The 72,089-nt window shown below is 47.3% G+C and overlaps 1 protein-coding gene across 2 annotated transcripts; it reads left to right on the top strand.

Annotated features, from left to right (window-relative positions):
• Positions 1 to 5,569: 5,569 nt before the first annotated feature.
• LOC103646271 (mitochondrial proton/calcium exchanger protein) lies at positions 5,570 to 36,065 on the top strand. Of its 2 annotated transcripts, XM_008670999.4 has the most exons (16): positions 5,626 to 5,953; positions 6,942 to 7,034; positions 12,720 to 13,370; positions 13,480 to 13,792; positions 13,880 to 14,026; positions 14,148 to 14,236; positions 14,300 to 14,392; positions 14,911 to 15,037; positions 30,951 to 31,015; positions 31,090 to 31,261; positions 33,596 to 33,793; positions 33,893 to 33,940; positions 34,020 to 34,166; positions 34,811 to 34,893; positions 35,306 to 35,421; positions 35,520 to 36,065. In XM_008670999.4, the coding sequence occupies exons 3-16, from the start codon at positions 12,781 to 12,783 to the stop codon at positions 35,600 to 35,602; spliced, it is 2,271 nt and encodes a 756-aa protein (XP_008669221.2). In that variant the 5' UTR covers positions 5,626 to 5,953; positions 6,942 to 7,034; positions 12,720 to 12,780; the 3' UTR covers positions 35,603 to 36,065. The 2 variants fall into 2 exon arrangements, with proteins under 2 accessions (XP_008669220.2, XP_008669221.2); XM_008670998.2 differs by lacking the exon at positions 6,942 to 7,034 and having other exon boundaries at positions 5,570 to 5,953.
• Positions 36,066 to 72,089: the final 36,024 nt, after the last annotated feature.

Here is a 72,089-nt window from a genome sequence, read left to right on the forward strand (position 1 = left end):
GAGCCGAGGGACTCCTACGCCTCCGGGATACGGATACCTCACTCATCACCTTCTGCGATAAGTAACTCGCGTTCGGATAAGTGATTCCGCGGACCGAGCAAGTCTTCACGCTCGAAAGCTCTTCTGTCGAAGCGATTCTTCGGGCCTTCTCGACTGCGTCGGTGACAGAACCCCATGGACGGGCAAGAGCGCGCGTAAGTGGCAAGGCCGACCGAGCCGAGGGATTCCTACGCCTCCGGGATACGGATACCTCACTCATCACCTTCCATGAAAAGCAACTCTCGCTCGCACAGACAATTCTGTTACCGACAAAAAAGTCCAGATACTCGAAACAAGAGGAAAAGAAGCGCAGCTTTACAACACGGCGAGGGTGTGTTTGGGCCTTGGCGACCGCAGAAAACACACGCTACAAGATAATCCGATCCTGCGGGCTCGGACCTTGACGACTGAAGGGAGCAGCAGCACCCTCGGCGTCGACTACACCTTCGGCGAGGTCCGACCTAGCCTCGGACGGCGACGCGGTCCGAGGATCTCCACTCTGAAGGACGACTTCATCATCACGCCCGGGCCATCGCCGCCAGGGTCTCCTCCAAGAATCCGGCTCGAGCAGGTGGCTCGGCTGATCACCCTGAGGCCTCGGCCAGCTGTCCCCCAAAGACATTAGCCCGGCCCGAGGCCTCGGCAGATCAACTCCGGCGTCGGTCCCGCTAACGGACGACCCGGCCAGGCTCCGGCCGACCAAGTCTTCTTTTTGAGCCAACTCTGCCTCTGTCCATGCTGACACCGCTACCCCTGGCTTTGGCTCATCGAAGAGCGGCCGAGGGGTTCCTTTAACTAAGCAAGAGAAGCCTCGGACAGCAAGGCCGACCGAGCCGAGGGACTCCTACGCCTCCGGGATACGGATACCTCACTCGTCACCTTTGTATGGGGCGACTCACGCTTGGTGAAGCGGTTCAGACAACCAACAGGCGAGTCTTAGTGCTCGAAAATGAGGAAAAAACACGGCTCCGTGCCAAAAATACATACATGTTCAGGCCTCGACAACCACAATGAACAAAAACACCGGCATCCAAGGTGCCGTTACAAACGGAACTCCGGTTCCGTCCCCGCGGGTATGAACGACCTCCACACCGGGGAGCCTTCGGGGCGACGAGTTCCGGGCGGCTTGCCGGCGACCTCTGCAGCAGCAGCCATGGTCCCAGGACGGACGCGGCCACCGGAAGGCTCTCGTTCGCGTCCCCGCTCAAGGGATGCGAACCAGCCATCAAAGCCAAAGAGCGGGCCGCTCCGAAGCGCACCGGCAGGTCCTCGCTCCCGCCCTCGCCACGAAAGCGAGGAAGAGGGCGGAATGTTGCATCCTAGCTGGGTAGCAACAGTTCGCCTTCCCCGGCATGGCTGGAGGACGTCTCCTCCGCAGAGCTGGAGGATGGTTTCCACCACCAGAAGCTGGAAGAAGAGGTGGCCAGTCGACCCGCGCGGGAGGTAGAGCCCCGGCTCGCCTCGCTCTCCGCCCCAGCAAGGATGATGAACATCCTTGAAGCTGAGGGCGGGACCAAGATCGCAGCCCGGCTTGCTTCTCCCCATCCAGGGGCTGGTGGTCACCATCTCGGGTGACCACCGGCGAGGGGATGCAGCCGGGCCGCGTGATGAAAATCCTTGAAGCCGAACGATGGCTGAAAGGTACCAACTCCCACGGAGTTGCGTTCCCCCAACGACAAGGCGGAAGGACTGCGGGTGTCCGCCATCCGGGGGCTCGGAAGGTGGAAAGACACGATGCATAAGGGAGCGCGAAGACATGGTCGCCCTTCAAGGGGGTCACCCTCCTTTTAAAGGCGACTCTCCCTGCCTGCGTCCCCAGCCATTGTGGGCTGAGTCTTCCCCAACACGCTCCAAGGTCCTCCCCCTACGGCGCGGGGGCTGGGTCCCACACGTCATGCAAACTAGCCCAGAGCAGAAGAAGCCAAACCGCCACGCGCGGTGCATGCAACCGTCCAGCGGTTACAAGCGCCCCACCACTTTCGCCCAGACCAGCGGATGAAAGGGCGGGCAGCCATGCAGGCGGCATGCAACCGCGCCAAGTGGGCGCACCTCTCCGACTTCCAACGCACCCATCATGGGGGCCCACGCCCACGCGTCATGCAACTGGTGCACCGGTCGCTACGTGCAAGCAACTGCACCGCCACTCGCACCACTGCCACGCCTCCTCGACTGCGAAACCAGTACCGCGACTCGAGGCAACCCTGCGTACGACCCAGCAGGGCCAGCCAGGCGCGACGCTCAATGCGGCCAAAAATGGGCCGACAGTAATGGCGGTGGCAGGCGGGAGCAGCGGTCACGTCGTCAGCCAAGCTTACATCCCATCCTGGGGCAGTGAGAGAGCCCTCTCTCACGGCGTGAAGATGGCGCGCTCGTGTTCCGTTCCTCGAACGGCTCGCGCACGCGCAACGGCCGCCCCGCGAACCACTCGCCCCGTCGCATTAACTCCGCGGCAGGCGGCGCCTCTGGCAGGAGAAGCGAGCGACGCTTCGCCTTCACCATAATGACCGCGTCAAAAAAGGTACGCCACGTCATTCGATTTCGTGTCCTTTTCCTCTTCCTCTTTCTCTCTCTTACAACAGGGACCGGGAAAGGGGGATACCCCGAAAAGGACCCTTCTCCGTGAAGGAAACAGGCTCCGAGCCTCCCTACTGATCAGAGGTTCGAAGGCTGGCCCCTCGGAGGGGTTCAACAGCCGCCTCAGAGCGCGTGGGCTCCACACCCACTACTGGTCAGAGGTTCGAAGGCCGGCCCCTCGGAAGGGTTCAACGGCTGCCTCAGGCCACTCGGGCTCCGCGCCCACTACTGATCAGGGGTTCGAAGGCTGGCCCTCGAAGGGTTCACAGCCACCTCAGACACAGAGCGAGGGATGACCATGGGTACGTTCGATACATAACCAAGGCTCGGGCTACGCTCCCGAGGTACCCTAGGACATTTCCAAGACCAGCGGGAACGATCTTGTAACAGAATCCCATCAGAGGGAGGCATCGAGCCCTCGGACCTCGTCGACAGGGGACCGGGTCCGACAGATCACCCGCAGGTACTTTTGGGCGCGCCTCTGGGCCTCTAGCCGACCCCTAACAAATGGGGCACAGACGTCCGCTCGGATTACCCGCCAGCAGCTCACCAGAGACACCATGTTCGGCGCCCTCCGAGGGCAACATAGCGCTCTCCCCCCTCCTCCTTGCGGAAAGGCGACGCAAGGGCGTATGTAAAAAAGTCGAGTCTGTCCCTGACCGTCCTCTCGCCCTGTACAGAGGCTCGGGGGCTGCTCTCGCAAACCCGGCTCCGGCCAAACCGTTGACAGCGTCAACATACCAGCCCGAGAACTTGGGACCCGACCGTGCACCCGGGCTACGACCAGCTCGCATGAGGGGAACAACCAGACCAACCGAAGCATTGCGCGAGGCATTAAGACCTCGGAGGAGTCAAACCACTCCTCCGAGGCCTCGGAGGCTACACCCGGCGGGTGCGCTCGCGCGCACCCACCGGAATAAAACGCAACCGAGAAAGGCTGGTCCCCTTGCAAAAAAGTGCGACAAAAGCCTCCAAGCGAGTATTAACACTCCCTTCGAGGCTCGGGGGCTACTGTCGGGGACCATAATTAGGGGTACCCTCAAGGCTCCTAATTCTCAGCTGGTAACCCCCATCAGCACAAAGCTGCAAAGGCCTGATGGGTGCGACTAAGTCAGGGATCGGTCCATTCGAGAGACTCGATCACGCCTCGCCCGAGCCTAGCCTCGGGCAAGGGCAGCCGACCCCGGAGGATCTCCGTCTCGCCCGAGGCCCCCTCCGGCGACGAACATACTTCTGGCTCGCCCGAGGCCCAGTCTTCGCCAAGAAGCAACCCTGGCCGAATCGCCACGCCAACCGACCAAATCGCAGGGGCATTTAATGCAAAGGTGGCCTGACACCTTTATCCTGACGCGCGTCCTCCAGTCGACAGAGCCGAAGTGACCACAGTCACTTCGCCGCTCCACTGACCGACCTGACAGAAGGACAGCGCCGCCTGCGCCGCTCCGACTGCTGTGCCGCTCGACAGAGTGAGGCTGACAGGCAGTCAGGCCCGGCCTCAGGCACCATAGGAAACTCCGCTCCGCCCGACCCAGGGCTCGGACTTGGGCTCAGCCCCGGAAGACGGCGAACTCCGCTCCGCCCGACCCAGGGCTCGGACTCGGGCTCAGCCCCGGAAGACGGCGAACTCCGCTCCGCCCGACCTAGGGCTCGGACTTGGGCTCAGCCCCGGAAGACGGCGAACTCCGCTCCGCCCGACCCAGGGCTCGGACTTGGGCTTAGCCCCGGAAGACGGCGAACTCCGATCCGCCCGACCTAGGGCTCGGACTTGGGCTCAGCCCCAGAAGACGGCGAACTCCGCTCCGCCCGACCCAGGGCTCGGACTCGGGCTCAGCCCCAGAAGACGACGAACTCCGCTTCGCCCGACCCTAGGGCTCGGACTCAGCCCTGGCCTCAGCCGACGGTATCCGCCTCGCCCGACCCAGGGGCTCGGACTCGACCTCGGCCACGGAAGACAGACTCGACCTCGACCTCGGAGGAGCCTCCACATCGCCCAACCTAGGGCGCGGACCGACCACGTCAACAGGAGGCGCCATCATTACCCTACCCCAAGCTGACTCAGGCTACGGGGAACAAGACCGGTGTCTCATCTGGCTCGCTCCGCCAGACAAGTAATGATGGCACCCCGCACGCTCTCTGACGACGGTGGCTCTCAACCCCCTTACGGAAGCAAGAGGACGTCAGCAAGGACTCAACAGCCCCGACAGCTGTCCTTCCGCCAGGCTCCAGCGCTCCTCCGACGGCCACGACACCACACGAACCGGGTGCTAAAACCTCTCCGGCTGCCATGATGGCATGTACTTAGGGCGTTAGCTCTCATCCGCTAGACACATTAGCACTCTGCTACACCCCAATTGTACACCTGGATCCTCTCCTTACGTCTATAAAAGGAAGGACCAGGGCCCTCTTAGAGAGGGTTGGCCGCGCGGGGAAGAGGACGGGACTGGCGCTCGCGTGAGGCCGCTCGCTCCCTCCCGCGTGGAACGCTTGTAACCCCCTACTGCAAGCGCACCCGACTTGAGCGCGGGACGAACACGAAGGCCGCAGGATTTCCACCTCTCTCACGCTTTCTTCCCCCCTTCGCGCTCGGCCTCGCGCCGACCCATCTGGGCTGGGGCACGCGGCGACATTCTCACTCGTCGGCCCAGGGACCCCCGGTCTCGAAACGCCGACAAGATTCAACTCTATGCAACAGTCGCATGTGTACGAAAGACAAATAAAAAATGAAATAATACATGGTAGTTGATATAGAGTTAAGATATGAAGTAAATATGATCGTGGAGGATTATGTTACAAATTTAAAAAGTTTGATAATAAGAATATAATATTTTTTAGAGTAGAAATTTAGAGTTGCATAAGGCCTAGTTTGAATACTTTGGGATTAGAGTGTTTTGGAGGGATTGGAAAGGGTGTAAATCTCTAATAGATCAAATACTCTCAATACATCTCAATCCACTTCAATCCCACTCATTACTAGAGTACCCAAACTAGGCCCAAACTAGACCTATGTGGGATAGCGAGTTCAATCTCGACGGCTTCCCTGCCTTCCACTACACTCGCAGAGTCGCAGGCAGTCACTTTGCGGCGAGACGCTTGTGTCGCTCCTTTCCACCCTCAGTCTCAGTCCTCTCATGATCTCATTCCCCAATCGGCGACATTTCCAGCAATTTGGTAGTTTCCCACGCAGGCTGCGCGCAAGCAACCATCCCACCCCTCTTCCGCGGCAGTCCACTGCCTCCCGGAAAATCCCACCTCGCTCCGATCCAACCCGTCCCCGCAACCAGCGCAGCCGCCGCGACGGGGTCCGACTCCCGGCCGATCTCCCGCCTCCACCAGCGCCACGGTGAGTGGCCGCCCCTCCCGATCGGTTCCTTCGATCGGGCCGCATCTTCCCTACCCTTCCCTCACTCTCTCCATTCATCCTGGAATCCGTTAGTGATGCATTCGGGTTCAGAGCTGCTGCGGTCGCAGAGATTATATGGTGCTAGGATACACTGATTACGCTGTAGGGTTTGTTTCGTGAGTAGCTCTGATCTCACGGAATGGTTTGACCGGAAATGAATGCAGCGAAATCAGTTGCTAGGCCTCGTAGGGTATCTGAAATCTGAACATGATGGTTTTAGATGTCAGGCTTTCATATACACTTATATGAACACTTACATGACGAGTTCTATTTAGAATTGGTGATGTAGATGAATTGTCCCGCAACCTTGTTGAATCTTCTAAAGCATCTACTATGTATTTTTCTATACAGACACGTTTGAAGTGTTGTTGATGAGACAGAATGCATATTCTAGATGCAGTTTGTTTTTTATAGTTGGCGTTTTTAGATGAAATGTTAATTTACTTTACATACTTGAAATAGGTCTTTTTACTGTATTAACAAGCAAGAACCAGATTAGGTGCAGGGGGCTGCATTTCCCTCTGGCCATTCCCTAAAAAGGAACAAGCGAGGTTGTTCCTTGTTCGCAATCCAGACATCTGGATTTCAGATGGGGCAACTGATGTATAGCAGCCATGCTCAAAATGGTCAGTAGTATGTTGCATCATTTGTTGGGTTGAATGTCCCCAATCTGTATGACATTAGAATTGAGGTTTTCATATGGTTTGAAGTTTATATATGAGGTGGATGATTATTCTATTTTAAGAACCTGTTTGCTTTGTGGAGGATTGGTAATTCTACTGGCAGTATTTGAATGGCCTTTATCAAACTTATGATCTAGTTCCGTTCTGATGATTGTATTGTGCAATTATGGGCACATTTGGTTCTTCACCTATTCTTGCTGGGCAAGGATTTGATCTTCTCCTGCTGTGTTTGGATGTTTGGCTAGGATTGCCAGCATTTCCCCTTGCTACCTGACACCCGCAGAGAGCTAAAATAGCTCTCCTGGCTAAGCAAGCTTCCCGGGGCATGTGCCGATAAGGTGAAACAATCTTGTCTGGGAACTAGCTGTATATTTATATCGAAGGGATTATAAGTATTATTGCTTTTGCGCAAGGCCATGCGTGCTATAATCTCTGTTAGCAGATCAGATTCTCTGCCGTCAACTTGGGCTCCGAATCAGCTATATATGGCTACCTAGCCCCTGATTGATCCTGATTGAGTCTGATTGATAGCTATAAGGATAGCTAGAGATATGAGGGGATCCCGATTGGCTCCATCACTATAGATAGGGATATGAGGAGATCTGATTTGTTTTGTTTCTATAAACCACACAAATCTCCTCCCTACATATATTTAACCTCAGCTCTCTCATCTATTTATCAAATATACATCAGTTCATCTGCTTTCATGGTATCACGAGTCTAGGTTTCACCCTGCTCACTTCCGCTGTCTAGCGCGCCTCATGGTGCTGCTTCAACTCCCTCTCAGCGCGCCTCCAGTGCTGCTCCCGTGGCTGCTGCATCCTGCGCGCTGCTCATGGCTGGAGACCATTCTCCCCTAGCCCCTCCTCTTGCGGCTGATGCCCACCCTGGCGCGCTCGCTGCTGCCGAGGCAGAGCACGCCCAACAGGAAAAGGCTTCCGGCCTCCACGCCCGCGATCTCGCCCTTGCGCGCGCTCGTGAGGCTGAACGTGAGGCTCAAGGGGATCTCTCCATCACCGACTACTGCCACAAGCTCAAGGGGATGGCCGACGCGCTCGGTGACCTTGGCGAGCCAATCCCTGACCGCACTCTCGTCCTCAACGTCATCCGCGGCCTCAACGACCGGTTCAACATCATTGGTCTTCATCTTCGACGCGGGTGACCTCTCCCAACCTTCTTGGCGGTGAGAAACGATCTTCTCCTTGAGGAGCTGACGATGGCGCATCAATTTGCTACATCGTCCACCGCTTTGCTCGCCTCCGCCCCGCCTAAGCCGCTGTCCAAGCTGAAGCATCAACTATACTAGCAGCAGTGCGGCAAGCGTGCTGGCAAGAAAGGTGGTCGCTAGCAACCCATTAGGGCGGCTCCCGGTGCCCCCCAGCCCGGCTCCGGTCCCACTATGGGTGGACAGTGGCCCGACCCCTACAACCCATGGTCTGGGTCCATCCACATGTGGCCTGGCTCGCGGGCTCTCGGCGTGCCTTTGGCTCCTCATCATGCTATTCCTTCACGGCACCCGTCGACACAGCAGCCCAAGTCCCTTCTCATCGACGTTTAGGGGCAGTGTACTGGGTCCAACCGCAGCCCTGGTATTCGACGACTCCGCAACCGTGGACGACTCCACCTCCTGGCTTCTATAGCCTGACACCGTCCCTCCCTTCCTGGGATTAGCAGGCTCTACCCTCCAACTTCCAAACTATGACGTTGCAGCCCCCAGCGGAACTAGTGGTTCTTCAACTCCGACGCTATGACTCATGTCCTCCGATGCCGGTATTCTCTCCTGATCCACTCCTACACAACAACCTTATTCCATTATTGTCGGTAACGGAAACTCTATTCCTGTCACGGTGTCACGTCCACTGGTCATACTGTTCTTCCCAACTCCCTTCACCTTAATAATGTTCTTGTTGCACCTAACCTTATTAAGAATCTTATTTCTGTGCGTCAGTTTACTTCCGACAATAACTGCTCCATTGAATTTAACCCTTTTGGTTGTTTTGTGAAGGATCTTCCCTCTCGGGGAGAGATCGTCCGCTGTGACAGTTCGGTCCGCTCTACTCGCTACGGTTTTCAGCTTCCGCCTCGCATGTCGCTGTCTCTCCATCATTGTGGCATCAACGTCTTGGACATCCTGGTCGTGAAGTTATGTCTAAACTAGCACACACTTTAGGGCTCCCTTGTAATAAAAGTGCTGCTAGCGATACTCTATGTCATGCTTATCAGTTGGGTCATCACATCCGTCTTCCTTTTAGCATGTCGTCATCCTGTGCAACTAAGAATTTCCAGTTAATTCATTGTGATCTTTGGACTTCACCTGTCCTCAGTATTTTTGGTTTTAAATATTACCTGGTTATTCTTGATGATTGCTCACATTACCTTTGAATTTTTCCCCTACGCCTCAAATCTAACACTTTTACCACCCTCACTAATTTCTTCACCTATGTGCATACCCAATTTGGCATTTCCATCCAGGGAGTTTAGTGTGATAACGACGCGAGTTTGATAACTCCAGCTCCCGCACTTTCTTCCTCACCAACGACGTTCATCTTCGGATGTCCTGCCCCTACACTTCACCTCAGAATGGTAAAGCCGAACGTATTATTTGCACTATCAATGACACCATCCGTTCACTCCTTTTTCAGGCCGACGTCCCTCCTTACTGGGTTGAGGCTCTCAACACCGCCACTCGTCTTTTGAACATCTTGCCCACCAAGACACCTCACTTCCCCACACCTCACTATGTCCTCTTCGGCGTAGCTCCAGCATATACTCACCTTCCTGTCTTTGGTTGCAAATGTTATCCCAACTTATCTTCCACTACCCCACACAAACTCGCCCCCGCTCTACCTTGTGTGTCTTCTTTGGCTATTTCGATCATCACAAAGGGTATACATGTACATTCACTCCAACAAGATCATCATTTCTCGCCATGCGGTCTTCGACGACTCATCTTTTCCCTTAACCGAGCATTCTTCCACACCGTCTGCTACGGATTTCGAGTTTTGTTGGACACCGACTCTCCTGCCCGCTCCTATTGGATCAGCACGTTCTTGTCTTCCTGCAGGTTTTACAGAGGTTCCCGCATAGCCATGTGCGAGCACCAACGGAGTCTTCCGCACAGCCACGTGTAGCCTCCGCAGCAGCTAGCCCATACATATCTGTGCAGCGTCCTGCAGTTGTATCGGGGAGGTCTCCCCTGCAACCTGCGGCATCCAACGCTACTCCGATAGCCATGGATGGTCGTACCACGACACCACCTGGTGACATGCGTGCTAAGCCATGTCCTGTACCTCACCGATTTGATGGGTTTGTCTACACCCGTCGTTTTGCTCCAACCACGACATCAGTCGCTCCGGCTCCTGCTGCAACCCCTTCACCACCAGCAGCATCTGTCGCTGCTACACCTCCGACTGCTGCTCCTCCTCCACCGCCGGCAGCACCTGTATGTGCCTCTCCACCGGTACCTGCAGGGGCAGCACCCCAACTTCCACCTGGTGATGTCCATGTTCTCCGGTTGTCAATTATCATTGCATGACTACTCGAGCTAAGCTGGGGTTCAGACAGCTTGCGCTCTTTCATGTGGCGCAGCTCTCCCCTGTGCCACAGACATATCGAGCTGCCCTTGCTGACCCTCATTGGCGCCAGACTATGGAAGAGGAGTTCTGAGCTCTTTTGGGGAACAATACTTGCGATCTAGTTCCTCGCCCATCGTCTGCCAATGTTGTCTCAGGCAAGTGGGTTTTCAAACATAAGTTTCATGTTGATGCTGATGGTTCTCTTGAAAGATACAAGGCTCGTTGGGTTCTTCGTGGTTTTTCATGTTGATGGTTCTTCATGCTGATGTACGTGGCACTCTACACCTCGGACTAATGCTTCGCCCTTCTCCACAGACTGAGCAAGTGGTTTACTTTGATGCTGACTGGGCTGGTTGTCCCGATACACGCAATTCCACCTCCGGCTATGCAGTGTTCTTTGGCGATAGCCTTATCTCCTGGTCTTCCAAGCGACAGAATACTATTTCCTGCTCCAGTGCCGAGGCTGAATATCGTGTTGTTGCTAATGCTGTAGCCGAAGCTACCTGGATGTGCCAACTTCTTCTTGAGCTGCATGCTCCCCCTGAAGCGCACTACCCTGGTTTGCTGCGACAATATCAGCACTGTCTACATGTCCTCCAACCAGGTTCAGCATCAGCGTACAAAGCATATCGAGATTGATCTTCATTTTGTTCGCGAGCGGGTTGCTCTTGGTGACATTCATGTCCCCACGACTTCCCAGTACGCAGACATCTTCACCAAAGGACTGCCCTATGCTGTGTTCACTGAGTTCCGGTCCAGTTTGCACGTCCAAGCTCTCGACACTCCGACTGTAGGGGGGGGGTGAGAGCACCTAGAGGGGGGGGGGGTGAATAGGTGATCCTGTGAAACTTAACTTTATAGCCACAAAAAGTTGTTAAGTGTTAGCACAATAATCGCCAAGTGGCTAGAGAGGAGTCTCAACAAAACACAATACCACAAGAGATCAAACACAGAGATGACACAGTGGTTTATCCCGTGGTTCGGCCAAGACCAACGCTTGCCTACTCCACGTTGTGGCGTCCCAACGGACGAGGGTTGCAATCAACCCCTCTCAAGCGGTCCAAAGACCAACTTGAATACCACGGTGTTTTGCTTTGCCTTTCAATATCCCGTTTGCGAGGAATCTCCACAACTTGGAGCCTCTCGCCCTTACACTTGAGATTCACAAAGAAATACGGAGTAAGGGAGGAACTAGCAACGCACACAAGACTCAAAATCAGAGCAACAGCACGCACACAAGTCGCAACAAGAGCTCGCAACACAACTCAATGAGTTCACAACTCAACTAGAGCTCTAGATGCTATCACAATGAACCGAATGCGCGGAATCGATGTCTTGGTGCTTAGGAATGTTGTAGGAATGCTTGGTGTACTCCTCCATGCGCCTAGGGGTCCCTTTTATAGCCCCAAGGCAGCTAGGAGCCGTTGAGAGCAAATCTGGAAGGCTGATTCTGCCTTCTGTCAACTGGTGCACCGGACAGTCCGGTGCACACCGGACACTGTCCGGTGCCCGATTTCCTTCCTAAAATGGCGCGGCCGACCGTTGCAGATCTGGGAGCCGTTGGCGCACCGGACATGTCCGGTGCACACCGGACAGTCCGGTGCCCCCTTCCGACCGTTGGCCCGGCCACGTGTCGCGCGCAGATTCCGCGGCCGACCGTTGGCTTGGTCGACCGTTGGCTCACCGGACAGTCCGGTGCACACCGGACAGTCCGGTGAATTTTAGCCGTACGCCGTCTGCGAATTCCCGAGAGCGGCCACTTCACTCCGAGTCAGCCTGGCGCACCGGACACTGTCCGGTGCACCACCGGACAGTCCGGTGTGCCAGACTGAGCTGAGTCTTGGCTGTACACAGCCAAGCCTTTTTCACCTCTTTTCTTCTCTTCTTCTTTCTGTTTCTAACACTTAGACAAGTATATTAGTACACAAAACCAATGTACTAAGGCTTAGAAACATACCTTTACTCTTGATTTGCACTTTGTCCATCCATGAGCATAAATTCATATTTAAGCACTTGTGTTGGCACTCAATCACCAAAATACTTAGAAATGGCCCAAGGGCACATTTCCCTTTCAGGGGGGCTTAGCAGATCAGATTCTCTGCCATCATCTTGGCTCCCAATCAGCTATATATGACGACCTAGCCCCTGATTGAGTCTGATTGATAGTTATAAGGATAGCTAGAGATATGAGGGGATCCTGATTGGCTCCATTACTATAGATAGGGATATGAGGAGATCTGATTGGTTCTGTTTCTATAAACCACACAGATCTCCTCCCTACATATATGTAACCTCAGCTCTCTCATCTATTCATCAAATATACAGCAGTTCATCTGCTTTCAATCTCCAATGCCGTACTTTTATCTTAGAATTTTAGTTGCTTTTTGCTCCACATGTTTGCATATTTAGATGTGATGGTGCCATAACTGGAAATTTACTGTATTTCAGTGTTCTACCTGGAAGGGCATGATTCTGGAGTTTCCTTGAGAAAGGGAGTAAGTGCTCAAGGATGGCCTCAAGGGCTATCATCAGGAGGAGGAATGACATTCTACGGCACACTCATGTGCCTATTTTGTCCCCTTCATTCACTAGCACAATTGGGCAAGGACAATTTGATTGTGAGGTTGATCATCAAAGATCTGTATGTTACTTTTCAAAGGAAAGTTTAGCAGATTCTAATCATGCTATGGCACATTGTACTTTAAATAAGCGAAAGCTTTGTCATCTCAGTAGCGGTTTCGCATGGCATCCAGCTTGTGAGGTTTCTCTTCCTACTTATGGTTCTAGAGCACAGAACTTTGTATTCCCATTGGGAGTCAGGTGTTTCCTGCAGTCAGTCCGCACCACATCAAACACAACTGCACAGGGTCAAGTTCATATTATGGACAAGAAGAGTGAGGATGAGAAGCAGAAGCAACAAAAAAAGGAGGCATCCCCTGAAGAATGTGATCAGGCAGTGGAAGGATTAAGCACTGCAAAAGCGAAAGCAAAAGCTAAGCTGGAGGAAGTGCAAAAGACTGACCAATCAGTGGTACAGAAATTATGGGCAAAGCTTCTTGGTATTGGCCCTGCTTTACGAATTATTGCTTCAATGAGCAGGTCTTTGTTTCCCCCATGAAATTGAAGCACTGCTATACCATTCTTTTTTATCGGTGGTTTTTGTTTAGATATTCAGTGTTTGATATATATTTATTTTTGTGGGCTTTAGAGCTGATTGGGCTGCAAAGTTGAAGCATTGGAAGGATGAATTTATTTCTACACTGCAGCATTATTGGTTGGGCACTAAGCTACTCTGGGCAGATGTTAGAATCTCATCAAGGCTGTTAGTTAAACTTGCTAGTGGAAAGAGCCTCACAAGACGAGAGAGGCAGCAGCTCACACGCACAACAGCAGATCTATTCAGGCTAGTACCTTTTGCAGTTTTTATTATCGTTCCATTCATGGAGCTCTTGCTGCCAGTGTTCCTCAAGTTGTTCCCAAACATGTTGCCATCCACTTTCCAGGACAAAATGAAAGAAGAGGTTTGACCTAGAACAATTAATCTGTCTTGTCAATAGAATTACTAAATGCTAACATGGCTCATACTGCATTCGTCTTGCTCCATACAGGAGGCCCTAAAAAGGAAACTGAAAGCAAGGATGGAATATGCAAAGTTTTTACAAGACACTGCTAAAGAAATGGCGAAGGAAGTTCAAACATCACGCAGTGGAGAAATGAAACAGACTGCTGAAGATCTGGATGAGTTCTTGAATAAGGTGTCATCTTCTTGCATGCTTAGTATGTTCACTATGTTGTATGTAGCTTCAAGTTTAGAACAAATACCAGTAAACACTTCAAAATTTTGCCTATTGGTGATATACTCAAATTTCCTACTAGGTTAGGAAAGGTGGGCATGCCTCCAATGACGAAATTTTGAGCTTTGCAAAGCTATTTAATGACGAGCTGACTTTGGATAACATGAGCAGGTTTGCGCTTCATATGCTTAATCCCTTGATCATACCAGTTGGCTGATCATCCGTATTCTGCAGACCACGGCTTGTTAATATGTGTAAATACATGGGGATCCAACCTTTTGGCACAGACCACTACTTGCGATTCATGCTTCGGAAGAAACTACAAGAGTATGTCTTCCAATTACCTACTCATGTACACCTGCATTTCCTTTTCAATTCCCAATTTCCCATAGTTAGCATCACCTACTAAAGCAGCATAGGCAGAGATGGGGGAGGGGGGGGGGGCAGGTTGCTTCCATGAGGCACCACCAGTGTCTTACTATGGTTACAATGGTACTGTACTTAGTTGCTACTGATGTGTTGCATTAAGATCAACTGGATAATTTAGGTCTCGCAGAAACCCCAAAAGCCTTTCAGCATCTTATTATTCAATTTAAGTGTAAACTCATGTTTACCAGTTTATATCTACTTTCTCTTACTAGGAGTCTAGGATTAGTAGTTGCCTTCAGGAAAGGAAATATTAACTTGCTATCAACTCTCAACCTGCCTTTTCTCTTTAATTCCCATGGCTAGCAGTAGCTACCAAAGCAGAATAGGCAGAGAGGAGGCCCACATTTTGGTACATCTTATTATTCAAATTTTAAGTAGTGCAAACCTTTGTTTACCAGTTTATATTTATTCTGCAGCATTAAGAATGATGATAAGATGATTCAAGCTGAGGGTGTGGAGTCTCTTTCTGAATATGAGCTTCGACAAGCATGTCGTGAGCGTGGGCACCTTGGTTTGTTGTCAACAGAGGAGATGCGTCAACAGGTTTGTTCAGTGCTACTTCTACTTGGACATTCGATTCTTTTCTGGGCGCCAAGTCGGACATTTGACATCCATGACCCATCTCAGATTCCGAATGCTATTTGCATGCGCAAAAGAAACCTGCCAAGTTGGGCACCAGGTCCAGGGTGAATTCCAATGCCCATGCTTGCTTGTGTCCAAATAACTCTAGGTTTGCTTGCTTTGGATTTTTTTAGGTATGCGAGGGTCTTAAATAAATAAACCATGCTTGGTGATTATTTTTGGTGCCTTAGTGGTTCAACAGATGTTCATGCATTCACACTTTAGTAGTTTACTACCTCCATCCTTTTTTATTTGACGTCAAATAGTGCAAAAACGAACTACACGTCAAATAAAAAATGGAGTATTTTGTTAACCACCTTGAATTCAGGAGTTAAAGTCTCTCTGATGTTTCACATGTATTTTACATAATGTTTCTGTCCCATTCACTAAGTGTCGGATCCAGAAATGATTCAAAGGAGGAGCTACTAAGATAATACTAAAAAAATTGTTCCAACCTTGTGTTAGAATCATCTTCTTCTTGATGAGAAACATATCCATTATATCCCTATAAACATAAGCATTAATTTTATCAACTAACCTAGCAAGTAATTGATGAAACAAAATTAATTAAAATCTAAAAAAAGCAACTTACATAGAGTTCCTGGCCGCAAGCCTGCAACGGCGCTGGTGTCCTGTGTTGGTACTTGCTCTCGCTCGCAAGGGGGCCAACAAGGATGAACAATGATGTCAGCAGGGTTACGTACTAGAAGGCAATAGCTCTGTTAATCTGGCCTCTCACGGGCACTGTGCGGGGGTATTTATAGGTACCTGAGCGCCCAGCGCCTTGTGCTAAGGACGCATGTGCCCTCAGCTACCTAGGTTATCCCCAGAATATTCCCATAAAGCGGGGTTACAGACTGTAATTACAGGGATGCCTTTACAAATTAGGCCCGTAACGCGCGGCGGCCACGCAGGGCCCGTTACGATGGGCCGGATCACACGTGGGCCTCTGAGCTGGACGAGGCCGCACTGTGGGATGACGTCGTCGCAGGTCTTCGTCTGGTGCCGATTCAGCGAAGGGTGTCCCTGCCTGTTTTGTCTCTGTCAGACCAGCGGCTGCAGCGAAGGCTTCGAGCGAAGGGTGGCGTCTTTGCCTTCGCCCCAACATTTGCCCTCCGAGGGACCAGTTCGACAAAGTCACCTGGTGCCGAAGACGTCGCTAGATGGAGGAGACGCTGCCCTCGCTCGAAGTGGTTCCGCGGGGGTTTTTGATATGACCGTTGATTGACGGCGTACTGTTGGATTGCGGGTTTCCCGAAGCGCCGCGCCCTGTTGGATTGCGGGTTTCCCGAAGAGCCGCGCCCTGCCTATAAAAGGGGGCGGGGGTCGGCGCTTTTTGAACTTCACTTTCCGCGCTCCGTGAAAACCCTAGCCGCCTTTTTCGCCGTCTTGCTGCTCGTCTGCCCGCCGTGCTCTTGTTCACCGGTGATCTGGCTCGAGTGAAGCAGACCGCCCGCCGCCGCCGACGGTACGTAGCGATGCCGACCTCCTCTTCTTCCGCTGCTGCTACGCCGCCGGCCGACCCCTCGCCGCCGGCCGCCGCCTCGTCTGAGGAGACGCTGAGTAGTTTGATGGCGGAGGAGTTGCGCGCCGGCGATTCTGTTGATTTTGGCGTGTCGCGGATGTCGTCGGTCCGCGTGCAAGATATGCAGCGGTTGGGTTACTTCGGCGGCGTAGTTGCTCGTGTCCCGGGGACGGAGGAAGTCCCCGAACCGGAGGGCGAGTTGGTTGTTTTCGAGGCGTTCTTCGCCGCCGGTCTCCGCTTGCCTGCGCACCGATTTGTTGGCGAAGTCCTGCGCAGGTTCAACGTTCAGATACATCAGCTGACGCCGAATGCCGTGGTGGCTCTGTCGAAGTATGTCTGGGCGACGACTTCGTACGGCGGACAGCCATCGGTCGAAGTTTTTGCGAAGTATTATTGTTTGCACTGGCAGAAGAGGATGATTGGAGACGAAGTTGCTCAGTTTGGGTCCTGCACGTTCACGCCGAAGACCGGCAAGACCACGATGCAGGTAGTCGAGTTGGTTCCTTGCGCCCGCAACAAGTGGGGCAACTGGAATGAATTTTGGTTTTACGTTGCTGAGGGTACCGTCGAAGGCCATGAGGGACTCCCCGTGTCCGAGATGTGTTCTCATTTTTACTCAGCGTACCCGCCCTTTGAAGTGGCGGAGGAGGATGCGGACGAAGGGGCCCTTCGGTGCGCCGCCGGCCTGAGCAGTGGGCGCGATTTGGTTGAAGAATTTGTGGCGTACGGGGTATGGCCCTTGGCGCATGGCTGGGCGTTGGGCGAAGTGTGCCCTCGCCAGATGCCTTTTCATGGTGGAAGGGTGGTGCGAAGTCCCGCCTTCGCACTGAATCTGCAAAGCCGCGATCCGGCCGCCTTTGTGCGTGAGGCGGAGGATGGGGCGGTGCGGCTCGTTGGACGTTACGTGCCGAGGACAGAGGGCCAGCGCAGCTTTGATATCCGCGGGTCGAATGACCGTTTGAACAGGGTTTTTGAATTAAATCAATTGCCATATGACGGCTATCCTGGTCAAGACGATGTGGACCGCCGTGGGAAGAAACCGGTGGTGGAGACTGGAGACGACCCTGCGCCGGCGGCCGCCCCATCCTCTAAAAAGAGAAAATTAGGTACTGCTATGGGAGGACTTGGGGTTTCTGATGGTTTTGCTAGAGAGTTGATGAGGACGTGCGCGGCCCCGGGGGGAAGGATGTCTTCGCCCGAGCTCCGGGAGTCTTCGGCTCGGATGCTGAGGGTTACCGGGGGTTGTTGGCCTAGGAATGTTCCTATCCCCCGCGCGGCTGGCGAGGACTTTTTTACATCTCGCATGGTTCGTGAATGGAGAGTTTTTCCTTACGGACGGAATATTGCTGCTGTTGTGTCGGCAGTGATGGACAAGGATCGCCAGGGAGCTGCACAAAAGCGCCAGGCGGTTGTCAGGCTCGTTGAAGCCAGGCCGAAGAGGCATCGGGGGGCTGCGAAGGCTGCGGCCCCCGGCGGAGGCAAGCCGCCGCTGGCGGCGAAGTCGGGCACCCCTGCATCTAGCAAGGCGCCGGAGGCTCCAAATCGACGAAGGTGGTGCCGTCGTCCAGCGGAGTGGTGGAGGTCGCGAAGGCGGCCCGAGCGTTGCCGTTGTCAGGCAAACGTGTCGCCGACTTCGCCACCGATATTAATGTGGACGACTATCTTGGTGGTAAGTTGTCGGCTCGTTTTTTTTAATTTATTCGTTGATACGTCGCAGGGTCGGACGAAGGCCAACTTGCTATAGTTGCGCCTGCCGCGGCGACCACGACGGCTGCCGTAGTGCCGAAGCCGAAGGGCGGGGCTCTTAGCGCCGGAGGCGAGGTGTCGGCCTTCGCGGCTGTCAGGGATGAGGCGGGCGCTGCGTCCCGCCGGCTGAAGGAGGTGACAGAGGCGCTAAGTCAGGTCCGCTGAGCTAGACTCTTTTTTTTTCTCGACTTGCTGAGGCCGCGGCCTTACGTGTGTTCTGCAGGTGGCTGACTTCGCCAACCGTACAGCGTCGGGGGCCCTCACGGCAGCTGTGTCTGCCGAAGTCGAGAGACTTCGGACACAACATGCTGACGCCGTCCGTGAAAAATCGGCCGCCGACAGCAAGTGCCGCAAGCTGGCGGATAAGGTGGCCGCGCTGAAGGGAGAGAAGGCTGACCTCCGGCGCCAATTGGCGGGGGAGAGGAGGGAGACCAACGAGGCCCTCGACGCAGGCTGCGCAGGCGGAGGCTAATCTGGCACGGGCGGAGGGCAATCTTGCCAGGGAGCGCGTCGAGCAGCTGCAGGAGCGGCTCATCGCCCTGGAGAGCCGCGTGGAGAGGGCCGAGGCCGCGGCGCGCGCGGAGGCCGAACGGACGCGCAAACAGCTTGTGGATACATACCATGAGCTGGGCGCGCGGACCGGTGACTTCGAAGTGCCGGACCGAGAGCCCGGACTTCGCTGCCTGGAGTGGGTGCAGGAGGAGTTGCAGGCACTCCCCACTGTCGTGGAGGGGTTTATGTCGTATGCCTCCCTGGTCACCTGCGAGGGGGCGATGAACGCGCTCTCTCGCGAAGGGTGCCGACACTTCGAGGTCTTCGACCAAGCTGACGAAGACTTCGAGCGAGATATCTACAAGGTTGAGGACCCCATAGTGAAGGAATCCGCCGGAGCCATCTACGACCGGATGTGGGGTCCGCACGGTCGCGAGGTGGTTAGGGAGCGGGCCGAGACGGCGAGGGCTCAGGTAACGTTTGGCATTTGTTTGGAGTTTGCTGGATGTGGGCTATATGTGGTTTTTGCTGAATTTGCGTGCTGTGACTTAGGCGGCGCGTGGCGAGAGGGTGGATGACTTCGGGGCGTTGAACAGCGCGCTGCCTGACCCGGAGCCGACCCCGGCGGAGGCCGTGTCCGGGGCCGCCCCGGAGCCGCCCCCGGAGATCGCAGAAGGCGCACCGGATACCTCCGCATCCGCTGCGGCCGCGGAGACCTGCCCCCAGAGACCGCCAAAGGCGCGCCTGATGCCCCCGCACCCGCTGCGCCGAGTGCTGAAGATCCTGCGACGGTGGCGGCGGAGGCGACGACGGAGGCAACGGCGGAGGCAACGCAGGTGGCGTAGTGGGTGTAGATAGATAGGGAATTTTGGATATGTTGCTGAATTTTGGTTGCTGCGCAGGTTCAAGATTTTGGGCCTGCGCACACAACCGCCACTACTAAATTTTTGGCGGCTTCGACCGCGGAATGTGGTAATGAATGTGGTGGATCTGCATCTGAGTTTTTTGATTTTGCTGACTCCGGGAGTTCGGTTGAGTGGTCTGAGGAGTCGTCGGAGGAGGACTTGGACTACTTTGCGGCCTTGGATGTGGCTGCGGCGGAGGCTTCGCCGCACGTCGCGGACACAGAAGATGTGCCAGGTCCTAGCACCGGGCGCCGACGACGAAGGGCGGTTGCGAAGCGTAGAGTTAGTGGGGCGGAGGGGGGTCGGCTTCGTGTGAGTAGGGCTGGCCGGCAGGAACTGTTGTCTTTGCCGGCCGCCGTGAGTACAGGTGAAGGGGAACTGCGAAGTCTTTTTGCGGGTGAGGAGCTTAGGATAATGTTATTTAATTATAGGGAGATGTGTATTATTCCTAAGGTTGAGCCGATGTAGAGTGTGGTGCCCTCGCTTGTATATGTGTAAAGGCTTGTAAGATGAGGTTGTGTGCCCTAGCTTGTCTATGCCTGCGAAGGCGTTGTGTACTTGGTCTGTTGTGTTTTGTTATACTGTGTTGGTGCGATTATAGTCGGTCTTGGCGCGGACAGTTTGATGTTGTCGTTTCTGCTTTTGTTGTGCTAGTCCGGCTGCACCCTTAGGCGACTTCTGCGCGGGCAGTCTTCGCGGTAGACTTCGGTTTTTTCGCACTTGTTGTGCTAGTCCGGCTGCATCATTAGGCGACTTCTGCGCGGATAGTCTTCGCGGTAGACTTCGGTTTTTTCGCACTTGTTGTGCTAGTCCGGCTGCACCCTTAGGCGGCTTCTGCGCGGATAGTCTTCGCGGTAGACTTCGGTTTTTTCGCACTTGTTGTGCTAGTCCGGCTGCACCATTAGGCGACTTCTGCGCGGATAGTCTTCGCGGTAGACTTCGGTTTTTTCGCACTTGTTGTGCTAGTCCGGCTGCACCATTAGGCGACTTCTGCGCGGATAGTCTTCGCGGTAGACTTCGGTTTTTTCGCACTTGTTGTGCTAGTCCGGCTGCACCATTAGGCGACTTCTGCGCGGATAGTCTTCGCGGTAGACTTCGGTTTTTTCGCACTTGTTGTGCTAGTCCGGCTGCACCATTAGGCGACTTCTGCGCGGATAGTCTTCGCGGTAGACTTCGGTTTTTTTTGCACTTGTTGTGCTAGTCCGGCTGCACCATTAGGCGACTTCTGCGTGGATAGTCTTCGCGGTAGACTTCGGTTTTTTCGCACTTGTTGTGCTAGTCCGGCTGCACCATTAGGCGACTTCTGCGCGGATAGCCTTCGCGGTAGACTTCGGTTTTTTCGCACTTGTTGTGCTAGTCCGGCTGCACCATTAGGCGACTTCTGCGCGGATTTGTCGCACGCGAGGGTGGCTAGCGCTTAGCCTCGCGGTGACCTCGTATTGGTCGAATGTCGAAGACCGTCGTCGCGGTCTTTTTTCGACGCATGTTTTTGCGGGGGATTTTTCACACATATATTACATGGCTCCGCCTCGTTAAAAACCTCACCCCCCGGGAGGAAAAGAGTGCGGGCCGGTATAAGATTGTTTTTGCGAATTACAAGGGCGAAATCAGCCCTGATGAGTCAAACAAAAAATTTGCGGAGGTTGTCGATGTTCCAGGAGTGCTCCAGGTCTTCGCCGTTTGGCGTTGTGAGCCTGTAAGCGCTGGGGGAAGCTTTCGTCTTGACTATAAAGGGGCCCTCCCACTTGGGCTCCAGCTTGCCCTTGGACTCCGTCCGAGCTGTTCGGACGAGTACGAGGTCCCCTTCGCTGAACTCCCTCGGGATGACTGTGTGGTCGCGCCATGCTTTGGTCTGGGCTTGGTATTTGTTTAGGGCCTGTAGGGCGAAGACTCGGTCTCCGTCAATGAGATCCTTTGAAGTTGGCTCGTCCACGTTGGGGACGGCTGACGGAACTGTTCGCGGGGACCCATGCTTTATTTTTTGCGGGGTCATGGCCTCCGATCCGTATAGAAGGCGGAAGGGAGTAAACCCAGTCGCCCTGCACTCAGTCGTGTTTAGTGCCTAGACTGCCTCAGGTAACAAATCGGTCCATCTGCCCTTTTTTTCATCAAGGAGCATCTTCTTGACAGCTGTGAAGATTTTCCCATTGGCGCGTTCCACAACCCCGTTGGACTGCGGATGATAGACTGAGGCGAAGGCAAGCTTGGTGCCAATGGAGAAACAAAAATCCTTGAAGTCTTGGCTGTCAAACTGCTTGCCGTTGTCAACTGTTAGTTCGGACGGTACTCCGAAGCGGCAAACAATGTTTTGCCAGAAGAATTTTTGGGCAGTCTTTGATGTTATTGTGGAAACAGCCCTCGCCTCGATCCATTTGGTGAAGTAGTCGACGGCGACGAAGGCGAACTTAAGGTTCCCCTGAGCGGTGGGCAGGGGCCCGACAATGTCCAGGCCCCAGCGCTGGAGAGGCCATGTATGGGCGATCAGCTTTGTATACTGCGAGGGGCTGCCTGACCGAGGAGAAAATTTCTGGCAGGCTTCGCAGGACCTTGTGACCCGATTTGCGGCGCAGATCATTGCGGGCCAGTAAAAGCCCTGGCGGATCACCTTAGCAGCTAGGGCCCTTGGCCCTGCGTGTGAGCCGCACGTGCCACTGTGGACTTCACGTAGGATCTGCATGCCTTCGGTTTCGGTGACGCACTTAAGCATTGGCTGACTGACCCCTTTCTTGTAGAGTTGGCCTTCAATCAGTGCGAAGTCCCGGCTTCGATGTCTGAGGCGCTTGGCCTCGCTGACGTCGATTGGATGATAGTACCCCTGTAGGAACAGGGTTATTGGTGCCCACTAGTCTTCGGTCATGATTAGGTTGACTATGCGATGGCCCTCGCTGTCATTAGTTATTTGGAGTCCTTCGGGGCTTCGGACGGCTGGCGTGCCGATGATATGAAAGAACACGTCGGAGGGCAAGGACTCGCCCCTGGCGGCGGCCTTGGCCAATGCGTCGGCCTCCTCATTCTTGGCCCTATCCACATGCTGCAAGGTGAATCCCTTGAATTGTCTCTCGAGACTTCGGATGGCCGCGAGGTATTGCATAAGTGCGGGGTCCTTTGCTGCGTAGTCTTTCTCGACCTGGCCGGCAACTATCTTAGAGTCTGTTTTGATGATACAGGTGGTGACTCCGAGGGCCCTTAGCTTGCGGAGGCCGAGGATGACTGCTTCATATTCTGCTATATTATTTGTGCATCTGTCGGATTCCAGAGCGAAGCTGAGGCGTGCTGCATATCTGTGCTTGACCCCGGCTGGTGAGGTGATGACTGCAGCGGCGCCTGCCCCCGCATGGCACCATGCGCCGTCGCAATGGATCATCCAAACCTTCTCTGTGGACGGGTCTGGTTGTGTTATTGGCCCAGTCCAGTCGACGACGAAGTCTGCCAGGACTTGTGACTTGATGGCTGTCCTGGGCTCGAAGCTGATGTGGTAGCCGGATAGTTCGGCTGCCCACTTGGCAATCCTCACCGATGCCTCCGGGTTTCTGAATAATTCGCCGAGTCCCCTGTCTGAGGTGACTCGGACCTTGAATGCTTCAAAGTAGTGGCGCAGTTTGCGCGAAGACATAACGACTGCGTAGGCAATCTTCTCCAGCTCTGTCATGTTGCACTTGGACGGTGTCAGTACCTCGGAGACATAGTAAACAGGGCACTGCCTGACCACGCCCTCAACTGTCTGCTCCTGCACTAGTGCCGCGCTGACAGCATGCGGCGAAGCCGCGACGTAGAGCAATAGGGGGAGCGAGGAGTCGGGGCTTGTGAGGATGGCCAGCTCCGACAGGTACTGTTTTAGTGAGGCGAAGGCCGCTGCCTGCTCCGGTCCCCAGGCGAAGTCCTTTGCACCGCGGAGTGTTTTGAGGAAGGGGAGACTTCGCTCGGCGGACCTGGAGATGAATCTGTTGAGAGCGGCCAATCTGCCTGTCAGACGCTGGACGTCCCTGCGGACTGCGGAGGCGACATGTCTACGATGGCCTGGATCTTGGTTGGGTTGGCCTCGATGCCGCGGTGTGATACCAGGTAGCCCAATATTTTGCCCTGGCGAACGCCGAAGACGCACTTTTCCGGGTTTAGGCGGAGTCGTGCGTCTCGCATGTTCGCGAATGTCTCGGCGAGGTCGGCGAGATGGTCCTCCTTGTTCTTGCTGGCGACGACGATGTCGTCCACATATGTAAATATATTTCTGCCAACCTGCCCTTCGAGTACTGTTTTGGTGAGTCTGGAGAAGGTGGACCCGGCGTTCTTGAGTCCCTCCGGCATTCTGATGAAGCAATATGTGCCGAAGCGTGTTATAAAGCTGGTGCTAGCCTTGTCTTCCTCCTTCATGTATATCTGGTGGTAACCGGGGAAGCAGTCGAGGAGTGACATGACCTCGCATCCGGCCGCGCTATCAACTATTTTGTCGATCCGCGGCAACGGGAAATTGTCCTTTGGGCAGGCCTTGTTGAGACTGGTAAAGTCTATGCACATTCGTCATTTTCCGCTTTTTTTCTGCACCATTACAACATTGGAGAGCCACGTGGGGTAAGCCACCGGCTCGATGAATTTAGCCTCTAGGAGGCGGTGCACCTCCGCCTTGGTGGCCTCTGTCTTTTCGTCGGACATTTTGCGAAGCCTCTGCTTTTTTGGTCGCACCGAAGGGTCAATTCCCAAGCTGTGCTCAATTATGGATCGGCTGACTCCGACCAGGTCGAGGGCGGACCAGGCGAAGACATCTTTGTTCTTGGACAGGCAGCAGAGGAGTTTCTCTTCTTCATGCGAGGTGAGGTCTTCGCTGATGGTGACTGTCTGCTTGGGCGTGGCCTGATCGAGTGGGACAGTTTTGGTCCCGTCTTGGCTCTGCAGCTGTGCCTTGTCGTGCTGCTTATCGGTTGGGCTGGCGGGCGCAGGGACCTCGCGCTGGGCCGTGAGGCAGTGCACGTTTCTCTGACCGGGCACGAAGTCCCGCTCTATGTTGCGCGCCGTCTGCTGGTTGCCGTAGACCGTAATGGCGCCTAGCGGACCTGGTATCTTCATACATAGGTACAGTCCGTGAATGGCGGCTTCGAACTTATTGATGGAGCCTCGACCCATGATGGCGTTGTATGGATATACCATATCCACGATATCGAAAGTCACTTGCTCACTTCGGGCATTGGGTGCTACACCGAAGGAGAGGGGCAACTCTATTTTGCCGACGGGAAAGGTGCCCTTGCCGCCGAAGCCATACAACGGGTTGTCCGAAGGCTTGAGCAGGTTGTGGCTTATACCCATGCGGTCGAAGGCGTGGAGGAAGATGATGTCCGCCTGACTGCCGTTGTCGACTAGGACTTTGTGTAGGTCCCAGCCTGCCACGCTGCAATTGATAACCATAGCGTCGATGTGGGGGGCGCTGCGCAGGTCGACGTCTCGTGCGTCGAAGGTTAGCGGTATGTGAGACCACTTTGTCTGCACGACTGGGCCAGTGACGGCGACATGGTTGATGCTGCGGTAGTGGTCCCGCTTCTGCCGCTTGGTGTCGAAGTCAGTGCTGGACCCCCCAGTTATCATGTGAATGACTCCGCGATATGATTGATCGGCGAAGTCTTCCTGCTTTGGGGCGTGGGGGATGTTTTGATGTTGCTGGTGTGGTGGTGGGGGTGGGGGAGGTACGATTTGTACTTCCTGATGATGTTGGTAAGCGTGGTGCGGTGGATGCGGGGCGGGGGCGTGGATATATGGTGGAGGGGGTTGCTGGTAAGTGTGCGCGACAACTCTGGGGTTGTCGGCTGGCTGCGCCCGTGCCATTCTGTCTCTGGTGGCCTTCGTTTCGGGGCAGTCTTTGGTTTGGTGGGCGCAGTCTTCGCCGTGGAAGAGGCAGTAGAATCGGCGCGGCGGCTGCGCACGCCCTCGACCCCTACCACGAGCTCCATTTCCGCGGCCCTGGGGGGATATTCCTGGCGACGAGGGGGGTCAGCAGCGGGATGCTGGTTGGCGATGTTGTGCACTTGCTGCTGATTGCGGCCGTCCCGACCGGAGTCTGGCTGCGGAGTCCTCGTCCACGTGCGGCTGGACTGCGGAGCATCTTTGGGTTTCCGCTATGACTCAACCTTGCGCTGGTGGAGCTCTTCGGATTTGGCATATTTTTCAAAGAGCTGATATAGCTCCTGGATGTTCTTGGGCGGATCTCTGGTACAGTGGCTGTAGAGGACGCCGGCACGAAGGCCACTGATGGCGTAGTGGATAGCGATCTGATCATCGACGGAGGGCAGCTGTGACTTGAGTGTTAAAAATTTGCGGTAATACTCCCGCAGAGTCTCCTTTTCCAGCTGCTTGCAAAGCGAGAGCTCGGCCAAGGCGTCGGTGTCTGGGCGGTAGCCTTGGAAGTTGAGTAGGAACTTGTCCCGGAGGCTTCTCCAGGAGTCAATGGACAGCAGAGGCAACCTGGTGAACCAGGTGAGAGCGGGGCCCTCCAGGGCGATGATGAAAGACTTCGCCATTGTGGCGTCGTCCCCTCCAGCAGATGCAACGGCTACCTGATAACTCATTATATATTGTGCTGGGTCGGTGCTGCCGTTGTACTTGGGATATGCCCCTGCCCGGAAGTTAGCTGGCCAAGGCGTCACTTGCAGGTGTGGCGCAGGGGACTTCGCTCGTCGAGGTAGTTGATCCCTTGGAATGGCGCGACGGGCGGGAAGGTGTGGTCGCGCTGGGGGAAACGCGGGCCTTCCGGTTGTGCGCGGTCTTGCAGGGGTGGCCCATGCTGCAGGCCAAGGTGGCCTTCGCGCGTGTCTTCCAGTTGTGCGCGCTGCTGGAGGGGTGGCCCGTGCTGCAGGCCAAGGTGGCCTTCGCGCTGCATCAGCGCGATCTCCCGCTCGAGGTCTTGGGCCTTCTGCTCTTCGTCGCGTATCATTTGCCGCACTTTGGCTAGTGCGGACACGCGCTGGCGCTTGGCCTCCAGTATCTCTTTCTGCCTCTGGAGATTGTGGTTCTTGAGGCGCAGGGCGCGCAGCTGTAGCTGTTCTTCCGCCGAGACGCCGAGGACTTCACCATCCTCGGTGAGGTCCGCGCCCTCCAGTGGGGCGAAGCCTGGGGGTGGCTGCGATTGTCCTTCGGGGCCACAGGTGCGGAGAGTGTCGTCTTCGCAGGTGCGGGGAACATTGTCTTCAGTGGCCTCTTGGTGGGTGGATTGGGTGAGGGCGAGGGCCTTGCCCTTTCTTGCGGCGAGCAGTGCTGCCTTCGCAGCCTCGTCAGCCTTCGGGTTAGCTCTCTTGGGTGCCATCGCGGGTGGTTTTCTCGTAGCACGAACGGTGGGCGCCAAATGTTGGTGCTTGCTCTCGCTCGCAAGGGGGCCAACAAGGATGAACAGTGATGTCAACAGGGTTACGTGCTAGAAGGCAATAGCTCTGTTAATCTGGCCTCTCACGGGCACTGTGCGGGGGTATTTATAGGTACCTGAGCGCCCAGCGCCTTGTGCTAAGGACGCATGTGCCCTCAGCTACCTAGGTTATCCCGAGAATATTCCCATAAAGCGGGGTTACAGACTGTAATTACAGGGATGCCTTTACAAATTAGGCCCGTAACGCGCGGCGGCCACGCAGGGCCCGTTACGATGGGCCGAATCACACGTGGGCCTCTGAGCTAGACGAGGCCGCACTGTGGGATGACGTCGTCGCAGGTCTTCGTCTGGTGCCGATTCAGCGAAGGGTGTCCCTGCCTGTTTTGTCTCTGTCAGACCAGCGGCTGCAGCGAAGGCTTCGAGCGAAGGGTGGCGTCTTTGCCTTCGCCCCAACATCCTGTGCGCTGCTAGCTGCTGGCCTGCGTGTGGTGGTCTACTGGCTACTTCCCACCGGTCCTTGGCTGTGCCTACATGCTGGTGCACTGTGCAGGTTGTTGAGCAACGGCTGCTGCTTGCTAGTTGCTAGCGCTAGCTCTGGCGCGCTGCTAGGTGCTAGGCTGCTAGCCGCTACATGCTGGCGTAGTGTGGTAGGGCTGTAGGGCTAGGGGTGTCGCAGTGCGCTAGGGGCTGGAGGCGCAAATGGTGAAACAAAACGGGTGCAGGTCGGCAGCTGCCGCGACCGGGGCTGCAGCCTGAGCAGCCACGGTCTGAATCTGCCACTGCATTCACTAGTTGATACACAAATTGTTGCTGCCACTAACCTTGATTAGGTGAGATAATAGCCCCTCGGGTACTGTAGCATATATATAGGCAGACAATAATATATGGGCCTTAACACCCCCTGTCAAACTCAAGGCGGAAGTGGAGGATTTGAAGCATTGAGTTTGAGTAGATGAAACTGACGTTGTGCCCTAGTTTGTGCTTTTGTGAAGAAATCCGCAAGCTGTAATTCTGAGGGCACATATTGAAGATCAATGGTCTTCTGATGACAATGAGATCTAGTGAATAAGACATCAACACCAATGTGTTTTGTGAGTTCACGCTTCACTGGATCATGACAAATTTGTATAGCTCCAGTATTGTCACAGCGAAGAAGTGTAGGCGAGTCACAAGAAACACCTAAATCAGCCAAGAGCCAACGAATCCAGATAATCTCAGCAGTAGTGGTGGTCAGGGCTCGAAGTTCTGCTTCAGTACTAGATCTAGATACAACAGCTTGCTTCTTGGATTTCCAAGCAACAGGGGATGATCCAAGAAGAATACAGTAACCAGTGATGGAGCGACGATCTGTAGGATCACTGGCCCAGGTAGCATCAGAGTAAGCATGAAGCTGAAGTGGGGAATTTGAGTCATAAAATAAACGTTGTGTTTTTGTCCTTCGTAAATATCTAAGCACACGAAGTAAGTGCCCATAATGAACTGATGTAGGAGCAGAGACAAACTGACTCAAGATCTGAACCGCATGAGCAATATCTGGCCTGGTGACAGTAAGGTAAACCAAGCTGCCAACAAGATGTCTATATCAAGATGGATCCTCCAAAGGTGTCCCATCAGTCGGACGAAGAGACAAGTGAAGATCCATAGGCGTGGCAACAGTGCGAGTATCACTAAGACCAGAACGATCAAGAAGGTCTTGTATGTACTTGGCCTGAGAAAGATAAATACCATTTTGAGTCTGCAAAACCTCAATGCCCAAGAAATAACTGAGTGCCCCCAAGACATTTGAAATTCCTTACTCAGAGACGCCTTCACATGAGCAATATGGTCTGGATCATTGCCTGTAATCAACATGTCATCAACATATAGTAATAGCAACGTGCGTCCTCGTGAAGAAACATGAATGAACAATGCAGGATCATGATCACTAGAATAGAAACCACAAGCCTTGATGACAGAAACAAATATCTCAAACCAAGCACGAGGAGCTTGTTTGAGACCATACAAGGCTCGACAGAGACGACATACATGCCCTGATGGAACCTCTATCCCAGGAGGTGGATGCATATAGACTTCCTCATGTAAATCACCATGAAGAAAAACATTTTTGACATCCATCTGAGAGATAGTCCAAGAAGATGAGGCTGCAACAACAAGTAAAGCTTGGACAGTAGTCAGATGGGCCACAGGTGCAAAAGTCTCATCATAGTCAATACCCTGTGTCTGTTGAAAACCTCTGGCCACAAGACGAGCTTTATATCGCTCAATAGACCCATCAGATTTGGTTTTAACCTTGAAGACCTATTTGCACGTGATAGGTACAACACCAGCAGGTAACGGAACAACATCCCATGTACATGTGCGATGAAGGGCATTTAATTCATCAGTCATAGCAAGCTGCCACTCGGGTATACCAGAAGCCTCTTTATAAGATGATGGTTCAGCAATGACTGCACCAGCACGGGAAAACCCATAACGTTCTGGAGCTGCAATAGTGCCACGGTCACGAAGATGATACCCCTGATTAAAAACAACATGAGAGTCATCATTGTTAGTACAAGTATCAGCAACAGGATCGTCATCAGGACTGGCCGTGGGAGTAGAGCGAGGACGACGAATGTAAGTCTGAGAGACAGGTGGTTTGCAAGAGTAAGACTGAGATGGTGTGGAAGTGGAAGGTGGTGTGATGGGAATAAGGACATCTGGGGTAGAAACAGTAGGTGGTGATACTGATGAAGTTTCAGAAATTGGAGGAAGGCTCATGAAGGAGGTAGACTCTGTGGAATAAAAAGAAGAATGAGTGAAAGAATTGTAAAAGAAAGGACGATTTTCATTGAAGCTCACATCTCGAGAAATACGCATGCGACGAGAAGATGAATCATAACATCGATAGCCTTTATGTTCAGGGCTGTATCCAAGAAAAACACGCTCAACAGATTGAGCAGTCAATTTAGTACGTTCACGAGGTGATAATAGTACATAACACGTACATCCAAAAACTCGAAGGTGGTCATATCGTGGAGGAGTTCCGAAAAGAACTTCACCAGGTGTTTTGCCAGAGAGTTTGGATAACGGTTGTCTATTGATGAGGTAAACCGCAGTAGAAACTGCTTCACCCCAAAAATGTGAAGGGACAAGAAGATATCAACAAAGTGCGAGCAGTTTCTATAATGTGACGATGTTTGCGTTCAGCCACACCGTTCTGTGCATGAGCACCAGGGCAAGAAAGCTGAGCAAGAGTACCCTCTGAAGTCAAAAACTGGCGGAAATTATCAGATAAATATTCACCACCAGAATCAGAACGAAAGGTTTTAATGTGAGTGGAAAATTGAGTGTGAATCATACGAGCAAAGGTTTTATAAATAGAAATCAGCTCAGAGCGGCGTTTCATAAAATAAATCCAAGTGTAGCGAGAATGATCATCAATAAAAATGACATATTATTTATATCCACCTTTTGACACAAAAGGTGCAGGACCCCATGTCACTAATCTTGATTAGGTGAGATAATAGCCCCCTCGGGTACTGTAGCATATATATAGGCAGACAATAATATATGGGCCTTAACAGTTGCCATGTCTTGTAAGTTCTGTTTCTACAACTAACTGATGCTATCATGGGAATGGTGAAATGTATATCGTGCTCGGTACACTTTTTTGGCAAGCTTTGTTTGCTAAAACTCTGGTATAGTGCATTGAAAACTTTAGTCTAGAAAATGGCATAAATCCTTGAGATAAGGTAGGTGTCTTTATGCTACCTAACTCTATGGGTATTACTTTGTAAGAATTGGATCTGTTTCAGTTAACTATTCTAAACACTTCATTTTATTCAGCTCAGAGACTGGCTGGATCTATCACTCAATCATTCTGTGCCATCGTCTCTTCTAATACTCTCAAGGTATTTTTGGTAATAAATGTCTGCCTGGCATATTACTTCCATTAGGTTTCTCACTTGTGTTTGAAAATCCTCAGAGCTTTTACTGTATCTGGTAAAATGAAACCTGAGGAGGCCGTTGTAGCAACCTTATCTTCCCTGCCAGATGAAGTTGTCGATACAGTTGGGACTGTACTGCCTTCTGAAGATTCTGTTTCAGAGAGGAAGAGAAAATTGGAATTTCTGGAGATGCAGGAAGAGCTTATCAAGGTAATATAAGCATGAGTCACTCAAATCCATATTTACATGAGGAAGCTCCATTCTCTACTGTTAAGCACGGGCAGGTTTTGTAAATGAGGCAATTCATTATTCTTTATGGCAGATATTATAGGGGAAACATGAAAACTGTTTTTTAGTATGCATGGCTTAAAATAGACCTATTGTTGTTCTTGTTTTGTTGTCTGCATCACCGAACTCCCTACTCCATCTCCATGAATATTGATTCTATTCTTTGAAAGACCTTTTGAGTAAAATATATGCTTTGAATTGAAGTTTAGCACGAATTACTAAGTCTTGCCACTATCGCCACTGATCTAGCAGCTGCGTAAATTCTTAGTTATATTATTCAACCATATCTTCCGGTTAAACAAGATGTCTGACGAGTGGAGGAGAAGCATATTGGAATCGGTCTGCAAAAATAAGGAAGGTATTCAAAGTTGTACCAATTACCGAAGAATTAAGTTGATGAGCCACACTATGAAGCTATGAGAGAGTTATCAAACATCGTTTACGAGGAACAGCGAGAATCTCTATGAACCAATTTGGTTTCATGCCTGAAAGGTCAATCGTGGAAGCTATTTTCTTAATAAGACCATTTTTAACAGTTCAACCATATGGTCATCCAAAACACTGTTTGCACTGTAGACTACACCGTTTACAGAGTGGAGTTTAAATATAGGGATGGAGATGGGTAAGCTGCTGGAGGTAGCATAAGGCAAGTGATATAGAGAGCATAAGGACCTATACATGGTTTTCATCTACTTGGAGAAGACTTAATGCAAAATACCAATGAATATTATTTGGTGGGTTTTGGACAAACATAAAGTTAAAATGAAGTACATTGGACTCATTAATGACATGCACAACAATGATGTGACTAGTGTTCAAAGAAATTATGATGACACTACATAGGGTTAGCTTTGAGCCCTTACCTTTTTGCCTTTGTGATGGATGAGGTTAGAAGGGACATTCAAGGGGACATCTCTTGATGTATATTTTTTCGGATGATGTAGTCCTAGTTAATGAAAGTCGAGTAGGTGTAAATGGGAAACTGGAGTTGTGGCAGGAGACTCTAGAGTCAAAAAGCTTAAGACTTAGTCGAACTAAAACCTAGTACATGAGATGTGACTTTGGCACTACTGCACTTGAGGAAGTAGTTGTTAGTTTGGAAGGTCAAATAGTGCCCAAAAAGGATACCTTTTGGTATTTAGAATCAATGCTACAAAGAGATGGAGATATTGATGAAGATGTTAGCCATAGAATGAAAGCGGGTGGAGGAAGTGGCACCAAACATCTATCGTTCTATGTGACACGAGGGTCATAGAAGCTAAAAGACAAGTTTTATAGGACGACAATTAGACCTGCTATATTTATGGTGCAAAATGTTGGCCTACAAAAAGACGTTATGTTCAATAGGTAAGTGTTGCCAAAATACATATTGCGTTGGATACTTGGATTTATGACCATACAAGAAAGGATTGAGTCCGGATTTCGGAACGATGATATGTGATAGGCTAGGGTAGCACCAATTGAAGAAAAGTTTATCCAACATTGAGATGGCTTGGACATGTCTAAAGAAGACCTCTAGAGACACAAGTGTGTAGTGGGATTTTAAGGTGCGATAGTAATGGGAAGAGAGGCAGGGAAACACCAAAGTTGACACACAAAGAGGCAGTAAAAGAAGACTTGAAAATGATGGAATATGCCCAAAAATTTAGCCTTGAATATGAGTGAATGAAAAACAACTATCCATCAATCCATGTGCCTAAACCTTAGAGGGTGTTTGGTTCCTTTAGTCACCTTCCTAAACTTTAGTGACAACTTTTTCAAAGATATATTTTAGTCACCCCATTTGGTATTTTAGGGACTAAACTAAAGTTTAGGAGGTGGGGACACCCCCTTAATTTGTGGCTTCTGTTGGGTTTCAACTCTAATCTACCTCAACTTGTTTGGTATTAAGAGGCTTCGTTGTTGTTGTATTGTTTAGTTAATAATATAAGTTTTTGTTCACTGTATAATCACTTGCACAACTTGAAATTGTACATTTCTTTTTTGTGTGCGCTCTTTATGTTCTTCAGTTGCCTAGTCTAATATGTACATTGCCTATCCTTTTTATATATTCTTTCGCTGACGAATCAGCGGTTATACAACTTGTCTGGGAGGTATCTCTCTCCCATTTAATCTGTTCATCTTCTTAATGAAATAACATGTAGCTCTTTTGCTGCGAGAAAAAAGAATCAGCAATCTACAACTTTTTTGGATCCTACTATAATTTTGTCAATGATAAATAGTTATTGATATTTTTGCACACCGAATAATAATCAGGAAGAGGAGAAAAGGCAAGAGAAAGAAGACAAGGCAAAACTGGAGGAGCCAAAGGCTACTGAAGAAGATTTGGCTTTGAAGGAAATGACTGAGCCTACTGTTAGGGAGAAAGAGGAACTAAAGAAAGCAAAAACCCACGATAAGAAAGAGCAGCTTTGTAATATCAGTCAAGCATTGGCTGTGCTTGCATCTGTTTCTGTATGATCAAAGTCACTTTCTTTTGTCAACGCTGTTCCATTCCTGCATTCCTAGAGAAAAAAAATACATCAACATTCAACCCTACCTTCTACCTTGCAGTCTGTTACCAAGGAGCGACAAGAGTTTTTAAGCCTTGTCAACAAGGAGGTAAGCTTCAAAGTCATACTGAATTTGCACGATCTGTTTGCATAAGTTAATGTTAGATCCCCACTCATGTGGAATACAGATAGAACTATATAATAACATGCTCGCAAAGGAGGGTACAGATGGTGAAGAAGAAGCCAGGAGAGCGTACAAGGCTGCTAGGGAGGAATCAGACCATGCTGCAGAGGCAGCTGTGGGAGAAAAGGTCTCTTCAGCTTTGATTGATAGGGTAAGGAATTGTTTTCTTTATCTAAAGGTTTATAAATTGGCCTTAGAACTTATACTTGGAAACATACTTCATCTTAAGAAGAAACATGTATCAATACCTGTAATAGGTGGTGTATCCATATATCAGAAAATCTTGAAAGTATAGTAACTTTTGCTTTGCAGGGAGAGTTCCATTATATTGGTAGAAATTTGTAATCTGTAGCTGTGAGCTCCACTTATTAGAATATGAATTGTAACAAACTTTTCAGATAGGTAGAACCATGGAGGTTTGCCACCAGATACTTGTAATCAACCAGCTCCATTGTTCAGCACCTTAAGAGATATATGTTTCAACTTATCAAATTAAAACATTACTGGTATAATTAAAGCAAGTTAATAAACACTAATGAACATCTTTCTAGCAGCAAGTAATTGTTGTTAATAATAACTTCCTAGACAAGTAGAAAACAAGAGAATATTATATGCTTCTATAGAAGATATATGGGCTATGTAGCTAGAGTCACTACTGACTATTTAGTCAACTTCATTTGTTTCAAAGTATATGATGAAAATATGCACACACTGCTCTGAATTTTATGCTTCGAGTATTTTATATTGGTTAGTAGTGAGGCTATTTGTTGGTTATTTCCATTTTCTGCATTTCAGGTTGATGCTATGCTTCAAAAGTTAGAAAAGGAGATTGATGATGTTGATGCTCGAATTGGCAATCGCTGGCAGCTGCTGGATAGGTAAGCTTTTGTGCATGCTTTTATTTTGAATCGGAGGAAATATAAACCATATGATCTTGTTGATGCACACACCTAGGTTAGAATTTGATTTAGATGGTTAGTCTTAAAGATCTATTAGTTGCAACATTGCTGTCATACCATGTTATAACTATTGCAACACGCTTAAATTTCGTGGTCACGCTAGTGCATTGTTACTTTCATAATGTTCTGACACGGTGCATGGGACGGAGCCAGAAAAAAAAATCAGGAGGGGCTGAACTAAACCATTATAGTATAGAAGCTCATTCTATATTGTATGTGTACACTAAAAAAATTAGGGAAGGCTCCAGTAGGGCTTCATGGACTCAGCAGCGGCGCCCCACCGCCGTCCTGTCTGCTGCCACCCTTATCCACCAACATGTTCTTTTTTAAGGGACTGCGATGGCAAGGTGACTCCTGAAGAGGTAGCTGCAGCTGCAAATTATCTCAAAGACACCATAGGAGCAGAAGGCGTCCAGGAGCTTATCAGCAATCTTTCTAAAGACAACGGTGCTTACATTCAACATCCATGTCTATCATATTGATGAAAAGCATAAAATGTTTCTTTTATTCTGGTATATCACTAAGCCCTTTTATATGCCTAACAGAAGGGAATATCCTTGTGGAAGACATTGTGAAGCTGGCGTCACAAACAGAGGAAAACAACGAAGCTGAAGAAACTGCACGATGATTTGGAATAGCAGCCACATTCTTGGCTCTTAAAACTCGACGGTCCATTCCTTTTTTAAAAGGAACCGCACATAATAAAGCTAGTTCCTGGCAGTCTCATGCAAAAATCACCAAGCAGGATGGTCATTCTTTTTGTTCTGACTGGCGGCTGCAGAGAAAATTGTATCCTGCTGTTGAAAGATATTCATTTATACAGTTAAGTCCCAGCACAACCGATCGTTAGGTTAGGAATTCTGTCCGAAATGGCAACTTGCATTTCAAACGTCTGCCATGAAAATGAGAATAAATTCGGCGGGCTCTACAGATTTTTCATCTATTGTCTGAACAAAAGTATAGGCATCAAATAAGTATCTGGGTAAGTTTATACTATTTGAATAAGAATCAGCTGGATTTGTTTAAATTCTTAACAAGACCGTTTTAGCAGTTTGACTATATGGTCAATCAAAACACTATTTTGTATTGTATATTGTACTATGTGCACTTTTGCAGTGAGATTTAAATATGGGTATAGAGATAGATAAGCTACTAGAGATAGCCTAAATGAATTGTCCATCCTTAACCTTTTAGGTTAGAGTGGTAGGTGTATGCAACTTATTTTTCTTATTTTTTGGAGGGGCAGAAAAAATCCCCACCTGATATATATCAGTGGCGAAGCTAGCGCTCGGGACAACCGAGTGCACACTAACAAAATATATCAATTGCTTGTGCACCGGCCTTGATGAAAAATAGACATCCTTGGCAACCTGCCGATCATGCAAATAAAAATGACTACCTATGCAAATAAAAATGACTACTTTTTAAACATGTATCTGATAGGTAACATAAAAAAATAGATACATTACCTTCTAATATTTCCGTTTAGCCATGGCCTTGAAACGACGAACAACAATATCATTTGTAACTTTTTCCATCTCTTGTTTCTCAACATAGCAAACAAGACTATTACTCATGTATTCATCGCCAATACGATTCCTCAGATATGTTTTCACAAGTTTCATGGCTGAGAATATTCTCTCGACGGTGGTTGTAGCAATAGGTAATACCATTACTAGCTTCACAAGCCGATAGACCAAAGGATAGCATTGATGTTTATTTGTTTCCACCATTTTTTTTGAAAGCTCAACAAAGTTTGTAAGTTGGAGAACCTCTCGTCTCCCCGCACATCAGATATGTAAAAGGAAATGATGTGATGAAGTTCCCTCAAATCATTGGATTCAAAATCACTAGGATATAATTTAGCTAGGCTTATCAACCTCTCAACATTGAAATCATGGAAATTATCTCTTGGATTTAGAGAAGCCGAACAAACAAGCAATTTAGATGTAGTCACATTGAAACGACTATCAAGCTCTTGAAGTAGCCAATAGATGACATCATTAGAGCATTCCACCTGAAAATGATGTTTGTTGGTGATTCCAGTTTTCTTTCTTATGTTCTTTGGGTCAACATATGCCTCATCCAATTCCAGCTTGACAATGCCATGCTTATCACAAAATGCATAAACTTCAGCTACAAGCTTATCCCAATCATCTCTTATAAGTTCATCCAAACGACTTCTAGTTGCTTGCACACAATTGATACCATTTATAATGTCTTGATCTTTGCGTTGCAATGCTGTTGAAAGGGTGTTTGTGATTGCTGATACATTTAGCATCAGATGCAAATAGAAGACAAAAGCAAAAGACTGAAAGTATTCCACCCTGAATTCATTAAACCATTCAGGATTAAATCCTCTATTTTCCCCACCAATTTTAGTGCTAGGAAAATCATGAGTGCGGGGTTGACAAGGCCCATTTTCCAAGTATTTTCTTCTTACCACATCTCTGATATTGGGATGGTACTTACTAATTTCTTTCCTTTTGCCTGGGTCAAATTCAATCTTATTCTCATCCGCCCAAGTGATGCATTGTTGATCGTTGCTGGCACCATCTGGCGTTTTTTTTTTGAAATACCTTTGAATTAGTCATTAGAGGCTACTGGGGTAGGGCATGTAACTTATTATTGTTGCTCGAGCTTTGCTGAACCATACAAAGCCTATCACCCTATACATGAAAATAGGGGAATATGTCATATGCATTCAATCATGCTGTGATCTGGTATATTCAATCAAAATCCAACGATGACTGTTATTTTCCATTTAATCTCTTCCACCTAAAACCTGGTAGCTAGTTTATATTTAACCCGTTCTATCTAAAATAGTAGTCATCGTTGGATTTTAATTAGATATATCAGATCACTTTATGATATGGTTATATCAATCAATATGACTAATTGCACATAATGTTTCCCGAAAATAGATACGAAGGTACACCATTGAAAGACAACATCAGTAGTACGGCATCAGCGACTGGTATGGCTACGACTATGATAGAGATAAAGCTTCTTTCAGTGCCACTGTCCCCAACCATCACCACCATCCAGTCATAACTCACGGCAGGCAGAGACACGCACCAGACCAGGAGAATTTTGCAACCGTGTCACTCTCTTCGGCGGGCTTCAGACTATTGGCACCGCCATCAACGCAATTGGAACTGTGGCATTATAATCTCGCTCGATTTGAAGAAATAGCATCCGGGTGTCTTGATGGTCATTAGTCATTTACCTATGCCGGTCGTGCCCTCGCTCTGTTTGCTCCGTTACTCCCTGGTCGTCGTCTTTTAGCGTCTTCTATCTACCCTGGAGCCGTCTTCTATCTTCCCTTCCCTGCCCACAGGCGCACAACGAGGCCTGCCCTGCCCTTCAGGAGATCTCGCCCTTCACTGGTGATCTCCTTCCGCTAAGGGCGGATCCTGCGCCGAGGGTGGTTCCCGCGCCGCCGCCGCTGGTGAGATCTCGTATGTTCTTCCACATTTTACTGCCAAGAGCTAAGCCCCCCTCCATTTAGCTGTTGGTTTGTGCACTTTAGTATGAATAATACTATGAACGATGAGACAGTTCCCCCCATGGACAAAACGACTGCATGCATTGTCGAAGAGCAAGACTGTGCATTGACTTGTATTGGGACACAGACTACACTGGTTAGTGGTTCGAATTTTTTGTATGCAATTTAGTAGTTATATATGATATTACAACTATTTTGGTGAATAGGGGAGTGCCCATGGTATGCATGATATCGATTGTGATTCAATAATGGTAGAAGAAACGAACAACGAAGAAGGAACAAATGATGTTACTAGCGAACAAGGACTCTACTTTCAGCTTAGACTAGCTACTGAAGATGATGGAAGGGAAGATGATTCTAGTGCTTCCCGTTTTGGAAATAACATTCCATGTGAAGATGAATTGGGAGCAGCCATTCCATGTTCAGATTTAGTGCTTGATGAGACTAGGACCATATATGATATGAACAATCCAGTAAAAGAGCCTGGTAGCTTGTATGCAACAATGCACCACTTTAGAGTCACAATTAGACAATACACCATAAATAAAGAAGTTGAGCTTGGAATTGAGGCAACCAATAAGACTAGATTTAGAGGGTATTGTAAAGGGCCTGATTGCCCCTGGAGCATTCATGCTAGACCGGAGACAAAAGGGGCTCCAACAATTCAAGTAAGCCCATAATCTAGTTGTTTATTTAATATGTATCTTAATATTTTTGGTTAAAATCTAATAGACACTTTGAATAATTTTTCAGGTGATTGTCTTGAATGACAAACATACTTGTACTTCGAGTGGTAGACAGAAGACGACTACACCTACAGGAGCTTGGTTGCGGCACGTGCGCTTCCATTACTAATGAAGAAGCATCATATGGGTGCTAAGGAGCTACAAACTACATTGCAGGACACTTTTGGTTGTACCATTGCATATGACACAGTTTGGCACGGTAAAGAGAAAGCTCTGAAGGAATTATTTGGTAGTTGGGAAGAGAGCTTTCAGCTACAATGGCGTTGGAGAGAAGCAGTTATGCAAAAGTCACCGGATAGTGTCATTGAGCTTGATGTAAAAATGGATGAGGGCCATCCTTTCTTCAGTCGATTCTTTTGTGCACTTGGTCCATGCATTTCTGGTTTCAAGGGTGGCTGCCGACCATACCTAAGTGTTGACTCCACAACTCTTAATGGAAGGTGGAATGGTCACCTTTGTTGTGCCATAGGTGTCGATGGGCACAATTGGATGTATCTAGTTGCATATGAATTTTTTGAGGCAGAAAATACTGAAACTAGACATGGTTCTTTCATCAGTTGCACAAGGTTGTGGGAATATGCCTTTGTTAGCTTTGTGTTCAGATGCTTGCAAAGGTCTTAAAAATGCTATGAACAATGTCTTCCCGTATGACGAGAAAAGGGAGTGTTTCAGACATCTGATACAGAACTGCATAAAGCAGTTTGGTGGGTCTGAGTACATGTATCCAGCCGCTAGAGCTTATAGGAGAGAGGTCTTCGACCACTACTTTAGAAGCATCCAAAAAATCCCAAAGGTCAACACTTGGCTAAATGAGCATCATGACAGTCTTTGGTACCGAAGTGGCTTCAATACGGACATCAAGTGCGACTACGTAACCAACAACATTGTTGAGGTTTTCAACAATTGGATTAAGGATTGGAAGGATCTGCCTGTATGTGACTTGGCTGACAGGATAAGGGAGGAAATTATGGAGATGTTTCACAGGAGGAGGAGGATTGCACAAAAGTTGCAAGGACAGATTTTACTGTCGGTTCTGCATATCCTACACGGCAGGACAAGAGCTTTAGGTCATTTAGCAGTACGGAAAGCTGACAACTACATTGCAGAGGTAAGGGATAACAATGATGTGCATTCGAAGCACATTGTCAATGCTCAGCTGCGGGAATGTTCTTGCAAAGAGTGGCAGCACACGGGCAAACTGAAAGTCGCCTAGAGGGCGGTGAATAGGTGAAACCTGAAATTTATAAACTTAAACACACATTAAGGCTAGGGTTAGCGTTAGAATTAAATTGAGTGCGGAAGATTGTTTCTCTTGCTAAGAGTTGCTCAATTGATGCAGATGACGTTTGGGAGCAAACTTAAATCAATATTAGCAAGGAAACTTTAGAGAAAGGAAAGAGGGCAAACAAATCAAGCGAAGATCAATGCAAGTAAACACGGTGATTTGTTTTACTGAGGTTCGGTTCCAAAGAACCTAGTCCCCGTTGAGGAGGCCACAAAGGCTGGGTCTATTTCATCCCTTTTCCCTCTCTCAAACGGTCACTTAGACCGGATGAGCTTTCTCTTTAATCAATTGGGTCACTAAGACCCCGCAAGGACAACCACACACTTAGGTGTCTCTTGCTAGCTTTACAAAGCACTTAGAGAAATGTGGAAGAACACCGGACAGTCCGGTGAATTATAGCGGAGCGCCCTTCGGAAATTCCCGAGTGCTGCTCGGCCTGGTGCACCAGACACTGTTCGGTGCGCATTGGCAGCACACTATCAAGTCCTTTGCTCTAAATTTATTTGAGTCCCCAACTTAAATTCTTTCTTGGTTTGTGTTGAACCTTATACACCTGAGATAAATGACATCTAGGCAAACTAGATAGTCCACGTGGTTTGTGATGGACGTCAACCACCAAAATCGATTATAGGAAATGATTAAGCTCATTTCCCTTTCAATCTCCCTCTTTTTGGTGATTGATGCCAACACAAACCAAAGCAAATATAAAGTGTAAAACTGTAACTAGTTTGCAACTATGATTGATGTGCATAGGTTACTTAGAATTAAACCAATCGAAAGACTTGGTACATATGTCTAAGAATAAACATGATTGCTTTCTTCTTTTTAACATTTTGGACCACATTTGCACCACTTGCTTGTTTTTGCAAATATTTTGGAAAACCTTTTCAAATTCTTTTGCAAATAGCCAAAGGTATAAGAATATGATTTCAAGAAGCATTCTCAAGATTTGAAATTCCTCCCCCTGTTTCAAATGCTTTTCCTTTGACTAAATAAAAGCTCCTCCTGAAGAAATTCTCCCCTTAGTTTTCAAGAGAGTTTTTGAAATAATTTTCCCTTTTTGAAACAGATACCAAATGAAATTATACCAATTGAAATTTTTCATACTTAATTGAAATTTTGAAACCAAATAAGATACCAATTGAAAATTAACTCGAATACTGATTGAAATAATTTCTTCCTTTGGTTTTTGAAAATTTTAAAATGGTGGTGCGGTCCTTTTGCTTTGGGCTTAATACTTTCTCCCCCTTTGGCATTAATCGCCAAAAACAAAGAACTTGAGAGCCCTTCGAATTCTCACCTTGTGGAGCCTAATACTTTCTCCCCCATTGGTAAAATAAATATGAGTGAAGATTTATACCAATTGAGAGTTACATGAGTAAAGGCAAATGATAAATGATACCATCAGAGTTGGAGTGGAAGCCTTGTCTTTGCCGAATACTCCATTTCCCTTTCAATTTTAAGACTAATCATAGATATACACTTGAGAGCACATTAGTCTTAGCCGCGATACAAGAAGAATAAGAAATATGCATTTGTACAAAATGAAAGAGACATGATCAAAGGTATATGAATTAGCTATGTGTGCAATGTTTCAATCAAAGTTCCGAGAATCAAGTATATTGAGTTCATTCCTAAGTTTGATAAAGGTCTTTTCATCTAGTGCCTTGGTAAAGATATCGACTAATTGGTTGTGGGTATTAACATAAGCAATTTCAATATCCCCCTTTTGTTGGTGATCTCTAAGAAAGTGATACCATATGTCTATATGCTTAGTGCGGCTGTGTTCAACGGGATTATCCGCCATGCGGATTGCACTCTCATTATCACATAGGAGAGGGACTTTGCTCAATTTGTAGCCATAGTCCCTAAGGGTTTGCCTCATCCAGAGTAATTGTGCATAACAATGACCTGCAGCAATATACTCGGCTTCGGCGGTGGAAAGAGCTACTGAGTTTTGTTTCTTTGAAGCCCAAGACACCAAGGATCTCCCCAGAAACTGACAAGTCCCTAATGTGCTTTTCCTGTCAATTTTACATCCAGCATAATCGGCATCGGAATACCCAATTAAATCAAAGGTAGATCCCTTGGGGTACCAAAGCCCAAACTTAGGAGTGTAAACTAAATATCTCATGATTATTTTCACGGCTCTAAGGTGAACTTCCTTAGGATTTGCCTGGAACCTTGCACACATGCATACGGAAAACATAATGTTTGGTCGTGAAGCACATAAATAGAGTAAAGATCATATCATTGACCGGTATACCTTTTGATATATGGATTTACCCCCCGTGTCGAGGTCGAGATGCCCATTTGTTCCCATGGGAGTCTTCATGGGTTTGGCATTCTTCATTCCAAACTTCTTAAGAATATCATGAATGTATTTAGTTTGGCTGATAAAGGTGCCCTCTTGGAGTTGCTTGATTTGGAATCTAAGGAAATACTTCAACTCCCCCATCATAGACATCTCGAATTTCTGTATCATGATCCTACTAAATTCTTCACAAGTTGACTTGTTAGTAGACCCAAATATAATATCATCAACATAAATTTGGCATATAAACATGTCTTTAGCAATTGTTTTAGTAAAGAGAGTAGGATTAGCTTTACCAACTTTGAAGCCATTAGTGATAAGAAAGTCTCGCAGACATTCATACCATGCTCTTGGGGCTTGCTTGAGCCCATAAAGCGCCTTTGAGAGCTTATAAACATGGTTAGGATACTCACTATCTTCAAAGCCGGGAGGTTGCTCAACATATACCTCTTCCTTGATAGGGCCATTGAGGAAGGCACTCTTCACGTCCATTTGATATAACTTAAAGCCATGGTAAGTAGCATAGGCAAGTAATATACGAATTGATTCAAGCCTAGCTACGGGTGCATTGGTTTCATCAAAATCCAAACCTTTGACTTGTGAATAACCTTTTGCAACAAGTCGGGCTTTGTTCCTTGTCACCACACCATGCTCATATTGTTTGTTGCGGAATACCCACTTGGTACCTACAACATTTTGGTTAGGATGTGAAACTAAATGCCATACCTCATTCCTCGTGAAGTTGTTGAGCTCCTCTTGCATAGCCACCACCCAATTCGGATCTCTTAGTGCATCTCTATCCTGTATGGCTCAATAGAGGACACAAAAGAGTAATGTTCACAAAAATGAGCAACTCGAGATCTAGTGGTTACCCCCTTGGGATGTCACCAAGTATGGAATTGACGGGGGTGATCTCTTTGAATTGCTTGGTGGACTCTTGGGTGTGGCTGTGACGGAACCTCCCAAGTAATTAGGCCCACCTACAGTTGTCCTTGTCCAACGGACCTCAGACAACCCTGTAGGTGCCCCTGAATCACTTGACAAGTTTGGTATCTGCTTTTCTTACCTTTCCCAAGAGCGTTTCACCCGTCACGCAGACATTACAAGCATCAGAGTTACGATAATGCGGAAGCAATTACATAAACTTACCTTTATTTATAAGTAAGATAAAGTTGAGTATTTACATACCAGAATATATCCTAGGAGTGCAGAGTAATATTATTACATACCAAGGGAGGCAAAAACTCCTCCCATAAAGTTTTAAACAAAAGTTCTTATGGAGGATCCTTTCCTCCCGCATTTCATTCTTGGTGTTCTTCCTTCGGTACCACCTTAGAACAAAAGCAACAAAAGTTTGTCGCTTTCTCACCTAAAAACAACGGGGAATAAAACCCTGAGTATGGATTTACTCAGCAAGTCTTACCCGACTAAAGAAAAGACTCTCAAGGGTATGCTGGTTATAAGAGAGTCAAGGTAAGGCTTCTCAATAATCAAAGACTCTGTTTTGCAGAAATGCTTACTAAAAGTGGATCCTTAAAAATCCAGTTTTATTTGTCAAGTAAAATTACCTGCAACTAGAGTTCTTTCTACCCTAGTTCAATCACTTAACCTGCACTAGCCAATTTCTTAACAAGCCCTTCATCTTTACTGGAATTCTACGTATAGGTCAGTGACCAAGTCTTCATAACCGCGAAGGTACGGAGATCCGAATCGATTATACTCAGCTGAGGATCTCCAATCACACGACATATGTAGCACTTAACCCTTGCATATGTCAACCCGCCACCGGGGTTCTTAAGACCAGATCAGGTTCACGCCAACCGAGAGCACAGATACGCCACCGTCCAGCCTCTTGTCACGGAGGGTACACGCTACTCTCACCACCGCTCCACGCCCATTCCGTGTTATCTTATTCTGGCCTTAGTCTGCCCGAGGCAAGGCTTACCCATGATGAGGCATGTGACCAGTTAAAGGGTCCTCGGTCATCAAGCCTACATCGACACGGTCCTTAATCGACTCAAACGGAGACACTACATCGAGACTCCTTTCCCGTGCAATTCACCCGCCTGGTCTCAGCTTAATCATTTCAAACCCAAAGTTTGGTACCTGGCAGAGGTACATCTTTTCCGATGTTGAACCTATCACGACCATGATGGATCCACCATCAAGTTTTATTTTCGAAAACATCCCACCCACTTTTGCCACATCATCTTTTGAAAAACAAAACATTTTGTTTTTCTAAAGCAAGGCTAAGCATAAAAAATCTTTTGTAAAACGGGTGATCAAGGAAGGTAATCAAATTCAAGGAAGGTAATGCAGGAATTGTTTTAACATTCAACTCCTATCACCTAATGCATCAAGCAAGTGAAAAAGGTTTTAAAAGCATCAAGGAGGTGGCAAATACATCGGGGCTTGCCTTCGTTTATAGGTGATTCAGGCTCGGATCCGCAGATATCAAAGTAGAAACAATTTCCTGCCTGAGATTCCGAAGGTGGTGGTGTCTTCTCTTCGGTTACTTCGACTTCTTCGTTTTCTAAACAGAACCATATATGTGTGTATATAAGAATGAATGCCATGTAATGCTCATGAGAGTGCAAAGATAATAAGAATTTATTATCTGAAGTCTTGAATACAACTTTCCTTCACGGAACTCCGAGAACTTAGGGTTTCCGGAGTGAGTAAAGTAATTCAAAGGGCAGGGGTAGGGTTTTGGGTTCTAGTTATCAAACAAGGTCCAAATCAAACCAAACTCTACCCAAGGCTTCTAATTAAAGTGTAGAGATCATATAAAAAGTTCGGGCATTTTTGGAATTATTACCTATTTTCTAAAAATCCAGAAGCAATGCTTTAGGCTATTTTAAATAATCCAAAATTCCCTATTTGTTCTAAAAATTAGTCAACTATTTTTATTAAATACTATGAAAAATAAGGAATCTATGAAAATTGGTTTGACATTTTTAGGATTTTTCTGCCATTTTCTAAAATTGTTGGAGTTCTGCTCGAAAAAGAAAAGAGAAAAGAATGAATAATCCTGGGCTGATTTCAGCCCAGGCGGCCCAACTAACACAGGAAAGCGCGCGCGCACATTTTTAGGATTTTTCTGCCATTTTCTAAAATTGTTGGAGTTCTGCTCGAAAAAGAAAAGAGAAAAGAATGAATAATCCTGGGCTGATTTCAGCCCAGGCGGCCCAACTAACACAGGAAAGCGCGCGCGCCCGCGCCCGCGCTGGCTGTTTTGCGAAAAGGGCCTCGACTTAACGGCTAACCCGAAATGGGTTCATTTACTATTGCACAGGGTCGCTGACGGTTTGCAGAAAAGACCTCCACGTTATATTCCTTCACACGACAAAGTCCTCGACGACGGTGACAGAACCGAGCTCCAGCGAGCTATACCGACCGGAGGGGGCCAATACTAGTGCTCCCGAGCAGCGAACATAGGATTGAACCATTCCCGATCACTTCCCCTAACTTAATTTCAGAAATGGTGACCCGATTCGCTCTGGCCACGGTAACCGAGGGTGTTGCGGACAGATGAATGTGTTCCCGGTGATTGGTGGCAGTTTAGTTTAATCAAATGGGTCGACGAGCATCACGAGCATATAAGGTCACTCAAACACAAGAGCAGCAGGGATGAACTAACCTGTATCACGCTGGCCACGGCGAGGTGCTCTTCGTGGTGGCGGAGACCAGTTTGGGGAAAGTTTGAAATTCAAGAGCTAGGTGAATGATTAAGGGTGGGAGCGGGTGCTATGGCTTCGGGATTATACGGCGCAACAGCCCCGGCCATCAATTTATAGGGGGTTTAGGAGGTGGCGCGTAATTTGGTCGGGCAAATGCAGGCGGCCGGAGATAAAGAAGGACCTTGGCGCAGTGGATTTGTGTCTACCGTCGTGGCGACTTCACCGGCGACCAACGTGGAGCTAGAGTGAGTCACGGTGATGCGGTAGACAGGTAAAGACATGCGGCGGACGGTGGTGAGGGCTTAACGGCGGTGAGAACCTTATCCGAAGGATCAGTGCGCAAGGGGGAGGCACGACAGCTAGCCAGAGTGGCGTCCAGCGCACGGGGTGATGATCTTTTACCCCGCGATGCTATCCATCAACTCCAGGCACGAATCCAGTCGCCGGTGACACGAATCGCGGCGAAGGATCGATCGTCAGCGGTGAGGGCTCCCTGCGCTGGCGTCCTGATCCTCACAAAGCACTGTACCATGGAGATTTTCAGTCAGATGAACCTGACAGCCAATCTTTGAGCTAAATTTTCTCTCAAACTCATATAGCAACTAATCCAGGACTCTGCAGCAAAGTTGTTCCTCTATAATAGTTCTACAACTTTTTTATAGCAACCCTAGGTAGATTCTCACTGGATCATAGTCGAAATGGCTCTCAAACTTGGATCTAGGTCACTGTTAGTCTGAAATTCAGACTTTACCAGCCTAACAGTCGAACTTTGGGCTTAATTATCCCCAATTTCTTCTCAACAACTATGCTTACACCCTTAAGCAAAGTTGTTCTCCTTTGATAGGTCTACAAACTTGATGTGGTGACCTAGGGCAAATTCTCACTAATTTGAAAGTTATAAAGCTCCAAAATTGAGCTCATAACACTGATTTTCAGACTTAGAGTGAAATCACAAATGGGGTCTTTTTGCAAATTAGTCCAAAACCTAGGGTTTAGCTTGTAGATCTTCATAAATGTGAACCATGTGACTCAAGATACCTTGTTGTCATGGTTTTTGCACTTAACCCCCTAGGGTTTGGATTTAAGGTTTTCCAGGGTTTCAACTAGGGTTTTTGGTATCTCAGGGGTATGAATGTAATGTAGATCCATCTTTGGTAACATTTTATGATTGTTTTACTTAAACCTTAGGGTTTTCTCAATTTGGGTCATGTTTTACCCTCCTGGTCCCTATTTAGGGTTAAGTCCCCTATTCCAGGGTTCTATTTGCAAAATGCCATAACAATACAACTTGCTTGAAATTTTTGGCCTAGTGAATGCACTCTAAGTGTATCAAACATATGCAATGCCAATGCTTATGATGTTATGCTCAAGTTTTAGTAACAGTAACACCAGGGGTGTTACAGTGGCGGTCTTTGACCCCGAATTTCTTGATCATCTTCCTTGTCTTGATCATCTTCATCTCCCCTTGATCAATGTCGTCCTCTTGAGGTGGCTCATCGTCTTGATCTTCATCTTCCTCTTCTTGAGCCTAATCCTTATTTTGAGTTGGTGGAGATGCTTGTATGAAAGATGATGGTTGATCTTGTGTTTGTGAAGGCTCTTCAGATTCTTTTGGACATACATCCCCAATGGACATGTTCCTTAGCGCGACACACGAAGCCTCTTCATCATCTAATTCATCAAGATCAACTTGCTTCACTTGGGAGTCATTAGTCTCATCAAACACAATGTCACAAGAAACTTCAACTAATCCAGTGGACTTGTTGAAGACTCTATATGCCCTCGTGTTTGAGTCATAACCAAGTAAAAAACCTTCTACTGCTTTAGGAGCAAATTTAGAATTTCTACCTCTCTTAATAAGAATAAAGAATTTGCTCCCAAAAACTCTAAAGTAAGAAACATTGGGCTTTTTACCAGTGAGGAGTTCATATGATGTTTTCTTGAGGATTCAGTGAAGATATAACCGGTTGATAGAGTAGCAGACGGTGTTAATCGCCTCCGCCCAAAACCGGTCTGGTGTCTTGTACTCATCAAGCATGGTTCTTGCCATGTCCAATAGAGTTCTATTCTTCCTCTTGACTACACCATTTTGTTGAGGTGTGTAGGGAGAAGAGAACACATGCTTGATGCCCTCCTCCTCAAGAAATCCTTCAATTTGAGAGTTCTTGAACTCTGTTCCACTGTCGCTTCTAATCTTTTTGATTCTCAATCCGAACTCATTTTGATCCCGTCTTAAGAATCTCTTTAAGGTCTCTTGGGTTTGAGATTTTTCCTGCAAAAAGAATACCCAAGTGAAGCGAGAATAGTCATCCACAATTACAAGACAGTACTTACTCCCGCCGATGCTTATGTAAGCGATCGAGCCGAATAGGTCCATGTGGAGTAGCTCAAGTGTCCTGTCGGTCGTCATGATATTCTTGTGTGCATGATGAGGTCCAACTTGCTTCCCTGCTTGGCATGCGCTACAAATCCTGTCTTTTTCAAAATGAACATTTGTTAGTCCTAAAATGTGTTCTCACTTTAGAATCTTATGATGATTCTTCATCCCAACATGGGCAAGTCGGCGATACCAGAGCCAGCCCATATTAGTCTTAGCAATTAAGCAAGTGTCAAGTTCGGCCTTGTTATCATTAAAATCAACTAAATATAGCCGACCATCTAACACTCTATTAAATGCTATTGAATCATCACTTCTTCTAAAGACAATAACACATATATAAGTAAAAAGACAGTTGTAGCCCATTTTACATAATTGAGAAACATAAAACAAATTGTAGTCTAAAGAATCTACAAGGAAAACATTAGAAATGGAGTGGTCAGGAGATATAGCAATTTTACCCAAACCTTTGACCAAACCTTGATTTCCATCCCCGAATGTGATAGCTCTTTGGGATCTTCATTTTTCTCACATGAGGAGAACATTCTTTTCTCCCCTGTCATGTGGTTTGTGCACCCGCTATCGATTATTCAACTTAATCCACCGGATGCATAAACCTACAAAATAAATTTAGGCCTTGTTCTTAGGCACCCAAACGCTCTTGGGTCCTTTGACATTAGAAACAAGCACCTTGGGTACCCAAACACAAGACTTGGGACTCTTGTGTTTGCCCCCAACATATTTGACAACTACCTTGCCTGATTTATTAGTTAGCACATAAGAAGCATCAAAAGTCTTAAATGAAATGTCATGCTCATTTGATGCATTCAAAATTTTCTTTTTAGGCATTTTGATATGAGTGGAATGCCTAGAGCTAGATGCCTCATTTCTATACATAAAAGCATGATGAGAAACAATATGAGGTTTTCTAGCATGGATTTTCCTAATCTTGTGCTCAAGATAGTTTTTAGGATATAAAATGTAACCCTCTCTACCCTGAACCATGGGAGCCTTACCCTTAACAAAATTAGATAATTTCTTGGGGGCATCAAGTTTGGTGTTGCTTTGGCTCACTTGTTGGAAGCCAATGCCATCCTTGATGCCAGGGCGTCTCCCATTATAGAGCATGCTTCTAGCAAATTTAAATTATTCATTTTCTAGCTCATGCTCGGCAATTTTAGCATTTAATTTAGCTATGTGATCATTTTGTTCTTTAATCATGGCAAGGTGATCATCAACAGCTTCAACGTTAACATCTCTACATCTAGTACAAATAGTGACATGTTCAACAGTAGATGTAGAGGGTTTGCAAACATTCAATTCTTCTATCTTAGCATTTAAACTAGCATTCTCATCTCTAAGATAGGAAATTGAATCATTGCATATGCTAAGCTCCTTAGTTAAGTTTTCACATTTTTCTACTTCTAGAGCATATGCATTTTTCAACTTAACAAATTTTTTATTTTCTTTAACGAGCAAGTCCTCTTGGCATTCCAAGAGATCATCCTTCTCGTTAATGGTTTCTATTAATTAATTCATTTATTTTTTTCTTTTGGTCCATGGTAAGGTTGGCAAAGAGAGAAATTAAATAATCATTATTATCACTAGAGCTACTCTCATCATCAGATGTAGTGTATTTGGGGGTATCTCTAGAATGTACCTTCTTCTTCTTGCCGTCCTTAGCCATGAGACACTTGTGGCCGACATTAGGGAAGAGAAGGCCTTTGTTGATGGCGATGTTGGCGGCGTCCTCGTCGGAGGAGGAGTTGGTGGAGCTCTCGTTAGAGTCCCATTCCCGCCCCATGTGCGCCTCGCCACCCTTCTTGTAATACTTCTTTTTCTCCATCTTTTTCTTCCCCTTCTTGTCGTCCCTGTCACTGTCACTTGTATATGGACATTTAGCTATAAAGTGACCGGACTTACCACACTTGTAGCACACCCTTTTGGAACGAGGCTTGTAGTCTTTCCCCTTCCTTTGTTTAAGGATTTGACGAAAGCTCTTAATGATAAGAGCCATCTCCTCGTTGTCGAGCTTGGAGGCATCGATTTGAAGTTTACTTGGTGTAGACTCCTCCTTCTTTTCTTTCATTGCTTTGAATGCAACGGGTTGCACCTCGGGTGTAGAGGTGGCGCCTTGCTCCAAGTTGACAATGTGTTTGGAGTCTTTGATCATAAGTTCAAAGCTCACAAACTTGCCAATCACTTCCTCGGGAGACATCTGTTTATATCTAGGATCCCCACAAATTAATTGAACTTGAGTAGGATTACAAAAACGAGGGATATTAGAATAACCTTGACCATTTCATGGTCATCCCACTTGGTGCTCCTGAGGTTGCACACTTGGTTGACCATCGTCTTGAGCCGGTTATACATTGCTTGTGGCTCCTCTCTTTTGTTGAGGATGAATCGACCGAGTTCTCCCTCAATCGTTTCGCGCTTGGTGATCTTGGTCACCTCGTCTCCTTCGTGCACCGTTTTGTGGACGTCCCAAATTTCTTTGGCATTTTTCAACCCTTGCACCTTATTATACTCCTCTTGACACAAGGAGGTGAGGAGTATAGAAGTTGCTTGGGAGTTAAAATGTCTAATTTGGGTGGCCTCGTCCGAGTCATAGTCCTCGTCGCCCACCTATGGTGCCTGCACTCCAAATTCAACAATATCCCATGTTGGGGGCCTTCGTCCTCCGAAGGTCCTCAAAAACATGATTTGACAATGTTTTCCAAGTGAATTATATGAACAGGTATTTTCGGATTCAGAATTATGGATATGGAGCACGACCAGAACGAAGGCTGAGCCAGACGAAGGTCGGGGGCAGCCGAAGCTGTACGCAGGGAAGCTTCGGCGCGATGGCACAAGGGGGAACCGACTTAAAGATGAAAAGACTTCGGGGACCTCAATAGATTTCCATAAACCGTTAACAAATGTAATGGACATGGATGTAATTTTACGTGGGCTGCGTCCCGCGCCTATAAATAGGTGAACAGTACCCCCGTACTGTTCACGCTGACTTGGCATTTGCTTTTGGCATTACGCTCGTACTTTTCACCTTCTCTCAGGACCGAAGGTACATTTGTAATTTGGAATCATTTCTGTTTTTCCATGTCAATAAAATAGAAATGATTCTATGGTGATGCTTATATCATATTTCATGCTTTATGTGAGTCCTTCGTCATAACTTATTATGTTTACGAAGGTATGTCTCTCATGACCTTCGTCCGAGACTCATTATTTCCCGAAGGGGCATAATGCTTCGAAGGACGAAGGATTTTAACACTTAACACTTTTTATGTTGCCTTGTTCTTAACTCTTAGCACTTGAGAACAAGTCCCCAACATTGGCGCCCACCTCCGGTGAACTCACTTCCACTTCGAGTCTTCGTGAACACCTTCGGAAGCTATAGACCTTCGCTATGGCGCCGAAGAAAGCTTCAGCGACTGGGGCTGCAGCACTACAACCGCTGGACCACAACCAGGAGACCGTCTCTCTTCGGGAGGCCAGAAGCCAGAAGAGAAAAGCTGTTAGCCCGACGCTTGAGGAAGAAGAGCTAGATCAAGAAATCAGAGAGATGGAGATGCTACATCAACAGGTGCAGAGGAAGAAGGAGAAGGTGGCCCGCCTAGCTGAGTTGCAAAGGCAAATTGACGAAGCTTCTGAGGAAGTTCGCCATCTCACTCACGATGAGCAGAATAGAAGGCCTCATCAGAAAGACCTTCATCAGGAGGGCTTCGTCAACGAAGACGACTGGTATGATAATTTCCATCAGGGAAATTTTGTTTTTGATGATGCTTCTCCTCTGTCTGCTGAGCTGCAGGCTACACCTTGGCCTCCATCCTATAAGCCACCCCAGCTCCCCATGTTTGACGGCCACTCCGACCCGAAGCAATTCTTGATGAGCTACGAAGCAACAGTGTCTTCGTACGGGGGCAACGCTGCAGTCATGGCGAAGTCTTTCGTCATGGCCGTCAGGAATGTTGCTCAGACCTGGTATTCCTCCCTTCGGCCAGGAACAATCACTTCATGGCAGAAGCTGAAGGATATGTTACTGACCAGCTTTCAAGGATTTCAAACGAAGCCGGTTACAGCTCAAGCTCTCTTCCAGTGTATTCAGGATCACGAAGAATACCTTCAGGCGTATGTCCGAAGGTTCTTACGATTGAGGGCGCAGGCACCAACGGTGCCCAATGAAATCGTTATCGAAGCCATGATCAAGGGGCTTCGTCCTGGACCTGCAGCTCAATACTTTGCTCGGAAGCCTCCTCAGACCTTGGAGAAATTGCTCCAAAAGATGGATGAGTACATTCGTGCCGACAATGACTTTCGCCAAAGAAGGGAGGAGGCCTTCAGATTTTCTGAGATGACCAGGGGCTTCGGAGGAAGATACTACCCGAGGCATGTCCGTTCCATTCACAGCACTCAGAATGATGATAAGGGGAGTCAGCAAAACAGGCCGCAGTGCTCCTCACAGGCTTCGGGGCAACAACAAACTTCCTTTCGGCCACCAGCTCCAAGAGGCAGAGGCGCCAGGGGCTTCGGCGGAAGATTCGGAGATCAGCCAAGGAGACTGTTTTGCCTATTCTGTGGAGAGGGCAAGGGCCACACCACTAGGACGTGCCATGTTACAATCCAGAAGCAAAAGGAACTAGCCGAAGCTGCATCTCAACAAGCTCAGTCGAAGCAGGTTTTGCATACTGCTTCGTTTCATCCACCTTATGTCCCACAATACATAGACAACCACCCTGCGGCTTCTGTAGCTTCGGCAAGTCAACCTCAAGCTTCCTGGCAGCAGCCTCCGCCTCCACCTCCATTGCAGCAAGGTCAACAGCCAGAAGGGAGTCAATACGCTCCACAGCAGAGGGACTTCAGAGAGCAGTCCGAAGCTCGCACAGTCAACAGCACTGTGCCAGAGTCGAAGCACATTTATTGACATATCCTACCTTTGATAGCAGTCTTTTCTATTCAGTTTTACTTTCTGTGAAGCAAAAAAACATTGATAGTTTCCATGTAATAATTTTATTGTTTCCACGAGAAAAATTTATTCGATTCACAGGCCTAAGTTGCCGAAGCCTAAAACTTCTTCTGTTACCAAGAAGGACCTTCGGACTAAAAATCCTTCGGAGTAACAAAAAGTCGTTCTAAGGAACGCAGAGTAAGTTTATAAAGTCACAAAAAGTCGTTCCAAAGGGAGCGCAGCGTAAGTTTTCTGCTCAGAAGTCGTTCCTAAAGGAATGCAGAGCTTACAGCGAAAAGTCAACGCTGATACCGCCTAAGTAAAGGGCGAAGAAGCTCCTAAGGGAGGCTTACAGCGAAAAGTCAACGCTGATACCGCCTAAGTAAAGGGCGAAGAAGCTCCTAAGGGAGGCTTACAGCGAAAAGTCAACGCTGAGATCGTCTAAGTAAAAGACGAAGAAGCTCCAAAGACGTTCCTAAGGGAATGCAGAGCTTACGAATGTGTTTTATGAGTATCTTCGGAACAGACGACATTTGCATAACATAACATCATCACATCATTTCGCATAGCATAAGCATCATACATCATGTTGCATACAGCAAAAGAAGGGCACACAGTACTAACCTTCGAAAGAATGATTTGAGAAGATGCAAATTGTGCAAAGTCACAAGGGAATATAATGATAATCTTCGGAAAATAGCTTCGGAGAATGCTTTCACGAAGCATGGATGATTAGCTTCAGAGGCTGTTTTTACGAAGCATGGATGTGTCTTTTCAGAACAGTTTTAACGAAGAATATTTTCTTCACGAAGCATGAAAAGAAGGGAAGGTGTTTTTTCGCCGAAGGCTCAAAAATGGTATGTATGTACAGTTTCATGCATCGTAAAGAATTGAATAATGGAAAGAAACTTGTATATTACATTCAACTGCACAAATGTTACATAGATTACAATTGAACTGTTTTTCTAAATAACATTGTCTTCTCTTAACACTGCTTCGGCGACTTCATTTAAAAGTTGATCAACAATTTTGTCCATGATAGCTTCGGCCATTTGTTTAATTTCATCATCCCCTTTTTGTCTGGGGATCGACAGTCGATTCGGTACCTTCTGGAACAAAAGAACATTTTTTCATTACTATTACAAACTGTGAGTAGAGTTTGAAACAAAAATTGCAACACAATAAGAACGACTAATTAATACTTAATTGTCCTTCGGGCTCCGTACTTTTTCGGCAGTCTCTACCACTTTCCTAGCCTCGTGGATGCCTTTTTCGCTCCTTTCGATAATTTCTTGTGCCATTCCTCGGCCGCCGTCGTTCCAGATATCAGTAAAAAATTTGCCAGCAACCACGCTTGCTTCGGCTGAGGGGTCCTTGATATCTTCGGAGCATAAGGTAGCTTCGGACTGAGCTAAAAGTTTTACGTGCCCGCAACCCTTCTTCTCTAACACAGAAGTAATTCCTCTAGCGCCTGAAAAAGCGCATATGTCGCCGCGGCTGTTTAGAATTTCTTCGAAGGCCTCTGCTTCGTGGCTAATCCATTCCAGCGGATCTTCGGGATTGCCTCGAGAAAAATTCTCTTCGCTGGAAAAGGCGCCGACGCTAGCAAAGCTGTTTTTAATTTTATTCACGCATTCTATAGATTTAACATAGCATTTCCTCTGCGATGTGCGAAGCTCCTTAACTCTTGATTCCAATTTGTTGACCATAAAATCACTAAGTTCACGATTCGTTTCCTCAAGCGCGCGCTCCTCTTTAGCTCTAGCCAGTTGTTTCCGAAGATCTTTAATCTCGCGTTTTTGAGCTTCGGATTGGGCCTTTGAAGCGGCTTCGTCTTTTTTCACTTTATCCACCAATGTAAGCAGAATTTTATCTTTTTCCAAAGCTTCATTTCTCAGCTTGATAACTTCGGAACGTAAATTATTAAACGCAATTTCATAACTTTCATCTTCGGCGCTCTTCTGCGCTCTTAGCGCGTTGCTTAGGATCAGGCCCTATACGAAAAAAAAAATTTCAAATAAGGAAAAAGGAATGATGTGCGTAAAAATAATGGGGGGGTTTTTTCAAGCGTTTAATTCCGGTACCTTCAAGCTGTTGTACGCAAGGCTGTCTGCGAGATCCTCTTTCGTCATGGCGCTTAGTCCAACTTCGAGCTTCGGGAAGCCTATGCCCCTGGCCATTTCTCGACAGACAGATAGTTCCTTATTATCCGGTAGGCAGTATAAAAAATCATCTTCATTTGTCCCATTGAATATTATTGCCCCCTTTGGATATTTTAGCTCCTTTGCATAATGATTAGCCTCATGAATTTCTCCATCAGATAGCTTTTTCCCCGAAGCATGTCGTATAATGTAATCACACATGCTGGCAGGCGCTTCGGGGATGGCAGTGTCAGTCTCTTCAATTAAAATTGGTTCTGGTATTTTTATCGCTTCGGTTTCCAAAGTTTCTTCCCTGAAGGGCTCTGAAGGCCCAGCTTCAGATTCAGTTTGTTGTGTCGGAGCTTCAGAGGAAGCTTCAGCAATTTCAACACTCTTTTTTGGAGTTGTGCTTGAAGACTTAATTGTCTCCAAGACATCTAGTACATTTACCATTCTTTTCCTTTTTGGGGTCACCATTGGAGCCTTTTGGATTTTTGCTGCTTCAATATTTATTGCAGGACTTAAAGTTTCTGAGGTTTTTTCCTTAGTCAGATTTTTCGCTTCTTCCATTTTTTCTGTCGATGGTGCTTCGGCCATCTCTGCAATTTCTGGCAATAAGAGTGGCTGTTCAGCTTCAGCGGCCGAAGGAGTTCCTCCAGTATACTCAGGCACCGAAGCTGGTTCAATATGGCGTGGTCGGTGTGTGAAGACCTTCAACCTTTTTCCTTTTGGGTCTAGCTCGCTAGGAGCAGTTCCAGCTTCTTCTTTTTCAGATGTTATGTTTTTCCTTTTTTGCCTTCGGATGGGATAACAATAATCAGGGTAGAAGAACCCGATTGCATCAAACACTCGGTTCAATCTCTTCTTTTTTCGGCCTCCGAAGGCTGCTGATAGTGCAGTATTTTCAGCCTTCGAGAATGCCCCAAGTAATTCATCACTTAATGTTTCAATGCTTTTCAGCCAGTCATCATCAGGTTCAATAAATTTATCTGCATATTTGAATGTGTATTTTAATCTGACTAGTCCGCCTTCGTCGGACTCTTTGATGCTTTCTTTCGGCATTTCCCACTTTTCCGCAAGTGGCCATATCCTGAAGGCAATGTGCTCCTGGACCAAGTCCCTTGTCCCAATGGAGGAGCAGACTGCGCCGAAGGCTCTTTGGCATTCTTCGGCGGCCTCATCCATTTCAACCTTCGGCCTTCGAAGTCCGAAGCGTTGCCAAATTGGGTACATAATGATACTTTTGACATTATTTTGCGCTGTTAGATCATTTTTCACATAAAACCATTCAGACATCCAGGCTCCGGGCCACCTCTTCCGAAAGGTTGGCACAGGGTAGCTTGACCCGGAGCGGGCGCCGAAGCTGTAGCACCCAAAGTTGTTGTGGTATTGCTCCTTTCCCCAGGGCTTCGTCTCGTACAATAACTCGTGTATGTTGCAGAAGCTTTTAGCGTTTGGTTCCAAACCTTGGCTTCTCACAGCCCAGACAAAAATCCCCATTCTTATAATAGCTTCGGGAGTAAGTTGATGAAGGTAGATTTGGAATGTTTTCAGTACCTCAACAACAAAATTGCTCAGGGGGAATCGAAGCCCGGCCTTGAGGAGGCTTCGGAAAATCACAACTTCATCTTCTTCAGGGGTGGGAGAAGTCTTTTCCCCGGCATCAGCTCTCACAATAGATATGTCTCGGAAGTATCGCCCCCTCATATTATCAATGTGACTCTGCTTGATGGTTGTTTTCCCAAAAACTGAGTGACTTGGTCGCCACGGTCGATCTTCGGCCTCTTCCCCATCACTTTCCACATCATAGCTGTCGCTGTCATCAGTATCTTCGGACAAACCTTCGAGAATCTCCTTCGTGATTTTCTCTGTATTAGTCTCTGCCATCGCTATCAGGAACCCCAGATTCTTCTCCTCCTCGAGACTCAGCTTCGTCTCAGCAGGGATCTTCTTGTCTTCAGACATCTTCGGAAACACTAAAAATTTGTTCCCAAGGCCGAAGCTTCGAAATCAAAAAGACCAGCAAATCTCAATGAGCAAGAGCTAAAAATCTTTAGTGGGCCGAAGCAAAAGGCAGGCGTGTGTACCAAATGAATTCACGATGTGTTCTTATTTATACGCCTAGGGCGTTAAAAGTTAAAAGGCCCCGCTTGTCAGTGAATGTTGCTATTCTAGCAAAGGGAAGGTGTTTTTTCGGACCTTCGGCTCAAGGCCTTCGTCCATATCGCAATCTGAATTTATTATCTACAAATTAATATTGCGAGGGGCTACTGTTGGGGGCCTTCGTCCTCCGAAGGTCCTCAAAAACATGATTTGACAATGTTTTCCAAGTGAATTATATGAACAGGTATTTTCGGATTCAGAATTATGGATATGGAGCACGACCAGAACGAAGGCTGAGCCAGACGAAGGTCGGGGGCAGCCGAAGCTGTACGCAGGGAAGCTTCGGCGCGATGGCACAAGGGGGAACCGACTTAAAGATGAAAAGACTTCGGGGACCTCAATAGATTTCCATAAACCGTTAACAAATGTAATGGACATGGATGTAATTTTACGTGGGCTGCGTCCCGCGCCTATAAATAGGTGAACAGTACCCCCGTACTGTTCACGCTGACTTGGCATTTGCTTTTGGCATTACGCTCGTACTTTTCACCTTCTCTCAGGACCGAAGGTACATTTGTAATTTGGAATCATTTCTGTTTTTCCATGTCAATAAAATAGAAATGATTCTATGGTGATGCTTATATCATATTTCATGCTTTATGTGAGTCCTTCGTCATAACTTATTATGTTTACGAAGGTATGTCTCTCATGACCTTCGTCCGAGACTCATTATTTCCCGAAGGGGCATAATGCTTCGAAGGACGAAGGATTTTAACACTTAACACTTTTTATGTTGCCTTGTTCTTAACTCTTAGCACTTGAGAACAAGTCCCCAACATCCCATATGCTTTCGTGGAGTGAGGTTAGATGGTGCCTCATTTTATCACTCCACATGCAATAATCTTCACCATCAAAATATGGTGGTTTGCCTAGGGGTACTAAAAGTAGAGGAGCACGCTTTGGAATGCGAGGATAGCGAAGAGGCATCTTACTATACTTCTTACGCTTGTGGCACTTCGAAGTTGTAGACTCGGCACCAGATGTGGAAGGTGATGAAGAGTCAGTCTCGTAGTAGACCACCTTCTTCATTTTCTTTTTCTTCTTGTCACCCTTCCTATGTGACTTGATGGAGGAAGAGAATTCCTCCTTGTACTTGTCGCCGGACTCCCTTGATAGAGTCCTTCCTGAGCCCATGGCCTTGTCGCTGGTGACGATCTCCCTCTTGGCGTGATCTCTAGACATTACTTCGAGTTTGTTACACTCTTAATGAAGCACTGGCTTTGATACCAATTGAAAGTCGCCTAGAGTGGGGTGAATAGGTGAAACCTGAAATTTATAAACTTAAACACACACTAAGGCTAGGGTTAGCGTTAGAATTAAATTCGAGTGTGGATGATTGTTTCTCTTGCTAAGAGTTGCTCAATTGATGCGGATGACGTTTGGGAGCAAACTCAAATCAATATTAGCAAGGAAACTTTAGAGAGAGGAAAGAGGTCAAACAAATCAAGCGAAGATCAATGCAAGTGAACAGGGTGATTTGTTTTACCGAGGTTCGGTTCCAAAGAACCTAGTCCCCGTTGAGGAGGCCATAAAGGTCGGGTCTATTTCAACCCTTTCCCTCTCTCAAATGATCACTTAGATCGGATGGGCTTTCTCTTTAATCAATTGGGTCACTAAGACCCCGCATGGACCACCACACACTTAGGTGTCTCTTGCTAGCTTTACAAATCACTTAGAGAAATAAGGATGGGAAGGAGAAAGCAATCCAAGCAACAAGAGCAACAAATAAACACAAAACTCTCTCTCTCAAGTCACTAAGTGTTTGAGTTGATTTTGAGACTTGGAGATGATTTGGTCTTTGGAATGTGTCTTGGAGTGAATGCTATTGCTCTTGTATTGAATAGGAACTTCAGAAAACTTGGATGATATTGAAGGAGGTGGTTGGGGGTATTTATAGCCTCCAACCACTTCCTAGTCGTTGGCTGTTTTTGCTGGCGATGGACACACTGGACAGTCTGGTGGTGCACCGGACAGACATTGTTCACTGTCCAGTGCGTGCCACGTCAGCGTGCCCGTTGGGGTTTAGAGCGACTTGACCATTGGAACCCTTGTCCTGTAGCTGCACCGGACAGTTCGGTGCCACATCGGACAGTCCAGTGAATTATAGCGGAGGTTACCATTGCTATAAGGTTCACAACTGTTCACTTTTAGGCAGATGGCCGTTGGCGCAGGTTACCGTTGCTCCGTTGGCTCACCGGACATGTCTAGTGCACACCGGACAGTCCGGTGAATTATAGCGGAGCGCCCTTCGGAAATTCCTGAGAGTGAGTTGTTCGAGTGCTGCTCGGCCTGGTGCACCGGACACTATACGGTGCGCCATTGGCAGCACACTCTCAAGTCCTTTGCTCCAAATTTATTTGAGTCCCCAACTTAAATTCTTTCTTGGTTTGTGTTGAACCTTATGCACCTAAGATAAATGACATCTAGGCAAACTAGTTAGTCCACGTGGTTTGTGATGGACGTCAACCACCAAAATCGATTATAGGAAATGATTAAGCCCATTTCCCTTTCACAAACCATGTATCCATGCCCTATGCTTGATAACAGCTCAAGAATTTAGGGATGTCAGGATGGAGGATTTTGTCGATGAGTACTATTCTGTAGCTAATTTCACCACAACCTACTCAAGGGTGGTTCCACCTATCGGTGACAAATCATTTTGGTCAGAAGTTCCTTTCACAAAAGAAGTGGGTTCTCCAATTGAGAAACGCGTTGTGGGTCGACAGAAAAAATAGGATCAAAGGGTGCCTTGAGGGAGGCAGTGGAAAAAAGAAAACTAACAACGAGAATGGTAAGAAAAGCATTCGGGGCAAGTTCAAGTGTCCAAACTGTGGTGAACTAGGGCACAGGAAAGCAAGCTACAAAATGTCCATTTAATGGCACAAAGAAAAGGTAATGGATGTATTGTGTTATTATTTGTGATATTTTCTGATATTTACTGTATGCACTAATTTCTGTAAAACAGGAAGAGAAGGCCTAGAAAAAATTCTACTAAAGGCTGGTTCTCGAAAGATGTACCTGAGTCATCACAACCAATTGTCGACGAGTGTCAAGCCATGGTTGCAATGAACTCTCTTTGAAAACTGTCATGATAATGGCATGTCTTACAATTAGAGAACACATAATAGAACATAATTAGAGAACACATAATAGAACATAACAGGTAGTTCATACAATTTCCGAACACATAATACCCAACAGGTAGTTCATGATAATGTCATGTCTTATAATTAGATAACACATAATACCCAACATATAATGTCATGTCTTACATTAGCCAGAACGAACAATATCCAGCACACGCAGTACAATACTTGTCCAGCTTACTAAACACAAAAGAACTACACATGACAATATTACATTGATATATCCCAGATCTCATTGAAACTAAGCCCCCATTTAGCACAGTGCTCACCAAGCGTCTCCGCTTCTAAAGGCTGATTAATAATTTCTCGGTCACGGAATACGTCCTCCCACACCGCACTGTCTTCACTTCCATAACCAACTTCTAATATAGCAGTAGGGTCCATCATCGAAAACTGGCAGTCAATTGAAGTGACATCTAGTATTTCAGCTAACTCGTCCATTGACCGAGCTACTTGTGTCATCATGAAACCATCTACAACATCCTCATCTGTGTAGCAGAAAGAGGCAGTATCTTGTAGTTTCTTAGTTGTATCTTGCATTTGAGACACAACATAGTTGAGTGCATGTGCAAGTTTTTTGTTCATCTGCAAAAAATACATAAATAACATCAGACTATGCACTGTCATATAGCTGTAAACATGGACAGGCATATGAGGAAACCTTCTGCTGCATTGGAAAGACAAACATCCATCTGCCATATGAACTGACAACATCACGTGTAGTCATATGCACCATAACTGGGCTCAACAATAGAACAACCATATGAACTGACAACATCAACTTTGCACTATCAACACAACAACCATATGCCATATGCCCTCAGCTATTTTTCATAAAAACATCACGTGTAGTATACAGTTCAATAATTTCAAAGAAAGCATCATAGGGCAAATCAACTATCTCATCTCAAATGTATCACAAGCCCCAGTGTTGCCAGTTCAATCAATATTTTCAATGAACAAGCAACAAACAGCCATATGCACAATAACTGGGCTCAATAATAGAACCTCAATATGAACTGGCAACATCAACTCTATGATGCAACACAGACAGCCATATGCCCTTGGCTATTGTTGGGGACTTGTTCTCAAATGCTATGAATTAAGAACAAGGCAACACAAAAGTAGATTAATGGTTAATGCCCTTCGTCCTTCGAAGCATTATTTCCCTAAGGATATAACGATCTTTGGACGAAGGTTACGAAGGACGTACCTTCGCCATCACAGAATATATCAATGAAAGATGAAGCATATGAAACATGAGAAATAACATGGATAATCATATGACATAATAATATATCTCTTATTATATGATCATGAACGAATAAGAATAACACAAGATTATATTTGTACCTTCGGCTTGACAAAAGGTATGAGAACAAGCGTGACGCACAAGCGAGTACCAATCAGCGTGAACAATACGGGGGTACTGTTCATCTATTTATAGGCACAGGGCGCAGCCTGTGTGAAATTACATTTATACCCTTTACAATCGATTACAATCATGACACAAACTATCATGGGTCAATCTGTCTTTTCATCTTTAAGTCGGTGCAACCCTTCGTCTCAAGGCATGTCGTTATGCCGAAGTTCCCTAGAAGGTAGCTTCGGCGTTATTTCTGTGCTGATCTTCCGAAGGTGTTTCTTCTAAAAGGACCTTCGACTACGAAGCAGACCCCCAACAGTAGCCCCTTCGCGGCGCTAGATCGTTTTTCGTAATGAGCTTGATCCGTGAAAATTTGTCCTAGGCTTCAGAATGTCGAAGGTCCGAAAAACACCTTCCCTAAGCTCGTTGCCGAGAAACGATTAAAATAATCCGAGCGCGAGGTGGCCCCACCATGCGGCGGGTACACGCGATCTGGCGATTCATCTCCCACACACCGTGATCCACCGTTCAGTGGGTGCGGGTGGCTGTTGAGCAGGTGCGGGCGACTTGACGATTCACCTTCACACTTGCAACACTATATAAACAGACGAGTAGGTGTGAAGTTACCACAACATTCATTGCCATTGCACTGTTGTGCTGCTAAAAAATTTAACCATAGTGAAAGGGAAATGTGCCCTTGGGCCATTTCTAAGTATTTTGGTGATTGAGTGCCAACACAAGTGCTTAAGTGTTAATCTATGCCAATTGATGGACAAAGTGCAAATCAAGAGTAAAGGTATGTTTCTAAGACTTAGTACATTGTTTTGGAGACTAATGTATTGTGTCTAAGTGCTAGAAACAGGAAAAGACCAATTTGGAAAAGACTTGACTAAGCAGCCAAGACTCTGCGCAGTCTGGGTGCACCGGACTGTCCGGTGGTGCACCAGACAGTGTCTGGTGCGCCAGGCTGGCGTCTGTCAACTGGTTGCTCTCGGGTTTCATCAGCGGCGTACGACTATAAATCACCGGACTGTCCGGTGGTGCACCGGACTGTCCAGTGAGCCAACAGTCGGCCCGGCCAACGGTCGGCCGCGTAATCCGCGCGTGACGCGTGGCAGAGCCAACGGTCAGAAGGGGGCACCGGACTGTCCGGTGTGCACCGGACAGTGTCCGGTGCGCCAACGGCTCTGAAACTCCAACGGTCGGCTTCGCCAAAGAAGGAAAGAAATCCGCACCGGACTGACCGGTGTGCCAGGCGACAGAAGGCAAGAATTGCCTTCCTGGAATGCTCTCAACGGATCCTAGCTGCCTTGGGGCTATAAAAGGGACCCCTAGGCGCATGGAGGAGTACACCAAGCATTCTCTAAGCATTCCTAAGCACCAAGACTCCAATTTCGCGCATTCGATTCTTTGTGATAGCAACTAGAGCTCCATTTGAATAGAGAACTCTTTGAGTTGTGTTGAGAGCTCGTGTTGTGACTTGTGTGCGTGTTGTTGCTCTGATTTTTGTCTTGTGTGCGTTGCTCATCCCATCCTTACTTCTGTGCTTCTTTGTGATAATCAAAGTGTAAGGACGAGAGGGTCCAAGTTGTGGAGATTCCTCGCAAGCGGGATATAGTAAAGTGAAAGCAAAACACCGTGGTATTCAAGTGGGTCTTTGGACCGCTTGAAAGGGGTTGAGTGCAACCCTCGTCCATTGGGTCGCCACAACGTGGAGTAGGCAAGTGTTGGACTTGGTCGAACCACGGGATAAACCACTGTGCCATCTCTGTGTTGATCTCTTTGTGGTTATTGTGTTTTGCAAGAACTCCTCTCTAGCCACTTGGCTTTATTGTGCTAACTCCTAATCAAGTTTTGTGGCATTAAGTTTCAAGTTTTTACAGGATCACCTATTCACCCCCCCTCTAGGTGCTCTCAATTGGTATCAAAGCCGTTCTCTTCACATAAGGGACTAATCGCCCGAAGAGATGGATCCTAAGGGCAAGGGGATGGTGGTCAATGATAAGGAGAAGGAGTCCTTCATCAATGATCCAAAGGATGACAAGCCTACTGACTCAGGCTCGGGCCACAAAAGAAAAGACGGGAGGAAGAAGAAAACAAGGCGCATCAAGGAGATAGTCTACTACGACAGCGACGAATCTTCCTCTTCCCAAAAGGACGACGACAACGACTACGAGAAAAAGAAGACGGTTAATTCAAACTTTTCCTTTGATTATTCTCGTATTCCGCAAAGTTCTAATGCTCATTTGCTTTCCATTCCCCTCGGTAAACCCCCCCACTTTGATGGAGAGGACTACGGATTTTGGAGTCACAAAATGTGTAGCCACTTGTTCTCTCTCCATCCAAGTATATGGGAGATAATAGAAAATGGAATGCACTTTGATAGTACGGATAGTCCCATGTTCATTAATGAGCAAATTCACAAAAATGCACAAGCTACTACTGTTCTTCTAGCTTCATTGTGCAGGGATGAATACCATAAGGTGAGCGGCTTGGATAACGCCAAGCAGATTTGGGACACCCTCAAAATCTCACATGAGGGGAACGACGTCACCATGCTCACCAAGATGGAGTTGGTGGAGGGCGAACTTGGGAGATTCGCAATGATCAGGGGCGAGGAGCCAACCCAAACGTACAACCGGCTCAAGACCCTCGTCAACAAAATAAGGAGCTATGGAAGCACGCGATGGACAGACCACGACGTCGTCCGTCTAATGCTAAGGTCTTTTACTGTCCTTGATCCACATCTTGTGAACAATATTCGTGAGAATCCTAGGTACACCAAGATGACGCCCGAGGAGATAGTTGGAAAGTTTGTAAGCGGGCAGATGATGATCAAGGAGGCAAGATACGTTGACGATGCGTTGAACGGCCCAATCCACGAGCCTCAAACCGTTGCTCTCAAAGCAACAAGGAGCAAGGAAGGGCTACCTAGCAAGGTGGCACAAGTTGAGGCGGCAGGACTCAATGAGGAAGAGATGGCCCTCATCATTAAGTGTTTCAAGACGGTGCTAAGGGGTCGCAAGGAGCATCCCAACTAGACCAAGACGAAGGGGAAGCGCTCATGCTTCAAATGTGGTAAGATTGGTCATTTTATCGCTAACTGTCCCGATAATGATAGTGACCAGGAACAAGGGAACAAGAGGGAAAAGAAGAAGGCTTACAAGAAGGCTAAAGGCGAGGCACACCTTGGAAAGGAGTGGGACTCGGATTGTTCGTCGTCCGACTCCGACAACGAAGGACTCGCCGCCATCGCCTTCAACAAGTCGGCCCTCTTCCCCAACGAGCATCACACCTGCCTCATGGCAAGGGAAAAGAAGGTAAGCACTCATAATACTAGTACTTACGCTTCCTCAAGTGATGAAGAATCTAGCGATGATGAAATAGACTATTCATGTTTATTCAAGGGCCTAGATAGAACTAAAGTTGATAAGATTAATGAATTAATTGATGCATTGAATGATAAGAATAGGTTATTAGAAAAGCAAGAGGATCTTTTGTATGAAGAACATGATAAGGTTGTAGAGGCACAAAAATCCCTGGCTTTAGAAATTAAAAGGAATGAAATGCTTTCTTGTGAATTGTCTTCATGCCATGACTCTATTTCTAGCTTAAGGAGCATAAATGATGATTTGAATGCTAAGTTAGAAATAGCTAATAAATCAACATCTTGTGTAGAACATGTTGCAATTTGCAATAGGTGTAAAGATTTTAATGTTGATGCTTGTAGTGAACATCTAGTTTCAATTTCTAATTTGAATGATGAAGTGGCTAGTCTTAATGCCAAACTTAAGACTAGCAAGAGTAAATTTGACAAATTAAAATTTGCAAGGGATGTCTATACGATTGGTAGACACCCCTCAATTAAGGATGGTCTTGGCTTCAAGAGGGAAGTCAAGAACTTAACAAGCCATAAGGCTTCCATCTCTGCCAAGGAGAAAGGGAAGGCCCCTATGGCTAGTAGTGCTCAAAAGAACCATGCTTTCATGTATCATGATAGGAGACATTCTAGGAATGTTTATAAAAGTTATGATGCTTTTGATTCTCAGGCCATGATTGCTTCTAGTTCTTCTATTATGCATGATAGAAATTTGGCTAGGAAAAATGTTGTTCATCATATGCCTAGAAGAAATATTGTTAATGTTCCTAGGAAATTAATGAATGAACCTTCTACAATTTATTATGCTTGCAATGCTTCCTTTGCTATTTGTAGAAAGGATAAGAAGGTAATTGCTAGGAAATTAGGGGCCAAATGTAAGGGAGACAAGACTTGCATTTGGGTCCCTAAGACTATTGTAACTAACCTTGTAGGACCCAACATGAGTTGGGTACCTAAGACCCAAGCCTAAATTTTCCTTGCAGGTTTATGCATCCGGGGGCTCAAGCTGGATTATCGACAGTGGATGCACAAACCACATGACGGGGGAAAAGAGGATGTTCTCTTCCTACGTCAAGAACAAGGATCCCCAAGATTCAATCATATTCGGTGATGGGAATCAAGGCAAGGTGGAAGGGTTAGGAAAAATTGCTATTTCATCCGAGCACTCTATTTCTAATGTGTTCTTAGTTGAGTCGCTTGGATATAACTTGTTGTCTATGAGTCAACTTTGTAATATGGGATATAACTGTTTATTCACAAATGTAGATGTGTCTGTCTTTAGAAGAAGTGATGGTTCATTAGCTTTTAAGGGTGTACTAGACGACAAACTTTATTTAGTTGATTTTGCAAAAGAGGAGGCCGGTCTAGATGCATGCTTAATTGCTAAGACTAGCATGGGCTGGCTATGGCATCGCCGTTTAGCACATGTGGGGATGAAGAACCTTCACAAGCTTCTAAAGGGAGAACACGTAATAGGTCTAACAAATGTTACTTTCAAAAAAGATAGACCTTGTGCAGCTTGTCATGCAGGTAAACAGGTGGGAAGCTCTCATCATATCAAAAATGTGATGACCACATCAAGACCTTTGGAGCTGCTTCATACGGACCTTTTCGGACCCGTCGCCTATCTAAGCATAGGAGGAAGTAAGTATGGTCTCGTTATAGTTGATGATTTTTCCCGCTTCACTTGGGTATTCTTTTTGCAGGATAAATCTGAAACCCAAGGGACCCTCAAGCGCTTCCTAAGGAGAGCTCAAAATGAGTTTGAGCTCAAGGTGAAGAAGATAAGGAGCGACAACGGGTCCGAGTTCAAGAACCTTCAAGTAGAGGAGTACCTTGAGGAGGAAGGAATCAAGCACGAGTTCTCTGCTCCCTACACACCACAGCAAAATGGTGTGGTAGAGAGGAAGAACAGGACGCTCATTGACATGGCGAGAACAATGCTTGGAGAGTTCAAGACCCCCGAGCGGTTTTGGTCGGAAGCCGTGAACACAGCTTGCCACGCCATCAACCGGGTCTATCTTCATCGCCTCCTCAAGAAGACTTCATATGAGCTTCTAATCGGTAACAAGCCCAATGTGTCTTACTTTCGTGTATTTGGGAGCAAATGCTACATTCTAGTAAAGAAAGGTAGAAATTCTAAGTTTGCTCCCAAAGCTGTAGAAGGGTTTTTGTTAGGTTATGACCCAAATACAAAGGCGTATAGGGTCTTCAACAAATCATCGGGTTTGGTTGAAGTCTCTAGCGACGTTGTATTTGATGAGACTAATGGCTCTCCAAGAGAGCAAGTTGTTGATCTTGATGATGTAGATGAAGAAGACGTTCCATCGGCCGCAATACGTACCATGGCAATTGGAGATGTGCGGCCACAGGAACAAAAGGAGCAAGATCAACCTTCTTCCTCAACAATGGTGCATCCCCCAACTCAAGACGATGAACAGGTCCATCAAGAGGAGGCGTGTGATCAAGGGGGAGCACAAGACGATCATGTAATGGAGGAAGAAGCACAACCGGCACCTCTAACTCAAGTTCAAGCGATGATTCAAAGGAATGATCCCATCGACCAAATTTTGGGTGACATTAGCAAGGGAGTAACTACTCGTTCTAGATTAGTTAATTTTTGTAAGCATTACTCCTTTGTCTCTTCTATTGAGCCTTTCAGGGTAGAAGAGGCCTTGCTAGATCTGGACTGGGTGTTGGCCATGCAAGAAGAGCTCAACAACTTCAAGAGAAATGAAGTTTGGACACTGGTGCCTCGTCCCAAGCAAAATGTTGTGGGAACTAAGTGGGTGTTCCGCAACAAACAAGACGAGCACGGGGTGATGACAAGGAACAAGGCACGACTTGTGGCAAAAGGTTATGCCCAAGTTGCAGGTTTGGACTTTGAGGAGACTTTTGCTCCTGTGGCTAGGCTAGAGTCAATTCACATATTGTTAGCCTATGCTACTCACCATTCTTTCAGGTTGTTCCAAATGGATGTAAAGAGCGCTTTCCTCAACGGGCCAATCAAAGAGGAGGTGTACGTGGAGCAACCCCCTGGCTTCGAGGATGAACGGTACCCCGACCACGTGTGTAAGCTCTCTAAGGCGCTCTATGGACTTAAGCAAGCCCCAAGAGCATGGTATGAATGCCTTAGAGACTTTTTAATTGCTAATGCTTTCAAGGTTGGGAAAGCCGATCCAACGTTATTCACTAAGACTTGTGATGGTGATCTTTTTGTGTGCCAAATTTATGTTGATGACATAATATTTGGTTCTACTAACCAAAAGTCTTGTGAAGAGTTTAGCAGGGTGATGACTCAAAAGTTTGAGATGTCGATGATGGGCGAGTTAAGCTATTTCCTTGGGTTCCAAGTGAAGCAACTCAAGGATGGGACCTTCATCTCCCAAACGAAGTACACGCAAGACTTGATCAAGTGGTTTGGGATGAAGGACGCCAAGCCCGTAAAGACTCCAATGGGAACCGACGGACACACCGACCTCAACAAAGGAGGTAAGTCCGTTGATCAAAAGGCATACCGGTCTATGATAGGGTCCTTACTTTATTTATGTGCTAGTAGACCGGATATTATGCTTAGCGTATGCATGTGTGCTAGATTTCAATCCGATCCAAGGGAGTGTCACTTAGTGGCTGTGAAGCGAATTCTTAGATATTTAGTCGCTACGCCTTGCTTCGGGATCTGGTATCCAAAGGGGTCTACCTTTGACTTAATTGGATATTCAGACTCCGATTATGCTGGATGTAAGGTCGATAGGAAGAGTACATCAGGGACGTGCCAATTCTTAGGAAGGTCCCTGGTGTCATGGAGTTCTAAGAAACAAACTTCCGTTGCCCTATCCACCGCTGAGGCCGAGTATGTTGTCGCAGGACAGTGTTGCGCGCAACTACTTTGGATGAGGCAAACCCTCAGGGACTTTGGCTACAATCTGAGCAAAGTCCCACTCCTATGTGATAATGAGAGTGCTATCCGCATGGCGGATAATCCTGTTGAACACAGCCGCACAAAGCACATTGACATCCGATAGCACTTTTTGAGAGACCACCAGCAAAAGGGAGATATCGAAGTGTTTTATGTTAGCACCGAGAACCAGCTAGCCGATATCTTTACCAAGCCTCTAGATGAGTCGACCTTTTGCAGGCTGCGTAGTGAGCTAAATGTCTTGGATTCGCGGAACTTGGATTGATTTATAGCATACATGTGTTTTATGCTTTTGATCATGTTCCTTATGCATTTTGTTTATATATGGTGTTCAAGTTGTACAAACACTCCTCAGACCTCAAAAGTCCATGTGTGAGTGATGCACATATTTAGGGGGAGATGTGCTACAACTTGACCCTTTGAGACTAACCATGTGCTTGAGTTTTTCTTAATTTAGTCTCAAAGGAGGTTTGAAAGGGAAAAGGTGGACTTGGACCATGCAAGACTTCCACTGCACTCCGATGAGAGGGTAACTTATTCCAAGTTCATCTCCATGCTCTTATTGCCTTGTTTACTCTTAGTTGAAGATTTTGGTGAGGCAATGGGGTTAAAGGGCCAAGATTGATCCCGTTTTGGTGCTTGATGCCAAAGGGGGAGAAAATAAGGCCAAAGCAATAAATGGATCAGCTACCACTTGAGAATTTTGAAAATAGTAGAATAATTTTGAAAATAGTAGAATAGTTTGAAAATAGTAGAATAGAGCCTTTGGCCTGTCAAAAATCTCTTATTGTCTCTTTTTGTCAAAAGTTGGTCTCTTGTGGGGAGAAGGTTTGATTATGGGAAATAGGGGGAGTTTTTGAATCTGTGATCAATTTCTCTTGGAATATCTTTCTCTATGCCTCAACAAGTGAGTTTGATTTGCAAAAACAAAACCAAGTGGTGGCAAAGAATGATCCAAATATGCCAAATTTGAATCAAAACAAATTTGTGTTCTCATTTGCATTGATGTTGCACTTCTTTAGTTGCTTTTTGTTGTGTTGGCATAAATCACCAAAAAGGGGGAGATTGAAAGGGAAATGTGCCCTTGGGACATTTCTAAGTATTTTGGTGATTGAGTGCCAACACAAGTGCTTAAGTGTTAATCTATGCCAATTGATGGACAAAGTGCAAATCAAGAGTAAAGGTATGTTTCTAAGACTTAGTACATTGTTTTGGAGACTAATGTATTGTGTCTAAGTGCTAGAAACAGGAAAAGACCAATTTGGAAAAGACTTGGCTGAGCAGCCAAGACTCTGCGCAGTCTGGGTGCACCGGACTGTCCGGTGGTGCACCGGACAGTGTCCGGTGCGCCAGGCTGGCGTCTGTCAACTGGCTGCTCTCGGGTTTCGTCGGCGGCGTACGGTTATAAATCATCGGACTGTCCGGTGAGCCAACAGTCGGCCCGGCCAACGGTCGGCCGCGTGCGACGCGTGGCAGAGCCAACGGTCAGAAGGGGGCACCGGACTGTCCGGTGTGTACCGGACAGTGTCCGGTGCGCCAACGGCTCTGAAACTCCAACGGTTGTGGCGGAACCGCCCGAATTATTCCAGCTTAAGTGCCCAAGTCGCACCCATAAGGGCAGCAACACACTTAAACAGGAATAACCCGTCAGTCCCTCGGATCTAGTCCGATAAAGCCACTTACCAGGATCGAATACCACTAGCTCACACGAAGGTGAGGCACAGAGAAATACAATAAAAACATAATACCACAAATTTAATAAGTATCATTAGTGATTACATTATCGGAGTTTCAGAAATAATAACCATAAATTTTAATGCAGCGGAAATAACTAACGGAGAAGAAACGAGTAACATGGCGAAGCCTGGCCACGCTACTCCTCCGGGTCCTCTCCTGCGGAAGCAGTAACCCACTCGACCATCTATCCCGGTGGCAGGGATGGAGGCCAAGTCACACCAGCAACCATATCAAGGAGGTACCTGCAAAAATTGTGCCACAAGCAAGGCTGAGTATACTAATACTCAGCTAGACTTACCCGGTGTGAGGAGTCTACTCCTCTACCTCTAGACATGCAGCTGTTTGGCTGAGGGGTTTGGTTGCCAAAAGCACTAGCTGAGTCTAAAAACAAGTTTTAGCTTTTCAA

This window comes from Zea mays, chromosome 2, assembly GCF_902167145.1.
Source record: "Zea mays cultivar B73 chromosome 2, Zm-B73-REFERENCE-NAM-5.0, whole genome shotgun sequence".
In the NCBI taxonomy this organism is placed as follows: Eukaryota; Viridiplantae; Streptophyta; class Magnoliopsida; order Poales; family Poaceae; genus Zea; species Zea mays.

Bases quoted from the DNA above. Each gene is read 5' to 3' on its own strand.
- LOC103646271 (XM_008670998.2), top strand. From the start codon at position 12,781: ATGGCCTCAAGGGCTATCATCAGGAGGAGGAATGACATTCTACGGCAC. The intron at 31,262-33,595 runs GTAATATAAGCA...AATAATAATCAG, and splicing joins TGCAGGAAGAGCTTATCAAG to GAAGAGGAGAAAAGGCAAGA. The intron at 34,894-35,305 runs GTAAGCTTTTGT...TTCTTTTTTAAG, and splicing joins CGCTGGCAGCTGCTGGATAG to GGACTGCGATGGCAAGGTGA.